Genomic DNA, 70677 nt, shown 5'->3' with positions numbered 1-70677 from the left:
GGTGGGTGAGTGGGAGGGTGGAGAGGGCAGATGGAAAAGAGCAAGTCTAGGACACTGAGGCTGCTCAGAGATGGACCTGAAATTGGCCTGGGACTCTGATGGAATGAAAGAGAGGAGAAGACACTGGCCATGAAGGAAATTGAACAGGGAGGAAATTGACTAGGAAACAGCCACCGGCCACCTCCTGGGAGGAAGAAGGCAACTTCTGAGCAGAGCTGGGCTGGGGAGCAGAAGAGCAGGGCTCCAGGTGGGGGAATTCTTGGATGTGCTCACGAGGTGGGTGATGGATGGTACCATTTTCAACATGAGATCTTTGTCTCACCACTTAACTCCCAAATGTATTATTTTGCTCTGAAGACCTGTGGTTTGAATGGGGAAAGAAAGGTAGGGAGACCATGCAAGCCCTGAGGTGTGGATGATGATCTGGGAGAAAAAGAAGCCCTGGCATTGTTCCAGGATAAATGATTCTTCCTCTATCATTTTTATTCCCAAATTCCTGAAAATGAAAGCCCAGAGGTCTAATTAGAGGCATCAGAATAATAGAATTTTATAATGTCAGAGATGAACATAGAGTACAACTCCATTTGGTAATTTGGTAATTTTATAGATATGTAAACTGAGGCCTGGAGAGAGAAAGTGATTTACATAAGGTTACAGGAAGAGGGAATCATCAGTCCTTCTCCCAGATATGAAAATACCTGGATGTATGTTCCCACAGTCCCAAACCAACGTGAGAATCCTCGAAAACATGGATGTTGTGTTTGTGTGTATCTGTATGTGCACACAGGTGTGTGTTTGTATTCATGTGCTCCTGGAAAGGAATAAAGGCAAGACCAGCATTGTTTGGGAAAAATTCTCCCCTTCCTCCTCTGGGAATAGATCGACTGGAATTTTTTCAGAGTCTAGGCAATCAATTAAAAGAAGGGTGAAGGTAGAGGGAATTATAGTTGTTAAGGGCCAGCAAAGTAACTGATCTCTGGGAACTTCTGATTTCAGGGAGGAACTACAACATAGGAGATTTCTTTCCTGGAAGGCTGAGTTGGATGAATGGGAGATGGGAGAAGAAAAAGCCTGGTTAAGAAATGGAGTCTCCCATTCTCTTCTGTTTTTTTAAAATAAATTTGTATTGACACTTTATCTTTTGCTTTCATATCATTCACATTTTGGATATATCTCTCCTTCTCCCACAGAGACATCCTTTTTGGAAAAAAAAAAAAGGATTTAAAAAGAGAAAAAAACAGTTCAGCAAAACTCACACACAGAAAAATATTGACACTTTTCTCCTATTTTGAGAGAGCAGAAGGGAGCCAGAAGTTTGAGTATGACATAATTGAGAAAGTGAAGATTTCAGGGGGAGACAAGGATACCTGGGTTCCCATTGAAATGTCTTGGAGAGAAGGAATGAAGTAGATCATCAGAAAGTGTTGTCCAATAGAAAAAGCCTTGAATTTGGAGTTGGAAGACCTGATATCAAATCCACACTCAGCCACTTGACTGAGCAAATCATCTTACCTGTAGCTCTCAACTTCCCCTCTCACCTGCAAAAAGGGGATATTTGAACTATCTCCTTTACTAGTTGTCGTGAGAAAAAAAAATCACACTACAAAATGTAATATAAAATAGCTGTTATATTCTGGACTGGAGGCCCATTGATAAGATCTTTCTGAAACTGCTGTCTACTACCTAACTCTCTCCATCAGCAGGGACCAGAGAGGTGGGAGGGATAAAGAGCAGTAGTTGCTGTAACTCTTATTTCCAGCAGAGGGCATCTGAGGGAGAGGAGCAAGGCCAGACAGAGGGCAGTGTGGGCAGCAGCACCCTCTGCTGGTCTTAGAAGCAGAAGGAACAGCGGAGAGTCTCATGTGCTTTTGACTGCAAATGGGTCTGTGCCTGTGTGTCGGTGCATGCATCTGAGAGTTTGTAAACATGAAGGCAGCAAGTCTGCAGCAAAAGAAATTCCAATTTTGGAAACAAAGGACCTGGGTTCAAACCTTCATTTCTGGGTCTCAATTTCTTCACCTATAAGATATTAGTGTCTGTGTGTTCTCAACAACCCCTAAATTTTCCTTCTAAATCTTGGCTCCCATGTGACCTTGACTGCGTATTTGTATGTCTCAGTTTGTGTGTATGTATGCATGCAATTGGGTATGTTACGGACCTGTATAATTCACCCACAACTTTCTTCACTTATTCAAACATTTGTAGAGCACCTACTGAATGGTTAGCCATGTGGAAGACACAAAAATCACAATCTCTATATATAAATAAACATTTATTAAGCTCCTAAGATGTTCCAGGTAAAGAAAGGCAAAAGACAGTCTCTGTTCTTAAGGATCTCAGAATCTAGTGGGGAGACAACATGCAAACAACTATGTACAAACAAGCTACATCCAGGATGAATTGGCAATAACCAATATAGGGAAGGAATGTAAATGCTATCTGGAAAATGTATGACTAAAGGAAGAACTAAATAAGCAATTCAGAAGAATGGAAGAGCATTGGCAGGGAGGGTTATCAAGGAAGGATTTCTGTAGGAAAAAGGAGTTGGTAAACAGGTCCTAAAGACAGGTAAGACTTCTGTAAGTAGAGAGGGAAGAAGGAGGACATTCTACAAAGAGTGAAAGATGTGAGCAATGCCAATGGAGTTGATGAAGAGCCGGACATGCCCAGTAAAAGGTGAGCAATTGAACACAGCTCTGTGCGCTTGGGCATACATCTGTGTCCTTAATTAACAGAATAATCATAGGGGCAAGAAGGGTATATGGTGGAAATGATGCTAAGTCTAAGTCAGGGACATCTATGGTGTGTGTGTGTGTGTGTGTGTGTGTGTGTGTGTGTGGTGTGTGTGTGTGTTGAAGATGGAGGGAAAAAAGCACCTGGTTTGGGGCCCACCTGTGTCCCCTCTGGCACAATGACCATCTGCCTTCAACTGATAGTCTGGAAATACTTTCTGCCTCTCCATATAAAATAGTGTTAAAAAGACCTGTTTGTCCCCTCCCCCTCTTTTGTGCCCCTCCACAAAATCTGTTTGCCTCCCTACCCTTTTGGGTTTCCTCCCCCTCCTTTTTTGCCCCAACTCATTTCACTTCCTCCCCACACCTCCTTTTGCCCTTGCCCATCCCTCTTTTTATCTCCTTCCCTTTCCTTTTTACCACCTCCCCCTCTTTTTTTGCCCTCACCTCTTTTACCCCCTCCCTCACCCATCCCCTCTTCACAGCTTTTTCTTTTCCGCCTCATTACCTAGTCCTTCACCTTCCTCTTCTCTAGCTGCCCATACCATCGCAGAAGTGATTGCATTTTTCAGTGCATTGGGACCAATGAAGTAACTCCATTCCTACTTTCCTGCCCACATGGGGAAAGTCATATCTCCCCTCTTTTTTCCATTTGCTCAATGGAATAGTTTCTGACTCTTCTCATCTATGTCTCAGTGTGTGTGTATATGTATGTATGAAGGACCTACTCCTTCATAGTGTTCAGCTCCCATTTCTCCTGCTGCAATTTCAGCCACTCTCTAACATCACTCATTTAATCATCTCCTCAGAAGCCCTTCCATCAGATCATTCTCTCTTTAAATTAGAATCATAAAGTTTAGATTTAGAAGATACTCTAAAAATCATTTAGTCCACCTCCCTTCTTTTATAGATGAGATCAGAACCCAGAGACTGGAAGAGATTTGTTCAAGTACACAGTGACTCATTTCCATAACCTTAACTAGAACCCAGTTTTCCTGACTGGGCAGGCAGGGCCCTTTTCTCTACATGGCACTGTTTTCCCTGGCATCACTTACAGACAAATCCTCTTCTTTTATAAGTCAAACCAATAAAACCCAGAGGATTATTCCAATTCATTTCTTCAAATCTACTCTAACCCTTTCCCCTTGGATACCTGGTACCCATCTCTTCTCTCTCAGTCTTCTCATCCTTTTCCCCACAGAGAAGACTAGACTGCTAGACTGCTTTTTAATTGGCTAGTCTCTTAGAGGTGGGAGGAAGGTGAAGAAGAGGGTCAGGGAGAGGGTTGGCAAGTTCTCCCTTTCCTGCCTAGTCTCTACAGCCACAGCCCTTCTAAACTTCTCAGCTAAGGCTGAGAAGGCTCAAAGAATCAGAAAAATACAACCTACTCATTTTAAAATCAGCAAATCAACACAATGAACCAACTGAGTGAGAACCAGAGAAGGCTATTTACTTGACCAAGGTCACACAGGCAGTAAACTGCAGAGCTTCTGGCCTCAGCTTCTCCCAATGATAATAATAAGAACATATTTCTGAAGTGCTTTAAATTCACAAAGCTTTCTTCACAACTAACCTATATAGGATAGGTACGAGTAAGCATTATCATTCTGGTTTCATGGACTTTCCTGAGGTCACACAGATTATTTGGATTCCCTGATTCCAAATCCAATATTTTGGTTTCCCCCCAAAAAATTCTGAGTCCAAATCAGTCCTTCCTGAGCTCTTTCTTTCTCCTCTCTCTGAAAGGGAGGGTTAATAGGATTTTGACCTAGAAGAGTCTTTGGAGACCACTTAGTCAAAACCCCTTTTTGTATGGATGAGAAAACTGAGGCAAAGAAAGGGATTGGCTACTTGCCTGAATTCACACAAACAGTAAGAAGGAGAGTCTAGATTTTAAACCAGGTCCTTTATCTCCCAATCCCATTCTCTGGCCATCAGCACAGATAGAGGAGAGGCAGGAGATAAAGACGGGCAGTCATGGGGAGCTGATACCTGCTCCCAGATATCCTGGCTCTCTGTCTCTTCTCCTCTTTCCCAGAGGTTCCCTTCCTACTCTGGTCCAGACAGCTTGGCTCCAAGTTTTTTAGGGTTTGTACTTGTATCCCAACACTCACTGGCCCCGAGGTCATTTCTTGCATCCCCCTGTCTCTGAATCAGGCAAACCCTTCCCATCTGATGCCCCCCATCTCCACATCCCAGTATATTTCCGCCGGTCATTGAGATTGGGGAAAGGGTAATAGGGATTTAAGAGATGTTAAGGGACTCAGGAATCCAAATTTCCCTACTTTCCGCAGAGATAATGAAGGCAAAAAGAACAGGGGAGGAGCGGGGAGAGAGAAGGAGCATAGGGTGGTCCCCCACAGCGATGAGAGCGGAGGGGATAGGGATAAGGAGAGGGATGGGCTGGGGGAGCGGATGAACTCTTCTCTCGGTCCAAGAGCTCCAAGGTTCCCGTTGGAGAATCACATGTACCAGTCCCCACCCACAGCGTATTTGTCTCCCTGAAAGTCTTCTGTCTAGACGTTGCCTGGAATTTTCTATTCATAGCGCAAGGGCGACCCCTTGTGGCCCTCTTGGGGAATCTCCGAGCTGGGATTGAGCTGGAAGATCGGGAAGGGGGGGCGGCTCAGGCGTGAAGGGTACCTACCTACCATCACTGGGAGAAGCACGGTCCCAGCTCACGTTCCCAATGGGACACCTGGCTCCATTCGTCTGGGTCTCCTGACGCAAAGTACAGAAACAGAAGCTAGGAGACTGAGGATGAAGCAGGAGGGATTGAAGTTAGACTTTAGGAAGGATTTATCAGCTTTAAGGTAACAATTTGTATTTAGCTACATTGTCTCGGCCGACCGCAACACAGAGGAAACCGGATGACTGGCTCGACAGAGAAATGGAGGGATTTGTTCTTAGTCACGGGCCCCGTTGAGGGCCGCTAGATATCCTTTGGCTAACCGGGAGGAAGGGTCATTATCGATGCAGCTTCGGGGCAGGATGGTCTCACTCGGCCTCCGCCGCACAAAGAAGTCTGACTCAGTCGTTGTCAGTTTCTTTCTGCCCCGAGTGGTAGCAAATGAAATCTGTCTTGTCTGGGGGTCCAAGATTCCGGTCTTTTCAGCTTGTCTATATTCTAAGCGTCCTAGGGGAACGGGCTGGAGGAGAATATGGTTACTATGTTACACACTCTTCTCATACCATGCCTGAATAGGTGATATTAGGAGAAGGAAAATGCTTCCCTGCTGGTCTCTGTGCTAAGTCTGTGACCCAAGAGCATCCTTTTTAAGGGAGCCAGGAGACCTTGTTTGGGGGAGCCAGGAGACCCTGGCAATATCATCTCCCTTCCCCCCATCCCCAGCTCCCTACCAGGCCTGGGCACAGATCAAGTGAAATTTGCATAAATTTGCATACCCAGCTGCATACAGCTGCATCCAACTCTGGGCTATAAATCTGCCCGCGGGCAGCACATGGGCTGTCATGGAGCCCCATGCAGAGCTGCTCACGCGGCTCCACACGCCTTCATCTGTAGGCATAGTATCACATACGCCAGTCTGCAGACACGGTTCCCTGTGACACTGCTCCACCTGAGCACACAGCTATTACATGCATCAATCTCTATGCCCAGCTCTCTGCAGGTTCTGCAGACTATGCAGCCTGTGCATGAGTCTGTGAGTTTTACTAAAAGCTCTTGCATGCATCTACACACATCAATACTTGTGCACAAGCGTGTGCTTTGCCAGGATTGAGCGGTACATGTGCCATGAGCATGAGACAGGATGGAGTGGCGGGAGAGAATACCAGTTCGGAATCAGGCTACTGTAGGCTTTGCAAACATCCCTGCTCTTTTTTATCTATTAAAATTTGGACAAGTCTTTTTCTTTTTGATGCCTCAGTTTCTTCATGAGATATTTGTGCTCTAGGGTCCCTTCCAGCTCGGAATCTTGTGTTCTTAGCACTTTGCAGTCTGCACACAGGTCCAATGCCTACCATTCTCTCCATATTCTCCAATTCCCTTGTCAGGACTTCCCCTTCATATTTGACCTAGGTTTTCCCCAAACTATGGAGTTTGAGCGCTGCGGAACTAGATTCCAGAGCAGGAGTGACAGGTTGTGGCTTCAGGACTCCTGCCACTGACAGACTCCTGGAGTTGTTTTATTCATCCCCCTCACTCAAGGCACGAGAATAAATCTCTTAGAAATGGAACAGTGGTTGTTTTAGCTGACGTTGCCAGGGACAGAAGGGGTAGAATACTGAACCATAGAGAAGATGTATTTCTGCATATTTTTGAATCTGTTTCTATGTATGTGTTTGTGTAGTTTTGTTCATGTGTTTTTATATGCATAGCAGCTTGGAAGTATGGGCTGAGGTATATCCCCCCCTGCCCCAGCATCCTACTGTTTTCTCTCTGTCCACGAGGGGGCAGCACAGTCCCCCTAATGATTGCCTCCTGCCTAGAGCTGCCCAAGGTCTACCCCTCCACTGGGACCTCCTATCATGGTGACTGCAGCTGGGGTCAAGTCTCTCCCGGCTCTGTTGACACTTCTGTTTAAACTATTTTGGGGGGAAGCCAGGAGCTGAGGTCCCTAAGGTCCTCTGAGCTGCAAATACCCTTCCTTTCTCCCTGCCACTGTCTGTTCTCCCCATTGCTTTTCACATGCCAGGACTCCTGGACCCTCATCTACAGCTGCTACAACCATTTTCATTTCTGCCAGCTTCTTGGTCTGGCCAACTCAATTCTAACCGAAGCCAGGTCCGAGCCGACTGCTGACTCCTAGCAACAGCCGGCTTTCCGAGGCCAGATGTATATTGCTAAGGGCTGACCTGTTAAGCCGAAATGGGACAAAGGGATAGGTGGGGTGGGACAGAATCCATTCCTAATAAGAAGGAAAGATAGATGGAGAGAGAATTGAAAGTGGAGATGAGAAGAGAAAGATTGGAGAGTTTGCAAGGAAAAGGGAAAAGAGGAGAGGAAATAGAAGGGATACAGGCAAGAGAAAGAATGGAGAAATGAAGATGCAAACAGAGGGAGGAAAGAATAAGGAAGAAGAGAGTGGCAAGATGAAGGAGAGAGGTAGAGGGGATGGAGAAAGAATAGCAAGAGGAGAAAGGAAGGAGAGGGGAAACAGGAAGGGAGGATGTATTGGATTGAAGGAGGAGAGGATAAAGAGAGGAGCAAAAAGGGGGAAAGAGAAAGCCTGGACTGAGGAGGAGAGGAGAGGAAGGGAAAATGACCAAAACAGTATGAAGTGAAGGAGCTTCCTTTATGGTTAACAAATGATAAATCACAAAGGTGGATTTTGTAGCTCTCTTTTAGTAGCTCCCCTCTTTTCAGGGGATGCATTTTGGGGGAGCAGTGTTTGTGTGTTAGTCTGTATCCAAATCAAATGTAAATGAAAAATAAAACCCTAACCCCTGAGCATTAAAAAGGGAAGGCAGGAAAGAGGATGGGAGAGGGACAGAGAGGAATGTAGAGGAGATGCAGAGAGCCAGGAGAAAGCCTGGGGATGGCAGGTCCCACAATGCCCTCTGTGAGCTAAGCAGCTGGGTGGGGAGGGAGGGGCCCTCAATGCTCAGGATTAGTTCTTCATCCAGCTGCCCTGGGCTATGTACCCAGGGACTTGGCCATCTCTGGCCCTCCAATTCTTCCTGTACTGGTTGCAGGCCTTTAGGTGAGGACCTTTCCCTGGCAGAAGAGAGGCCAGCTCATTGCCCCTCCCAACCCACTCATCCCGATCCCTCTAGGCCTTACAAGTTCACTTGGGGACTTCAGCAGAAGAATTGGGTTCATTTACATGATTTGCAAATCATCTGAAGGATGTGCATGTCTTCTTCATTTGCTCTGGTCTTCCCCAAGTGCCTCCTTACCCTACCCCAGGTGACCCTCTCAGTCCCCCATCTTCCCCGGCCTGAGAAGCCTAGGCTTTGGCTAGGGGCAGTGGTGCTCTTAGGGTGTGTCCTGCAGGCCTCCATCTCTCCAACAGGGAGTGGCTGGAACTTTTCATCCAATTGGCCAACCCGAAGATCCTGAGAATCCTGGGCCTGGCTCCATGTGCAAGAGCGCTCGGCCTATTGTTCCCATGGCTGAGCTCCTATCTAAGGTCAGGCTGGGCCACAAAAGAAAGGGCATGGCCAGGGTCAAGCAGGTCCCAGGATGTCTCTTTCCAGGCCCCAAGCAGGAGGATGAGTCAGGGAGGGAGGGGTCCAAGATTGATAACAGCAATTCCCAAACATAGTTGGGCATTTTGGTCTGAACCCGAGAGATAGGGGGAGCCTTAGGATGGGCTGAGAAGTTATGGAGGAATCAGACGTTGGCAGGTGGTGGGTGGTGGGCCTCTCTCTAACTCATGCAGCTCTGCCTTTTATTTGCCGTGACTCCTAAGTGTCTGTGCCCACATCTCCATATCCCAAAGGCTGAGGCAGAGGTTGGGGATGTACATGTAGGTTGCTTGGAAGCCCCACATGGAACCATATCATTGCAAATATGAACATGGACTTTGATATAGCATGGGTGGAGGTCTTGGAGGGGGGGTGAGTTTTGAGGAAGTTAGTGCAGGATTAGTTTGGGATCAGGTCCCTGTTGGCCCTTCTGCACAGAAGCATCATCACGGTGGATCTCAAACCAAAAGCCCCAGGGAAAGGCAGCAGGGAGCCTCAGAAGGGCCACCCTAAGCCCAGGGTCCTCAAGACCACAGCTCCCCAGAAGAAGATTACCCCTAGCTGCCCAGAGAGCCTGCCCCTGTCATCTGACTCCCTGGAGAGCCTCTTTGACCCTGTGGGACGATTAGATATCCCTCGACTCCGGAGGATGGTCTACCAGAAAGGTCAGTAGGAAAAGAGGATCCTCCGCAGGGGCCCTTCCTTTCTGTCCCTGCATATTGTGGAGGTTCAGCAATTCTTGGGGTTAAGAAATTTGCACAACCATATTCTCTTCCTGTCCCTTCCAGATGCCACTGATCAGCCAAACGTTTATTAAGCACCTTCTACATATTTGGTGCTGTATTTCTACTTGAAGTACAAATCAAATTTCTCCCAGAGCCCCCAAAAGCTGTCCAAATTGGCAGTCGGGAGACAGACACCCGAAGATAGAAATTGAAGATCCTGTCTTGGATACTGGCTCCTGAAAGCTCCAGGCGCTTTAGTAGCCCCCCTGACTCCCTTCTCCCTTCTCTCTATCATTCACCCCCTTCTCCTCCCACAATCTCTCCCATCTGCACCCTTCCCATTGATTAACTGAACTCTAATAGTCAATAACACATGAATACATCCCCTGATTCCTAGAATCTGAGAAATGGAGGAGAGCTTAGAGATCATGGAGTTCCAACCCTCTCATTTTACAGATGGGGAAACTGAGGCACAAAGCGGTTACGTGACTTGCCCAAAGTCACACAGCTAGTTAGTTGAAGAGCCAGGACTAGAACACAGATCTCCTGCCTCCCAAAACAGTTCTCTCTTTCCACTGCATTATGGTTTGCAAGGAGCCTCCTACAATCGCCAACAGATTCCCAGCTCCCAGAGGATGGGAGTGAGTACCAGTGCCTGGCGATATGCAGTACCACTACGCCACCTTGTGGTAATATCTTGGAACTGCGCCTTCCCCTCAGCTCAGGAATAATTGCCAATCCTTGGAGGGATCCAGGAGCAATTCAATTCCATTCAAAAAGTGATTATCGAATGCTTATCATGTGCAATGAATTGTGTTAGGTGCTGGGGGCACAAAGACAGAAGTAACATTCACGCGCGCCCCAACTCACAAACTCTAATAAAATGGGAACCTTTTATGCGGGTAAAGTCCAGCCATAATCCGCGTGTGTGTTGGCAATACCAGGCCCAGAGGCTGGAGAGCGAAAGCTGGTCTGGAAGTTTCTGTTCGGTGTGTACCCGCCCCACTCCACAGCCGAGGAACGGCAGGTATTGGACACTAAGCTGGAAGCCCACTATCACGGCATGAAATGGGCCTGGAGGGGCCGCTACCCCAACGCCGCCCGGCTCAGGGTCCCCGCGGATGGTGAGTATCCCTGGGCCTGGAGGGTAGAGACGGAATAAACGAACCCTTTTAGCTGAGAATTACTATGCATGTGGGAGAGTGGGTGCATTAAAGTTTTCCAAAGAGGTAGAAAATGGGCACTCGGAGACCTGCCTGGTGGGAAGCCCCCAGTCTTCCAGCCTCTTCCCTTCTGTGAATGGGAAAAAGCATGGCATTTTGCAAAAAAGCATGGGATTAGGCTAAACACTGTGGGCTTTATCTATATCTTTAAATTTAGGGGTTTGGGAAAGGTAAGTTTTAAGATTCTAAAACTTTTGTATAATTTTAGGACACATCTAGGTATAATGACTAGAATGGTAAACTTGGAGAGAAAAAGACATGGCTTCAGATTTCACTGCAGAAATTTATTAGGTCTGTTACTTTAGCCAAATCTCTGAGTAAAAGTTTTCTCATCTGTAAAATGGGGAGAACACTTACCTCTTTGGGTTGTCAATAAGGATCAAATGGGATTATATGCTTTATAGATATTGCAAATCTTGTTGATTATTGTTGATGCTTTGTGACCACATTTCAAGTTTTCTTGGCAGAGATACTGCAGTGGTTTGCCATTTTCTTTTCCAGTTTATTGTACAGATGAGTTAAGTGACTTACCCAGGATCACACAGCTAGAACGTGTCTAAAGCTAGATTTAATCTCATGAAAATGAATCTTCTTTGACTCTGGACCCAGAGATCTTTCCACTGTACCACCTAGCTGCTTGCATCTCTTAAAGAGCCATAAAAATGTTTATTCTGTTACTATTAGCATCTGGTTCTTGAACTTCACTTGGGTCTTAGGAGTATAGCTTCCTTCATGCCAGGAGTAAGACATTGGGAGGCCAAGTCCATTAGCAGCAAATGGTCATCTTCTCTTTGTTGGGTTGGGGGGGTGGTGAAGAGCAGGCTAAGCTTCTCTCCTTCCCATCTGCTGGGTTTATAGGAGCCCTGCTTCTCCCTCCCCTTCTCCCACAGAGGAATTTTCCATGGCCATTGACAAGTATGAAGTGCTACAGACACAGATAAGAGAAAATGCATCTCCTCTGGAAAAGTTGGCTGAGGTGGGAGAGAGCTGCTGGTTATGGAATGGGAGGGAACGGGAAATCTTTGCAAGAGGGGATCTAGTGGAAAAGGGAAAAAGTAATTCTTAAGAGAACTTTTCCCTAAAGAATTCCAATGGAGACTCAAGAAGAGTTGAGTCAAATGGTAAATTCTTTAGAAAAAGTACTTTAACTTGCCCCCCCCTTCCCCATATTGGGTCTGGCTAAGTGGGTGTATATCTATCACCTGGGGAAAAGGTCATGCTAAACCCATCTTATCCAGAGTTAGAGGAAGAGACACTAATGAGGAGAGAAGGTCTAGAGCTAAGGATATAGAGAAGCTTTCTCTCCCCCAGGAGGAGGAGGAGGTGTCTTTCCCCTCCTCTTAGTTTTCCACATACTGGGAGAAAAGGATTCTCTGCTTCCTTTACCCAACCTCATCTTTCATAAAAATAGGAAGAGTCCAGATTCCCATGTTGAAAAACAAAGAAAAAAAGTCTTTACTTCTTTAGTCACAGAAAGGGAAAGGGGCAATGAATGGCACACAGGGAAGGGAAGTTGGGGACTGGAGTGTCCACTGACCTAAAGAACAGAGCTTTCCCCAAATCCTTTCTCCTCCCACCCAGAGCAGTCTTCAGTACCATATCTTCAATGACCAGCTCTTCAAGAAGGCCCAGAAATACATAGATGCAGATGTCCCCCGAACTGACCGACACCGTTCTTACTTCCAGTAAGCAGATCAAGACCAAGGGGGACTGGAGGCCAAAGTAGGGCAGGGAGAGACCTCAAATTTCCTGGGCTTTGGATACTCATGACAGATTATATAACTCCCATTTACTTCTTTCACATCCCCTTCCTCTAGATTTGCCCTAGGATCTGGACAGGACATAAGTCACTATTGCCTCTAAGGCTCAGGCCCACATGCCTAATAATCCATAACCAAAATTGGACTAACCCAACTAAATTCCAAATAAATTAAAGGAAAATGGGGAGCTGATGTTTTTAGGGGACATGGGGACTTATCAAAGTTTTGGGGGATGGGAGATTGGGTAATTGGGATGTTGTTAAGTGCCTTTTCTCCACCTCATTAGGGAAGAGGGGTTGGTCAAGTTGCTATCTGTCAGGGAGATACTCCTCACCTATGCCGCCTTTCATCAAGGTAAAGTTTTCTGAGGGGACCTTCTTTCCCCTCTCAGAGGCCAAAGTCTTCCTATTCTATTTTAACTTCAATATCCATCCTTTATACCCTTTCTCGCGTTCATTATCTTCTCTCATTTTTCTTTTCCCCTGTTCTCTTCTCATATCTCAAATACTTCCTCCAAAGCTTTAAACTAAGTACTTCTGTCTCTTTCCACAAAAATCCCAATCAGGTTTCTCTGCTCCCTCTCTGAGATAACCCAGATCAGCTCCTTGATTCTGTCCACACTACCACCTGTTCATAGGTACCACATGTACCACACTACCACATTACCATTTCCCTTCTTTCCTTGACCTTCCTCCATTGAAAGAGATCTCTTTCTTCTCAAATTTCTCAGTGCTTGGTTGGCCTGGATTTCTCCTTTATACTTACATTAGCTCACATTAGCTATTTGTTCAGATATTCCTCAGTCCCCAGTTAAGATGCTAAGCTCTTTGAGAAATTTGGTCTTTGTCCTGTCTCTCTGTCTCTCTCTGTCTCTCTGTCTTTCTCTCTTTCTGTCTCTCTCTCTCTCTCTCTCTCTCTCTCTCTCTCTCTCTCTCTCTCTCTCTCTCTCTCTCTCTCTCTCTCTTTTATATAGCCTCAGCATAGTCCCTGTATATGTTTAATTAATTTGGCTAAATGAAATCCAATTGAAGAATATTCTTCCCTTTCCCCTTGCCAGACTTGGGTTACTGCCAGGGCATGAATGACTTTGTGAGTAAATTTCTGGAGACCCTGGACTCGGAGGCTGATGCATTTTGGTGCTTTGTGGGCTTCATGCGCTGGGCAGGGATGAACTTCACAGCTGAAGGCATCAAGAGAAAGATCCGTGAGAAATAGACCTGAGGAAGGGGAGGGGAAGGGCACCCATCCCGTCTGGGCATTCCCTGGCATAACTGATTCTCACATATCAGACTTGGAAGTGTCAGTAATATAGATATTATGATCTTTTCATGTCTTTATTCTTATTCACCCACGCATGTGTCCTTCTTCCGTACTAACTATACCTCCTGAGGGCAGACTCATTTAGTGCATCATCAAAGGCAGATGGGTGCTGAATAAAACCTATGGAGTAGGGATATTATCATCCACAGGGAGTGACCATGATGGGATGACAATGAGGGTGTTGTTAAGGCTGTCAAAACAGTGTCCTCAACACTGGTTGAGGAGGCAGAGGACAAGGAGGGATGGAGGTGGGAAATGGAACTGTGATTAAACAAATGCTCTTCCTGCAAGATGTCTCTGAAGAGCTTCTAAGACACGTCGATCCAGAACTCTCAAGCCATATAGAGAAGGTCTCCAATGAAAAGCTGCTCTTCTGTCTCCGGTCAGTCTGGAAACCCTGGGAGGCTAGTTAGTGCTGAGAGCATAGAGGATTGGGAGCTGGGATTTAGAGAGCTCAGGAGTAGGGTGGTGATGATGCAGAAAGCTGGATTATTAAAGAGAGCTGGGGGGTCTGAGGGAACTGGGACTCTGACAAGGACCCTGCCAGTCTGACCGACTGACCCCATGTTCCCAAAGCTGGTTGTTGCTGTGTTTCCAGAGGGATCTGCAGCATCAAGATGCCCTTAGAGTCCTGGAGATCAGAGGGTTGGAAGGTGGTAAGAACAACTCTCCCATCTGGCGGCATTCAAGGACCAAGAATGGTGAGCAGCCCAAATTCTTCCACCTTGGATCCATTGGATCATCCATTTCAACCTCTTACACTGACTGCTCCCTTGACTCTGACTATGATGAATTCCATACCCCTTGATGCCATCGTAACCTCTCACCCTTCCATAATTCTTTACTGCTTTATGGTCTTTGGTTCTCCAATATCTCCTCTGACAATGACTGTTGACCTCCAGCAGTCACTGGATGCTGTGCTCCCCGAAAAGACTTGACCTTTGATGTTCTGCTGTGTGTGGCCATCCTGGTGCAAAACCGAGATCAGCTGCTAACCTTCCATCATGCCAATGACTTCTTCCTCTTCTCCCAGAGGTATGCCCTAGTCTTTGCCCTGTTCCAGCCCAGACCTTGAAATGCACCTCTTAAACTCCCTTGTGTATATAACTCTACCTCAGTGAGTCAGCACAGATTTTCTCTGTTAACCACTTTGTGAATTATCCATTGTAAATACTGCAACTGTCTCTTTTGTCCTCTCCCTTAGTTCTCTCCCCATCCCCTTCCAATACAGATTTCCAGAATACTTCCTACCATCTCTCAAGCATGTGTTGAGGAAAAGGAAGAGCAGTATCTTTTAATATGAACTTGAACACAACAGAAAAATCTGCTGTGGAAAAAAAAAATTGCATAAACAAGCATGATATATTGATCCCAAATTTATTAATGCTCTTTCGATGGATCCATCATTGCTGTTTGAAGTGATCCAAATGATTGAGACCACCTTCAGTCTGGTAGAAAGAGCTGAGATTTAGGGATGGTGACATCGACATATCCATACTGGTGATAAGGGATTTCCTCCCCTATATACGCCATTTCCTGGAAACAAACTGGTTATCCCTTGTCTCCTCAGGCTCCAAGGAAAGCTGAAACTGAACACCCTCCGAGGAGAAGAAAAGGAGTTGCCACACCCGGAGCTACCTTCCCTGGGGCCTAGGGTTATGCTTATGCCTGGCCAATAAAACATCTTTTCTATGGGTTCATATCTGTGACTCTCAGGCTGTCATCTATTCTGGAACTGGGAGTGGAGGATAATGACACTGGAATTTCAGGTTCTACCATGGGCTTTAATCCCAATTCTAAATAACCTTCCTGCTCCTTAGGGAAATCTTTCTACCTTTTTCTAAGGCTACTCTAATATGGAGGACCTTTTCTCTTATCAATATCCCTTTAACCCATCCTCTGATTTCTAGTCCAGGGATTCCTAATCCTGTGTGTGTGTGTGTGTGTGTGTGTGTGTGTGTTCTAGATTTCTTTGGTAGTCTGTTGAAATCTATGGTCCCTTTCTGAGAATAATGTTTTTAAATACACAAAATAAAATACACAGGGTTACAAAGGAAACCATTACATTGAAATAGTTATTCAAATACTTTTAAAAAATAGTTAATGGACACCGGGTTAAAAACTCTTTCAATTAGTCCAAGTCCAAGCCTGAGGACTGTTTCCCAAGCCCTCACAGATAGCTAATCCATGTGGGACACAAATGAAGATAATATAGAGAACTGGAGTCAATTTTTTATTCTTCCTCATTACCCAGAATCTATCCTTCACTTTTCCCCCTTGATAACTGTTTGTTCTGGGGAGAAATTGCAAGTCATTCCTGTTTTATCCATCTGGTGACCTTCTAAGCTGTGGGCTGGGGTAAAGAAGACCCGGAAGAAAGAATTCCTACCCCTAGGGAATTCATCTGAAGGGGGAGTAATGGGGAAGCAGAGGCAGAGAAAGAATTGATTAAATTAGGAACAGATGGACAGAACTATAGGCCAGTGAATCCTGAACTTTGGTTTCAAAACACTCCCTCAAATGTCATCAATTATTTGAAGAGATATTATGAAATTTTCTAAGAGATCAGGATTATTAATGATTAATTTGAGAAATAAAACCACTGGGCGTGTTTATCTTCAGGGAGGGTCAATTAGTATTTATTAAGCACAACCAGACGCTGTGCTTAAGTTGCTTCTAAAAGGAAGGTACTAGTGGAAATGAGACTCTCAGGAAAAGGGTAACAAAGGGAATGTCCTCCTCCTTCTCCTCCTCCTCCTCCTCCTCCAAGATACAGACTAGGGAGAAGGGAGACTGATTTTCTCTCTGGGTCCAGGAATTACCTAATTTTTGTCCCTCTTTCCTTCAAATCTTGTGCTCCTATCCCCTCTCCACTGTGTTCTCTGAACAGTCTCAACTGCTCCAGGACCTACCCCTTTCCCAGTGTCTCCCCATCCCATTCTGGTATCCTCTCACTGAACCCATTGGCGCGCTGATGCTCCTTAGTTATTGCCCAACCCCCACCCACTTCCTCTGGTATTTCCCAACACTCCAGCTGAAACAAACAGGAGAGCATCTTTTCAGTTTTTCTCTTGGTCATGGACAAAAAGAAAGGAAACTGGTCCCAGCCCAGGCACCATCAGCCCTCTTTCCACAATGAAGAGAATTCCCAGAGCCCCATCCCCTTTCTTCCCCAGCTCCATGGTGAGCTGACATGCCTGGAATGCTAAGAAGGGTGATGGTGAGCTTGGGGGTGGGGAAAAGGAAAGCAGTCCATTGAGAACCAAGTACTCTTGCCTTCTTTTCAGAAGACAAAAGATCAGGTTTGGAAGCAGGGTTCAGAGTTCCTGAGAGGAAATGAGGAAGAGGGGGAACCCAAGAGCTCCTGGGCCAATGTATGGTACATTATCACTCTCCCTTCCCCCTCCAGGGTTTGGTGCAAAGGGAGGAGCAATTTCAAAGGCTGCATCATCTGTGGCACACACACACACACACACACACACACACACACACACCCCAAAAGGGGAAAAAATAACCCCAAACAATTACTTCAATGACCCCCAAATTTCTCATTAAACTCAGTTTTCAGAATCTCCTATTCTCTCTGGCTCCTAAGCAAATATGGTTTTTCTCTGGTTAGGAATGATGAGACTGTTGAGACACCATCATCTCTCCCGATCCAGGGTGTGCTTGTGTGGGGAGTTCCATTTACATGCTGGGAGAGATGCACCTGTTTCTAGAGCTGAATGAGAAGAGGTGGAGGGATCTCTTAAAGGGACCTCAGGTTGTTTTTTTTTGTTGTTTTTAGAGAATTGAGAAATAAAAGGATAAGGGATAAACATAAGGATAAAAGGTAAAAGTAAATATTTCAATAGAGAATTGGTTATGGAATTTAGGGGGAATAGGAGGAAGAAACACAGGGGGAGATTTTAGAGCTCAGAAGTGGTGAGGAAATGAGTAACATAGACAGGCAGGAACAATAGAGATCCAGAAGTAGACAGAGACAAAAACGATAACAGATACTCAGATACAGCCAAAGAGAAAGGAGGGAAATGGCAATTGGAAAGCAAGAGGCTACATCTACAGAGAAGGAAGAAGAGGGCTGCAGAGGAAAGGGAGAAGCTCAGAAAGGTCGAGAGTAGTCAAAAAGAGAGATGTCTGTTCCCTAGGAGCAGGTTGGTAGTTTATAGAATTTTCTCTCAAACTCCCTTATTACTCTCATTTAACATCTGAGGAGCGGACACATTTGTGTCAGGAACAGCCTTCATCTACCTGTCATACCTATAGCTTCACCAGCTGCAGCCACAAATATAACTGCCTTTGATATTCCATGTCTAAGCAGCCCCAGCACTTAAAATCATTCCTGAGAGCATACAGCCTTCCTGTAATTTTAAGGTATTGTTGGGACAATCTGGAGCCCCATCAACTCATACAAGGAGACAGAACAAAGTACATTCCTCCCCATTCCTGAACTTCCCAAACAGGGCATTTATTTTATTGGCTTTGGGGGAATTGGGGGACTTTGGAAAACATCTAAAGGAAGGTTAGAAAACAAGACAACTGGATTCAAAATGACTATACATAGCAAGATAGGATTCTTGTGCTCCAGTCCTAATTTGGAGGGAAGGAGAAAGAAGGGAGGAGAGAAGGAGAGAGGGATGTAGGGAAAGAAGCTAGCTTGAATCCTGGATCCTATTTATGCACTCACCTCTGATTTTCTAAGGAGTGCATTGGAGAGAAACTGAGACCAACAGTATGTACAGTTGTCCCCAGGGGAAAAATGAGCTTCTATTGTATAGTAAACATGATTACATCTAAAACATTTATTCCCACTTCTCCACTCATACTGAACAAGGGACCCTGAAACTCTAAAACTCCTTGAAGGAGAAAATCTTCAACTCTGCCTCAATGAGGGACCCCACCCAAGAGAAACAAGACAAACAGTTTCATTCTGTTATCTTCTATTCAATTTTATTCAAATTCCAGCTCAAGCTGAAACTCAACTAGTAGATGAGCCAACTTGGGACTCCACCCACGAGCCCCCTTCAGCTTGTAGCCAAAGTTCCTATTATAAAAAAGCCAATCTAAAACCCTCTCTTTACAGAGGTTCTAAACATGCCATGCTATGCCAAGGAAGCCTCTGCCCACTGGAATAATACTTTTTCAGTGCTATACTCTCTTTATCCTCACCTATTTCTCTAAATAGACTTTATGCCTCTCTGTCAGGATTTCTAACCTTACTTCCTTAATCCTCATAATAAACCTCTTTTATCAATCTAGGTTTTCGGGTCTGTAAATTCCTTTATAGAGAATCTCTGCGCTGCCATTAAGGAGCTCCCCAAAACTCCCTTTTGTGATGAATCCCAAGGGGTTGCAAGGGAGCCAGACTTCTCCATTTGGTTCCCTGAACCCCGAACCTGTCACTAGACCTTATCATTTAACTCCTTGACCACCAGAAATCCTAATCTCATTTTGGTTCCCTAAATCTAGACCTTATCATTTGGTTCCCATACTGGGAGTCCCCAAAACTAGACTTCACCTCATTAATACTACCACAGTAGGTCAGGTCCTGATCAGCTCTTGCCTAGACCGTTAGTCCTTTGATAGCTAAACAAGTCATCACTCCTATGTACAGATCCGCTCCTTAGCACCCTGTTCAAAATCATCAGGTACTTTTATATTAAGGATAAAATTCCTTAGACTGGTACCAAAGGTTATCCATAATTTGGCTTCAATCTTTTAAACCATATTTCACATTACATTTTTTAAACATACTTTGTTGCAGTTCAAAATAGTCTCTGCTTAAAATTCCCCCAAGTCCTTTTCTGATCTTTCTTTTGCCCTAATCTTCCCTGTATCATGTCTTTCATATGTTCTTAGAAGCTATTAAGATCCCTTAATATTTTCTTTTTTGTATTGTGTCCAATTCAATGCTTTGAGCATAGTGGACCTAATATATCCATTGGATATTTGAATTGTGAAGTCTAGATGGTCAGGACTCCAGCTCTAATCCTGATTTGGTCAAGGGTTAGAGATGTTTAATCAGATCTATATCTTAAAAGGAGAGGGATATAGGCTCTAAAGTTGGTGGGGAGTTGGTGGGTGAGTAGGAGGGGAGAGGCCATGGACCCCTTTGGCAATCTAAATCTATCGACTCCTTTTCAGAATTGTTTTTAAATGGACAAAACACATATTTACAAAGGAAGTCAATTATATTGAAATAGTCACCAAAACATTAAAGAAGTACCAAGACTTCAGGTTAGGCACATTTCTCCAACGCATCCTTCCAGCACAATGTCCTATGACTCTAATGGAGTCCTGCCTTTGGAGAAGGGCATCAAGGAGAATCCAAGGATACTAGGTAGGAGAAAGAGATCAGAGAAAAATGGGGACAGCATTCCAGGTTAAAAAAAAGGACGAGTATCATGCTGAAGGGTCTTACTCTGAGGTGGACCAATGACTCTCTTGTCCCATGTTTATGGACTCTCAGGTCATAAAGTCAGCCAACTTACAGATGTCTCCATAAGACTTTATGAGCCTAGACTGGAAAGATACTATAACTAAGCAATAAGATGAGAGGAAGAAAACATTAAACATTGAGGAATATATTTGGAGAAGTAAAAAAATGGGGATCACAGGATACTACTGCTGCAAGGCAGTCTACCCTCATTCTTCCAAGAATTCCTGCCCACCTCCTTAAAATGCCAGAATATATCCCAGGCCAGTACAGAGTAGCACATTCTTAATTATCTGTATTTGAATCATCTGTAGCATATGTTTATTCCTAGGCTGGCTTCTCACTGCCACCCAGTAGCTTCTTGGCTATGTTCCCCAAAAGCTAATGTGCACTCAGGGAAGGGAGTCGTTTCACAATTTCCCCAAATAAAGCAAATTGTAACCTAACACACAAAGGAAATGTATTCCATAGCCAAGTGTGATACATTTTATTCTCTTTTGTGTACTAAGTACATTAGTGTGAATAACCAATGGCCAACTTACTTGGTGGACACAAATAACGTCATGTGAGTCTAGTTCTAACATCAATCGTTCTTCCCTCATTATAATTTGTGCCTCTCCCTGAACTTGGTGGGTATTTATCTCATTTCTACTACATATTGTTGTGGGCCAGATATTGTCAAGTTCATCCCCATTTCTCTTGAATGATACTCCGTATCTTAGAAGCCATTCAGCATTCCTCAGATTGTGGACACTCTAAGACAACCTTTTAGAAGACCTACTGGCTTTATGGAATTGCAAAAGGGTAGAATTTAACATGAGTGCAATAGAAGGATCATAGGGCTACATTTTTGCCCAGTCTCTTTAAAATATTACCCAAGATACAGATTTGAAAAGCAACCATTTATTAGAACCAATACAAGAGTATGAAAAGAGGGAGAAAAGGAGGAAGATGGTAGAAGGGGAGAGAATGAGGTCTGCATTGGATGTCAGTTGTGGAAACACATAAATGCCTATTTTTAAACATTTACATTTAAAAGGTGTAACATACATCATTTTCCTTTAAAAAAAAATTAGCCAGACCTGACTAAAAATCAAACCCAGAAAGCACACCCCAAACTCCCCCAATAAAACAAAGTCCATTGAAAATTCAATCTCCCATTTTCCATCCAGCATCTGGCTCCAAATTGTGATCCGATCTGCTTTGGATGGTACAGAACGCCACCTCGAAGCATGGTGCTGAGAGATGCGTTAGCCTCTTGGGCCAGCCTGGCTCCCAATCTGGGGGTGTGGCTGGGAGGGGCTATGTTGCCAAAGTTCTAATTCCTGACTTGTGGCAGCCGAGAACTCTCCATCGTCCAGATTTTCAAAGAGCTGTGCTTGGCATTTCCGATGCTGGGCGAAGAGTAAGGAGAAAAGTCCGTGTAACACAAAAAGGAACATGTAGCAGCAGCAAGGGGCCAAGACCTTGTGCTTTTTTGTGGGTTACATATCCAGGGATGAGGGCAAGGGAAGGAAAATATGGATCTTATTGGGGACAGGGACTGGATGAGTCCCCTGAAACCGAGAAAGGAGTAAGGTCCATAAGCCCATGTCTAAAAAAAACAAACATGACCCAGGGAAGTCATTCCAAACCAGACCAGTAAAAACAATGTCAGGTCCATGTTGTGAACCCAGGAGAAGAGAGATAATAGATGCTGAATATAATGGCTTGGATGAAATATTAGGGAGCATCAACACTCTAGTTTGGGAGTGTTAAATGTAACAATACTCTAAAAATGGTTATTTCCAATGTGGCAATATACATATTCTTCCCTTACATAGGAAATAGGAAGGGGAGGCACACAAGATCCCAGGAGGAAGCGGATTCCATAAAGATGGTCATAAGGATGTTGCTGTCCTAAGATCAGATCAGTTGTAAATGTATGGATATAGTCAAGAAAGAATAGTATCAAAAACTGCTGCCTGGGTCTCTGCTCTTACCCCATGGGGATTTGAATCCAAATACTAGAGAAACACCTTCACCTTCTCTATGGAAAGACAAAGAAAACAAAGTGCCTACTCCCCCCACCCCCCTTAAAATTCCACAATTATTTCTTGGCTATTAGACTCCAACATTTATGAAAACACTGTCAACATCTGAATTAGCAGCTTTGATGAAAAGGTGACTAGAGGAACAGGGAGTATGGGATACACAGAAAAATGGCCTGGGTTGCTAAGTCATTCCACTCTTGGAGACAGTTCAATGAGGACTAAAGCCCGGGCCAGGCTTAGACTTCAGCTCCCAGCATCCTCCATCTAAAGATCCTAAAGTACTTTTTGAGCAATTGGCAATGCCTCACACCCCTGTGAGGTAGGTCAGTATTATTGCCCCCATTTAGCAGATGGGGGAACTGAGGCAGTGAGAGAAAATGACTTGCCCAAAGTCATCCATCATGAGTCAGTTGAGGGGGGTCAGCAGACACCAGACCTAGCATCACACCCAACTCCTGTGTTACATCCTCCTAGACTCCCTATCTTCATAGAACGGATTGGACTCTTGCAGGTTTGCATGATAGGAACGCGTGTAGGTGTACCTCTCTTTGCACAAAAGGTGTTCTTAAACAACAAACACTGAGCACTTACTGGAGCACCTGGGACACGTACAAGGTTACAGGGCACAACAGAGAGTCCTTGCTCATAAGAACTCTCTGGTAAAGCTGTGCACATTTTTGTTTTGTTTTAGGAAATCAAATATTTTAAACTCAGCAGGTGTTTGTCTTTTTTTTTTTCTTTGCTATTTAAAGAATCCTTTTGGTAAGGTGAAAAATTATTCCCCTACCCCCATTCAACTCCAATGGATTTGTTTTTAACATCTATCATTAGTATGATCAGATTTTCTTAGATCAAGCCCAACCTACATCAAGGATGGGGACAGGGAGGAGGATCAAGTCACTAATTCTTTTGGGTGCTATAGTGAAATGCTTCAGGATCAAAAACCAATAGGTGAGCAGATGCTTTTTCTGAGAGGGAGAATGAAGAGCTCAACAGTGGTGGTCTCTGCAATGCTCTGAGCTGCCAGTTCTTCAGAGAAAGCTGCCATCAGATGTCCAATCTGTGGACAAAGCTGAGCAGGACAAGGACTGCAGTAGTCATCACTGTCCCATGCTGCCTCTTCCTCCCCTGAAAAGACACCCTTTCTGTAACATCTCATCTCCAATACTGCGGCATTTTCAAAACAACTAAAGATCAATAGTATATAAATAGAACTTAGGATGGTTTAAAAGCTGCTTTTAAATTTATATGGGGCTTTTGACTTAAACTTGTTATAGAGAGGCATCTGGTCCAACCCCCTTCCTAAAATATGAATCCTGTTTACAACCAAGATTCCCAAGTTGTCAAATAGCCTCGATTTGAATACCTCCAGTGACAGGAGGCTCACTATTTCATGAACCAATGCATTTTTCTCCAATTAAACATAATATTTTGCTTCATTCTTTCCTTCTCAACCAATAATTTAGCAACAAAAAGACAGAAGGCATAAAGAGCAGCTATTCTTAGTTCTTCAGATCAACTTTGAATGTTGAAGAAATTTTATCCATAGCGAAAATATTATTTCAAACTTGGAACACTGGTGCCAGCCTCAAAAAAGACTATTAACACGTCAAACTCAAACCTAGCAATTCAATTACACTTTAACTGCTTTGAAGGAAAGGCTAAGAACTTCTGTCTCTTAAAATTCCTCAGTGTACACATGGATCTATACTTGGAAATACTAGTTCCTGAAAGGTCAACCAACAAATTCTTGCAAGACCTAGATATGAACACTTTTGAGTTGGGTATTTGAAACAAGGATGATCTAGTTGACTAATTTCAAGCTGTGGGAAGGATAGCACCTTTTACAAAATGAGCTGGACTAAACTTGGGCTTGCATCAGGCCTCATAGGTCACACCTTAAAACAGAGCATAACAAGATGGGAAGTTCATTGGATTCAATTTGGCCTAATTTCTCCATAATAGTTTCCTATTAGATTTTCCGATTAATACTGAGGGCTCTTACTGAGCCTGCGATAATGAGGTTTTGATCTATTATGACATTAATGACCACAATCAGTTGACTTTGAAATGTCTTAATTAATGGCTCTATGTATGCTGCCTTTGAGCACAGGTTTCTCCAGTGACTGGCTCGCCTTCATCAACAACTTGTTTCAAAATTCTTGAATCTTGGTTGGATTCTTGCTAATCTCAGAGGCAATAGGCCCTAGAAATGCTGCCTCCCACAAACGTAAAACGAGTTAGATGGAAAAAACTGTTCCAGGAGAAAGGATGAAGCAATATGAAAACAAAGATGGGGAGAAAAAAGGCAAAAGAACATGTGTTCACTGTGAGGTGACCACCCTTAGGAAATAATCTAGTCACTGAAGACATTGAAAGCAGCAATGACACGAGCTGAAGAAACTTATTTTGATAAAATGAGGTAGATTAAAACCCAAGAAATTCAGCTGAAGAGAAAAAAAAAAAACTGGAAATATTTTTGCAATCTTCACCCATTCAAAGAGAGGAGCAGCTTACATGTGGCTAATCCAAGTTCCTATTCTTTCCTTCTTGTTTTCAGACTTCCTAATCACTTTTTAAAAATTTGACCAAGAAATTTTTAAAAGGGTACTGAATAGCTCTGGCAAAAAGTCTGTCAAAGAACATTAAGTTTTCCTACTTATTTACCAAAGGGGGATACATGCAGCTATTCAACAAAATAAATGCTTTTTAACAGCAAGGATATAAGCTTAAATTAGGCTTGGGCAAATCTGGCAGTTACTGAGAATCTCTCAGATACAAAGCATTATGCTAGGTAGTATGACGGCACAAAAAAGTGTGGGACAAAGTCCTTGTCTATAAGGAAATTCCACAAAAGTGCTATCTAATCCAATTCTGCCGCAAAAGACCCTAAGTCATGAAGATTCAACTGTATCAGATACTCTTTCAGTTTTAAGACTCTAAGCCAGAAACAAGGATCAAGGAGTCCCATTTCATAAAGAAGCTGTCCCCCCTCTTCAAGGACAAAAACATTTTTTGAGTTATGAGTCAAATGAATCACTCACAGATAAAACCTATGACCAGCTTAACATAACTGAAAAGAATACACCACTCATAAAAAGGCCAATATCATAGGCTGATTTCCTGGTTGGGATAGTTAATGTCCCTCTATTCCAAGGTTACAGACCATGATAACTTCTAACATGGAGCCAATATCTTGCAGATACATGCTACTGGTAACAAAAAACTAGGCAAGAGAATGGATCAGTGCAGATCCATCACCACAACTAGAGAAAATTAAAAAATCTCATAATGCAGACCCTACCAACAGAACATTGGTGACTAACTTCCAAACACTATCGTTCAAACGAGAATTCTCTGATCCCTGAATACTCCATCTGGTCCATAAGGCACTCTTTCATCACCTCAAAACCTCAGTGAATTGGGTCCTGAGGAGATAAGGCCTTAATAAATACCTTAAGGAACACACGAAATCAGAAATGTAAAGGATTTCTCTACAAATGTGCAAAGGGCACTGAGCTTGGTCTCTCTTTTTGTAAAGGAGAATGCATACCAAATGCACTCCAGCAGCAGCTTTCAATTCAGACCACCAGGAATCTAGGGCAGGGCTACGAATGGAAAGACCTGTAATCTGAGAAGCACATAAACCACTACTCATTTGTCCTAATAACGGGAGAATAAAGTCAGTGTGATGATGGGGCACACCTGTTATGAAGCTTCCTTTAACCTGAGAGGTGGACTAGATAACTCTCTAGCAAGGTTGGCAAAAGTTTTAGTTTCCTCTAACCCAAAACCTAAGCCCCCAGACAACTAGGAAATGCCTCTCCTCTGTACCACAAACCCTCTCCTCTAACAAGTCCCCCTCTAACTTCCTTACTAGCCAAATCCAAGGAATTAAGAATGACTATCACATTTTGGAGGGACCCAGTCCTATCATATAACTCACAGTTACTCTAAACTGTAGTGGTTAAAATCCATCGTTTCCTCAGGGTCAAGAAAAATACAAGAATGATTCCTAATGCATTTGGCACATGTGTTTATGCATACCCAAGTCTTTATGATTTGATCTGCTGAGATTGACAGTACGGTGAGCTTCCTAGGGGCAAAAGTGAATAGAACTGGGAAAGAAGTCGAGATTCTTCTAAAGATATGAGTTAAAAGTACAAGGTGGACCTTAAAGACACAATGTATGACTCACCCATGATTTCATAACTAAGCAACCTGCAGGGAAAGAACCAACATCTGATTGAAATTGAACCAAGAGAGATGCTGATTCAAGCTAGAGCACTTGAAATTCCATCAGATGATTTCTTTCTTTGTTTTGAAGGAACATCACTCAAACTTGAACTTCTAGATCTAGACCAACCTTTTGGGGCTTACATTGACTGCAAAAACTAATACTAATGAGCAAATTAAGAGGAAAAAGGAGATCCATTTTCTCATTGACGGTTTCTTAGTGCTACCAAGTTTCTGCCCCTATACAGTGACATAAAGGCCATTTAGGATATTGTCTCAGTTCTAGGAATATTAACTGCAAAGATGGATAATATGGCACCTCAAATGTCAACTCTGATATCTGGAAGAGAATTGACAAAGTTCTGGCAGACACAATCTTCTTGTCATGCCATAAACATCAGGGAATCTATTTCACAAAGTAGGAGACCTATGACAACATCTCAACCCTCTGCCAGTCACAACTGCCACCTACAAAATAGGTTCCCAGTTATTAATCATCAAGCAAACAATTAAAACCTGAAACACATCATTAGTGACAATCTAAGAACACAACATGCATTTAGATCAAGAGTGGTCCTGAATGATCACAGGATCTGTCCCATCCTAGATTGGGAGCCACCTCCATGATCCTCTGTATCAGAATCATGTAACCAGACCAAAGGGATTGGGCACAACTCACTCGGTCTAGTCACATGTACTCACAGTTTCACATGAAATTTACTTTTTAAATTCATGAACTGTTCTTTTAATGATTTTAACATACGTAACACATAAAAAAAGAAAAATGCCAAGGAGCATAAGGAGAGTGTAGGAATTTCTCTGATTTAAGATAATCTGAAGATAGCAGCAGCTTCCTAAAATAGATAGAACTGGATTTCTGTATAAAAGGGGGGAAAGGAGACTGATTTTATTCCTGCTGATATTCCCAGAAGCTGGACAGTTTAAGATTGCCATATGAGGGCGATCTGCTTGTCCTGTGGCTGCCCCACTCCCCTCCAAATTTATCCCATTTGGTTTGTCTGAAGAATATGGAAGAGACGAGGGTATTTAAAACTTATTGGAAACGATCACAGGTTTTGGATGACAATTTCAAAGTCCAACAAATACTTTTAATCTCTAAGACCTGGGCATGAAAATATTTAAACCACAGCTATTAACTGCTCTGAGGGCCACAGGGTTCCAGGGAAACATGGTCCTACTTGAATCTACTTTCTCAAGGACCAAGAAAGCCTACATCAGCTGTTTTACTTAAAGAAAAAAAAGAAAAAGAATTCCTAGGATGGTAGGCAGACATCTGCTGTTAAAACTTTGACAGCAGTCTTATATAAAAGGAGGGAGGGAAGGAAGGGTGAAGTCAGTCACCTAAGGCTTCCCCCTACATTCCTGAAAAAACAGTTATCACAGATAACTGTGATGGGGGATATAGGGATGGAAGTAAAAGCAGTACTGACAAAGATCCAGTGTGGCACTGGTATCCAAAGGATGACGAAAGAATAGACAGGAAAGAGGATAAAGGTGGGAATTAGTGTGGTGAGGAACAGTGCATGACCTAGGAATCATTTGTCTGAAGAAAAACACCAGAATACAATGAACTTTTCATAGGTCTCGCATAAGCTGTTCAATTTCATTCAAAAGATCACTTGACAACGATTGCTGTCAACAGCAGGCCCAAAAGTAGCCTACCTACTTAAAGATTTTGTGCTACCAGTTTCCAGCTAAGGAGTAGGAGAATCATTGCCCTCAGGTATCTTACCAATTATTTTTTTTTCTTTCATCAAGTATGATCAACTCTTAATTGTTCTTGTGCCTCAATTGTTTAAGGTCTTTGTTGTTATGTAGAAACAGAGAGAGAAGAGATTAAAATCTTCTAATCACTGAAGGTAGAGAATTTCATGTTACCAAATCACAGTGCCACAAATGGGGAACACCTTCTGGTGATCAACTCAAGCACCATCATGCCTGTCTAAACTATAGAAAGAAACACCTGTCTTGTCTACAGAGCAGTGTAGTATGGTGTCTGTGGTAATTTTTTAAAATGCACAAAACTCAAACCAGTCGCTGAATTGCCAAGTAAGGGAGTTCACAAACACTATGATTAAATGCATGATTTGCATATGAACTGAAATCTATAGATTAGAGAAATATATCTATTTCCCTTTACTCTGAACATTCTAGCAATGGTAGAATGTTTCTTTCCAGAGAGTTAAGTGTGTACAAAACAAAAACCAGTCTCGGGGGGCAATTGATCCTATGGAGTTAAGGCTAATTCTAAACTTATTTATATTTCTATGTAACTAGGACTGTAGTTTACAATCCCTAAATTCTTGCCTTTTCTTTACATGATTTGCTAAACTCCAACCACAAAGAGAAAAAGAAATGACCTATTTCTTAGCCTGAGAGAAGGAGAGAAAGGTAGGATTAGGATACTACATTACACTACATTAAGAAATCAAAGAAGAATCTATTTTGATGGGGAGAGCAACAGGAGGTTGTGTCAAGATGCAAAAGTCTAGCCACCTTCAGCCCAGCTAGTTCTTTACTAGGGCCACATTCCAGAAAAGTGAGGAAATCCCATCAAAAAATTTAAAAAATGTACAAACGGAGGCCAAAATCAAGAAGTGAAGATATCTGGAACCTTAAATATGATACATTTTCATAGTTGGTGCTGTAGCCAATGGCTCTTCTCAGAGAGCTTTCCCTTTATCCACTTTAATGATGGTGTGTGGAGAGAATGGGGAGTGTTAAGAGACTTAGCTTCCCTAAGAGTGAGTAAGAAGAACAAAGTGTGTTGGGGGAATGGTTTGAAGCCTCTTTGGTAGTTAAGAATGCTTTGGGAGGCTACAAGAATTGGCAGTGATGAAGAGAGGGGAGGAATCGAGGAAAGAAAGGAGATGAGAAAGAAAAAGGGAAACGAGTGGGCAAGGGGAAAGAGAAAGAAAGAGAGAGAAAGAGAGAGAGAAACACCCAGGATCTTGGCACAAGCACCAGGTAGTCACTCACACTTACATAAATACACAGTCCAGATAAGAGGAAGGGAGTAATATATATATAAAATATATATATATATATATATACCTCATGTTAATAACAAAAAGAAATGAACTAGATTTCCTCCCCATCCACATGCACTACAGCTAACAAGTCAAACTGTTAACAATCCTGTCACTTTGGACTCTTTTTGCAAATAAAGCCTGCTAAAAGACATGAGTTTAGGGGGCCGAGGTACTTCAAGAAATATTTTTATAATGTTTCCAGGGCCCCAAGTATTTATATTGGGAGGTTAGGGAGCAAGGTCCACATGACCTCACTGGGCACACTGTGTTCTTGGGCCTGGGGAAAGTCTAGCAGGTAACAAAGTTGCTAGTGGCTTTATAAAAATCAGGCAAAGTATAGCCTGCAAAATTTCCCTAATTCCCCACCCTATCCCGACACCTCAATTCTGAGGCCTGCTGGTCATCAATACACTGAATGAAACCAAAGCAAATAACTAAAATGATCGTCATTGTAACAAAACCCTCAAATCCAATCCTGAAAAAGATCAAGACTCTAAGATGATTAAAAAGCTAAACATCATCTTGGGGGGGAAGAATGGGGTAGGAGTCGGTGAGAAGAGAAGGGGAGAGTCAGGGCAAAGGGAGAATGGGGTGGATTACACACAGTATGTAAATGGCTGGTCTTCACTAGAAACACATCATGAATCAGACCATCAGTAATGTTATGAGAACCAATACCAACATTTCTTCTGTGTAGCACAGTAATAAGCACATTTTTTTTTATGGATGTGTTTAGGACAGAAGGAGTAGTGGGACTGGAAGGGAAAGGGGAGGCAGTGGGGAAGTGAATGTGTAATATATACAAAGAGAAATGACAGAGGCCACCCCTGCTTTAGCTCTTGGCTGTTTCTTTCTCTTTGTTTTCCGCGTCCTCAGGATATGCATGCCACGTCAGTCTCTCTTCATAAAATGCTATCACAATCTGTGGGCATTTTACATTGGCTTCCTTTGCAAGGACCAGGTCAGCTTCATCGGTGTCTTTCCTGGAGAGGGAAAATAAGCTTGAGGATACAGACACAAAAATTATCCAAATAAGGTCTGTGCTAAATGGCAAGCACCTTCACAGAATGAGATAAGTGAAATCCTCATTTAGTGAATAGGGAAAACGTGATTCAGTAAAAAAAATATTAATCCCTTGTCCTTTGTGCTATTAACTTGAAGTGTTATTTCAAGGTTGAAGGGAAAGTAGACTTTTTACATATTGAAAGAAATTTAAAAGAGAAAAATTCAAGAAAACACACTCCGATCATTTCAGGAGTCTTACATTATACTAATCTCTTCAGGGACAGAGAAAAAACCCCAGAGATGTTTGTTTGAAAGTGAAATTCATGACTGTTCCAATGAGAGAATTGAAAATTTCAAGTACACTGTACTTGTACAACTTCATCACAACACGTTTGTTTCAATAACCAGAAGAAAAAATTAGGCCCGAACCCCAAATTGTACAGTTTATGCTAAACATTCATCATTTTCTATCATATAGGTTGTGATCTTGATTAAAAACATGGCCAACTTTTAATTACTAAAAGGCCAATTAGCTTACTTATTGATCACACCTTCCTTATTAAAGTAATATTAAAACTATCACCATTGTCAGAGAAAGGGAAATAAAACACAAAAGGAAATGGAAACACAACTTGGTCAATAATGACAATTTTCAGCAATTCTTACAGATTGTTGAGCTGCAGAACTCTTGCTTGGTATCCACTAAAATGAGATTTGGATTAAATGTGAATTTCAGTGACCCTGCACCCTGGATGGCACTTTTCCCCCTGCCATGGATAACCAGGAGCTAGCTGCAACATCTTAATATTTTCTTTGCATTATAATTGTGAGGTTCAGCTGAAAAGCCAGCAAATTTGACACTTTCCAATTTTACAGGAGAGTCGATTATTAAACTGAAGGAGCAAGAGGTTGGGGAGAATGTAGACATTAATGCAGAAGGAAAGCCTACATAGGACAGGGACTTTTAAGTAGAAAAACTGGTTAATCTGACTTGAAAACCACAGGGATGATGTGGTTGAATAAGAAGGGACAGTCTCTATCAGTTCCTCTCCACAGACTGCACTAGCTCTTCAAACACAGGTTTCTTGGTAATTTACTACCAGCTCTTCCATCAGATAAAATATTAAACCTACTGATTAAACCACTTTTAAGATAATTAGCTTCCTCCGTGGTCCTCAAGCTGGAGCCCTCCAATGTTTAGAGACCAGACTTCATCTAGAGCCTAAAGCACTTGAATCAGAGGGAAGGCAGTGTCTGGTAAGGGACTTAACATAAATCACCTTGTATCTTTAAAGCAAAGCTGAAACAGAGGTGAGGGGAAGTACTACACTCTGGTAAGAGCCATTCCCTCTTCCGGATGAGATAACTTTGGATAGTACTGGTCTTAATAATGATTGTGAAAACAATTGTTTTCTTTTTAATCTCATCATTTGAAAATCTCTTCCTCAATAATGGCTGGAGGCCTCAGTCATTCTTGGCTTTTCTAATGCCACACGAGGTTTCAGGACTGATTATGACTTATTATAATCACAAAAAAAGACAAAAACCACACAAACAACATCATCATAGTTACCCTGGTAAATAATATGTGCTCTATTGGAAGAGTTTGTCCTAATAGTGAAGCCAGAGGATTTCCTTTGTAATAATCCTAGATCAGAACTGCACCACCAAAAAAAAAAAAAAAAAAAAATCAACTTACTCTGGGGGACTTTCGAAGAAAGTCTAAAGAGTTAAGGATCCCTGAAGATGATCAATATTCCTGAGTTCAGCAATCCTGAATGTTGCTCTACTTTGCATATAAATTTAAGCCAGTGACAAAACTGTTTCTCTTTTGTCTCTGTATCCCTAGAACATAGGACCGTGCTTGTGGTACAGTGATAGCAGACTCAGTAAATGCTTGCTTGAATCAGAGAGACACAAACTCTCACCATTTCATTAGGAACATTAAGTCTCCACAGGAATCTGTTGCCCCGATGATCTTTTCTGGCTCCAGTCCTCTCTCAAAGCCCCGGGCAATATCATTGCTCTGCTACAAACACAAAAATGGAAGCATTATAATTTGGTTGAAAGAAAACTACTGACCATTTCTTTGATCTACTGAGAGCAACCTAAGTTAAGCTGAAAACATTTTCACTGGCTCCAACTCTAGGAAGAGGCTTGATTCATTCAGTTGTTTTCAGTCATGTTCAACTCTATGACTCCACCTGGAGTTTTCTTGGCAAAGATACTGGAATGGTCTGCCATTTCCTTCTCTCCAGCTTATTTTACAAATGAAGAAACCGAGGCAAACAGCATTCACTGACTTGTTCAGGATAACAGAATTGCTAAGGTCACATTTGCACCCAGGTCTTCTTTACTTGAGGCTTGGCACTCTCCATTCAGTAGATTTCTATTGAGCATTTTCTATCTGTAAAGGACTGTACTCTGGGTTAATGGTCCTTTTAGATTTACTATGGATTGATATTAGGCATGAAACTATTTTATAAAAAGTCAGGGTTGCCTTCAAAAGTTAAGAGACAGGTGTCCTCAATTCCTCTAATAATAAATTGAAAATATATTATCAATGAGCTTCCCAAGTTTACAATCAACTTACTACGTAAAGAATACCTTTTATTTGTTCTATAATTAATTCTTTTAAATTTCAAGCCCCTTAGTTTGAGGATTTGAAAAATGTGAAAGCATCTTTCCAGAATGAAAGGTCCTGATTTGGAAAAACTATTCCCCAATAGAAAAATGGTCAAAAGATATAAGCAGTTTTCAAAAGAAAAAAATGCAAAATGTCAACAAGCATATAAAAAAAAGTCTCAAAAATTACCCTGGCATGGATTCTGTCAATATAAAGTAATTATTAAATAAAAATTTTAAAAAAAAGTCTCTATAAATCAATATTAATCAAAGAAATTAAATTAAACGCCTCAGAGATTTTAGTGAACATCAATCATGACAAGGATGATTAAAAAAAAAAAAATGGAAAATTATGTTGGAGAAATTGTGGAAAAGTCCTCCTGATACAGTAATGGTAGATCTGTGAAGTAGTCCCACAATTCTGGAAAACAATTTAAAATTACATGAGAAAAGTCACTACACTGTTCACATCCATAGATCTTATTTACTATGAAAAGGTCCACCTTCCCCAAAGTATTCAGAGCAGGATTTTTTGTAATAGCAAAAAACAGTGGAGACACCTTCTTTTGAGGAATGGTTGAACTGGTGTGATATGTGAATGTAAGGTATGTAAAAGACTGTCTTTGTGTTAAGAAAATAATATTGAGAAATTCAAAGAAATATGAGATTTGTTTGAATTAACATAAAGTAGAATCAGATGAACAAATACAGAATGACTACAATAATATAAATTTTTTAAAAAACCTACTATAAAACCTAAGAAAACATATTAAATGCAATGACCCATTCTTAGTTCCAAGAGATCAATGAGAAAATGCACTCTTTCTCCACAGAAGTGGTAGACTACTGGTGTAGAATCTACTGTCAGATGTTCACAAATAATGCCAGCCATTTGCAATATAACTTTTCCAACAGTCACCTACCAATTAGCTGCGCTAATATAGGAATGGCCGGCCACAGGCTTTATGGCACTGAGACACCTATATCCTATTACACTCCATCCTCTCTGTGTCTAACTGGCCCCAGCCCCCTCCTGTTTCAGATCTTATAGTCTACATTCCAGGATGGAGATGGATATAGAGTAGGAAAGATGAGGTCACTCTTGATTCACTAGGGGATTATCCAAAGTTGGACTGAAATGCAATGTTCTCTTCAGTCCAAATTCAATTGTCAGCCCTAGCTGCAAACTTGGCTGTTAGTAAGTTGATGGTTGAAATTCACAGACCATGAATTTTTTAAAAGCTCATTTTCACGTCTGTTACAGGATTATAATTGTTAACCTATTGAATAGCAACATGTTACCGGATTTGAAGAGTCTACCTGAATAAATGAAATCTCTAGCGTTTCATTTTCATAATAAAATCTTTAATTTGATACTCATTTCTCCCTCTTCTGGGAGAAACAAAGCATAAAGGATTCAGAAGGTCCCAACAGAATCTTCAATTGAGAAGGAAACTCCATGGATCAAGGGGAGATGCTGGCTCTTGGAACACAGCTCTTTTTGGGGGGAGGAAGGGATGAAGGAGAGAAGGTTCCCAGATGTGCACACAGCTGCTCACAGCTGGAATGCTGGCACAGGGACTGAGCTGTAAATCATAGCAGGCGGCTGAAAACAGTTTGCCACATAGGGAGGGAGAGAAAAAAAAAATGCAAGAAAAATGTTCAAGCTGCTAAAAAGGAATTGAGGCGAGGAAAATGCTAAAATCATCACACAGGCAGTAATCTTAAATCAGGCATAATGCCGACTAACAAATTTCTTCTGTGGTGGTTTAAGGAAAGAAATGCAATCCCCTCCTGTACCTTTAAAACATATACTCACTGATCATTCCAGCTGCCTGCCATGTGCCAGCACTACTGAGAATGCCGCCGGGGCCCCCAGATGAGAGGTGAGAGGCAGAGGATGGTTGAGGGTTGTTTTCAAGGTCAGCTCAATTCTGAAACTGGCCTAGCTAATACCTAGTACCCTCGCTAGTGGCTTGAGGCCAAGTCATTCTTTTTAGTACAATCCACACTGGGCTGAGAAAGTAGCATCTGGCAACTGATGGCTTGTTAAAAAGCTCAGTGCTAGACACTTTTTGCTTCCTAACTTTGTCCAACCCTAAGATAGGTTATAGGAGAATCCCCCCTCTGCTAACCTTTGTCTGTCAAGAGAAATGAAAAATGAGAGGGAAAAGGCACAAGATTTCCTCTTCTAAAGAAATAAGGAAGATACACCAAAATCCTAGTAACATGTTCAAACTTGTTAGAATGGGGCAAGTATGGCTCTTCAAATAATGCAGTCAAAAGGGGGAAATATGGAAAAGTATACAATTCATAGCCCATTCTTCGCAAAGCTTCACCTTCCAATTTTATTTCAATTCTGGGTAAAGGCAATCTCTTTTCTGTCCTACCAAGAGGCAAGAATTACTTTGGACATTATAATGAAGGCCATCCAATAAGGTAAATTTCTACCAAATCATCTAAAAATGCTAAATGCTACAAATGCCTAAAAAATTACCTTTGTCACATTCTTGGAATAAGAATTGGTGGCTCTATAAAAGATATCTACATTGTTCTTATCTAAGCAGCATATGGGGAGGATGTGCATAAAGGGAGGAGTTGTGGTGTGATTAAAAACCACATACTCAGAATAATGAAGCAGAGGACAAAGATTTCAAGCAATTGCTTTCTTCTATAGAATTCCCAAATTATATTCTTTCATTACATTTTACTTCATATATTATTAAGTAAACAGAATAGAGATCTATGTAGCTGTTAATGGAAGGGAGAGACTTAAGAGATAATGAACAAATAATATATCTTATTAACCAGGATTATGTGATGCTTGACCTTTGTTTTGGGTTGGAAAGTGAGGAAGCAGAGCAGTGAAGGTGAGATTCATACAAAGATTCTTTGATAAAATGGCTTTTCAGTTTCTTCCTAGCTCCAAGAGGCCAAAAAACCCCAACCCAGCTTGTGCTAGCTATCAGGGAAACTGAAAGGCTACTAGGTGAAATGCAGAAGGACTGAATTGAGCCAAGTTGAAACAATACAGCATGAACTCCTGACCTAATATTTAAAACAGTATCAAAGAAGTAAAAAGGCAAAGCATAATGACCTTTGCAGCAAAGCAGAAAAGGGAGCAGAGTAACATTTCGGACATTGTTAAAGCTTTTGCCCATCACCCAAAATCCACACTCTCCCTGGGACCATCCTATTCTGCCTCCTACAGAAGAAGAGTCACTCCAAAGAAAGGTTTAGCAGCAAGCTGCAGCCAAAGGGACCAGTGTCTCTCTCAACCAGAAGGGGGCACTCGCAGGAAACAAGATTCCTCCCTGAAAGCTCTTTGTTCCTTCCAGAGTTTCACCCTCAGCCAGGGATTCTGGGAAAAGAGCTAATAGACCCGAAATCAGATCCCACTGAATAAGTTCCAAAGAGAAAAGGAAAGAAGAAAAAAAAAAAAAGATGAGAGCCCGCTCACCTCTCTCTTTTTTTTTGACTTGATCTCTTCAGCACTGTTGGCAAAGCTGGATTTTCTCTTGGTGCTTTCTGATTTCTCCCGAGGCTTATTGTTTTCACCTTCCTTCATTTTTTTGTATTTTTTCATAAACTCTGAGATCAATTCAGGGCAATCCAGGTTTTTCTCAGGTTCCCAGGTATTATGTTCCCTGGGACAAAAGGGGAAGGAGAAAAAAAAGCAAGAGTAAGAAAACTGCACCATGGTTCCAGAAGAACAGTTGCGGGCAAGAGATGTGACTGCAAAATTCTGGCCACATCGCCATGGCAAATTGCGTCTGTGCTCACACCATTTATTTCCTCCATGTTCACCAAGAAACACCAACAAGAATTAAATCAATACAAGACTGTTAAAAGGTAATGTGATCAGCCACGGGTTTAACCTTTAGAGTGTTGGAAAGGGGGGTGAAATAGCCATTTTCCATCACAGTGGGCTTTGCTTCCAGCTAGTTTCTAAAACTGCTCTGCGCCCAGTGAAAGGAGCCTAGGTTTTTACACTAGGGAAACCAACATAATAAATAAGTTTCATCAACTTGGACTGATGGGGAGAGAGGTATTTTAGATAATGAATTTTTTGGCCATCAGGCTAACAAAGAATTTTGATCACAGATCTTTTGAAATCTGTTGAACTATAAATATACAACTAAGAAACACTCCCCAGCATGCATTTATTTGATTATTCCCTGGTTTTGTCTCAAAGAAACAAAAACACACATCTAACTAGTGTTTGAGAAATATAAGGAATTAGCAAGGTAAGTCAAATTAGACATATTTTATTTCTCCTAATCAAAGCTTGCGCAATAAACTATCATCAAACTACTATGGTTTTCCTGTCAAACTAACACACACCCACTTTCCATTCAAAGATAGCCCTGGGTGCTTCTTTGAAGAAAATCTCTATTTCCATATCCAACCAGTACAAGATTAACAATCTCATCTTACAGGTAGGGAAGTGTGGGATACAACCAATTTCACCCTATGGGCAGGGAAGTATGAATCCACCCTGTGAGCTCCAGATACAGGCTTTGGAAGGCAACAATGCAGTGAGGCTTCCTAAGAATCCCTCCCCAGCTTCACCCTATGGTACAGATAATAGTCTAAAAACAACAAAGAGCTCCAAGATTTCAATTCAAACACATTTCAGAATCAACTGGGCTGATTCTCCTGGTGTGGGCTAAAGACACTAAATCTCTCCTCAGCTGTGAAATTTCTCACATTATAATTTTCCCCAAAATTCACAGGCCTTAAAAGAGGCTGATTACTCCCAGAGCAAAGTAATACATCAGTAAGGGACTTATCAAACATCACACAACCAAAGGAGTAAGAAAAGACACCTATCTATAATGGGCCCAAATTTCTGATTTTGGAAGGCATGTCTAACCAGTATCCTAAAGATGCTGCTGACAAAGAGTTCACCAAAGATCTTACTTGTATATCCTAGACTTTGGACATTTGATTGCATTTTATAACCTTTAGAAAACCTTAAGTATAATTTCCAGTTAGAGTGAGGAAACTTAAAAAAAAAAAAATGCCCTATCTTCTCTCCTTTTATCAAAGATGAAACATGGGATAGAAGATTCATTTTTTTTTTTTAAATAGAGAAACATTCAGTAAATTTTATACCTATTCTCCTTTAAAATGTCTTGAAAATAAACTTCCTGAAAATTCAGCTCCGATGATCAATAACTGACAAATCCTAAGTAAATAAAAGTAAAAATAACCTTTTCCTCATCTGTGTAAAACTAAAATGAATTAATTTCTGGATATTTCAGATCACCTATCAATGACTTCAAATGCATTTCTATCGGTGTTTCATGTTTTCAAAGACATCCTAAAAAGGCCAAGTTCAATATCCAGCCATTCTGGAGAGCAATTTGGAACTATGCTTAAAAAGTTATCAAACTGTACATACCCTTTGATCCAGCAGTGTTTCTACTGGGCTTATACCCCAAAGAGATACTAAAGAGGGGAAAGGGACCTGTATGTGCCAAAATGTTTGTGGCAGCCCTGTTTGTAGTGGTTAGAAGCTGAAAAATGAAAGGATGCCCATCAATTGGAGAATGGTTGAGTAAATTGTGGTATATGAATGTTATGGAATATTATTGTTCTGTAAGGAATGACCAGCAGGATGAATAGAGAGGACTGGCGAGACTTACATGAACTGATGCTGAGTGAAATGAGCAGAAACAGGAGATCATTATATATCTCAATAACGATGCTGTTTGAGGATGTATTCTAATGGAAGTGGATCTCTTCGATAAAGAGAGCTTTAATTGATCAAAGATGGACAGAAGCAGCTACACCCAAAGAAAGAACACCGGGAAATGAATATAAACTGCTTGCATTTTTGTTTTTCTTCCCGGGTTATTTATACCTTCTGAATTCAATTCTCCTTGTGCAACAAGAAAACTGTTCAGTTCTGCACACATATATTGTATCTAGGATATACTGTAACCTATTCAACATGTAAAAGACTGCTTGTCATCTGAGGGAGGGGGTGGAGGGAGGGAGGGGAAAAATCGGAACAGAAGTGAATGCAAGGGATAATGCAGTAAAAAATTACCCTGGCATGGGTTCTATCAATAAAAAGTTTAAAAAAAAAAAAGGCCAAGTTCATATTTTAATTCATATCCCATAGTTTTATGTGTCAGACAACTTAAGAAACCAAGTTACACATTCACTCAAGTCCTTTACCTGGGTGAACCAATGTAAGAACTAAAAAAGTCACCCACATCGCTGCAAGAATAGCATCTTACTACTTTTTGTTCTGCAGGAGCCTAAAGTTAATGAGTAACTAGAAATGTGGCAATGGAAAGAGCCTTCAACTTGGCATAAGACAAATAGACTTGGGATTGAGGCCCAGATTTGACTCAAAAGTTATGTGACCTATAAATACTCAAATTAGCCTCCAAGATCCAAGGAAGGAAAATGCTATTTGAATCCAGAAAGGAATGCAGCTATAGTGTAGGAAATGATGAACTGGTTGATTTAGAAAAACATGAAAAGATCTGGGCCTTAGGAAGGAAGATGTTATCCATCTTCAGAGAACAGAAAGGAGAAAAGTAGCAGCACAGAATGGTTTTATTACAAAACATACTTTATATATGAATACATGTGTATGTTTATAGTATCTATATATGTGTGTGTGTGGATGTGTATATATACACACTTACACACATATCTACATTTAATCATAGCCTTTTTTAGGATGGGAGAAGGAAAAGGAGGGGAAAAATAAAATAAAAACTACACAGCAGAAAATAAAAGAAAACCAACAAGGAAACAAAGAAAAACTGAGCAGTTTTGAAAACAATGTGTAGAGTTTCTTGAAATGGAAATTTATTGTTTCATAGTGAATCCTCTCTTATGGTCTGCTGTGTACATGGCAATTTTTTTTTCTTTTCTCATTTTATATTTAAGTGTAAAACAAAAAAAAGTATTCACAAATATTATTTATAAAACCCATTCTTTATATAAGGACAGCCAATTTATCACTCTTGAAGCTGGGGAGATAAGGAAATAAATATACTTATAGCGAACAAGGGCTTCAATGAAAAGCCAGAACTACATGGGGACTGCCTGGTAGGAATGGGATTATCCCCCTAGATTCCTACCCTTTATATCATGTGTACCTAATATTATGGGTTGAGTTCATACAAATACTAAGTTATGCTTGAATCTACTTAGGAGAAGAATATCACACAGTTATCAAATTTGTTAACTCTAAGATATATGAGGAAGCATGGTATATAGAGCAAAGGTGTCAAACCACCCAAGTATAGCTGGAAACAGATGAGTATGTAATTAGGAAATGTTTAACAAAATAATCCATCTGTTTCTCTTTGAGTTTGACATCTCTGGTGGAGGGCAAGTCAGCTATTGAGGATAGGAAGCCCTAGATTTCAATACTACCTCGGACATGTTCTGGTTCTGTGACCATGGGCAAGTCTAGGCATCCCTAAGGCTCAACTGCAGCGAAAACCTCAAGTCCGCTGACCTGAATGGAAATTTCCTATACCAATGAAATCAAAGCTACATTCCCTAGTTTTAAAACACATGGAACTATGTCACTGCTATTGCTATAAAGTCTTCAGTGGCTCCCTAAAGTCTTTATGATTAAGTACAATCTTTAGGGCTTAAGGGCTTTCACTGTCACACTCTTCTACCTTGGAGTTTTTGCACACGTAAATCCCTCTCCACTTCTGCTGCTTACGCTAGCCCCCACAAGTCAGCTTGGTTACCAGAGCCTAGGGAAGCAAGCTTTTTCTGGATGTTCACTGTCTCTTTCTGAATTACTCTGTGTATACTTAGATTCAGGTTAGATCCCCTATACTGAAAGCAAACCCTTGGATGATTGGCATTGCTTCTTGTATCTGTGTCCCCAATAGCTTGTGCAGAGCCTCACACAAAGCAGATTCTTAATAAATGTTTGCTGAAGTGCATTTTTACAATTGACAACGGCTCAAGTTTTTCCTGAGGTTGAAGTTCTTTGGTTTTTAATATTCACCCAGTGATAGCTTTAAGAGAACTTGAATCTACAAACTCAAATGTTGTCTAGTACTATCTAATTCAGTAATTTCCCAATATCTGTAAAACAAAACCATTAGGTATTTTGCTTTTTAGGTTAAAATGAACATTTTTATCTATATAGTCCATCCAACTTAATAGTTTAGGTCAAATTCTAGGAACTATCATAGTGTTCTCCAAATATGACCAGGTTTTCTATTTGGTTCATTGAATCAGCTCCCACTTAATCAAGTTAAGGAGAGAAATGTTGGGAGTTTTTCTCTCCAGAGTTCTTAATCATTACAGCAATGTATTCACCCATGAACTCCAGGTCACCAGTCAGGGCTCAAGGAAAAGGTAATGGTCAGGAAATGCCTCAGGGTTACTGTTACCTTTCTCGTTTTTGAAAGCTACCTGTCAAGCATAAAGAATCAGAACAGGGAGAACATCTGCAACCTACGCCTCAATGTTCACCTTCTCCAGTCAGTTAGAGGAATGACTCCAGGGCCTCTCCAAGCATTCATTTCTTTCTCACTCAATACTTCAGGCAGCTTGAGGGTCATAGCAGCAGATATCTAAAGTTCAAAGGTATTTCTAGTTCCAGTCCCCATTTTACAGATGAGGAAACTGAGACCCAAAGAGAATGAATGTCTTGTCTAAAAATTACACAAGCTAAGACTCAGAGATGGCATCAGAACCAGGCTTCTCTGATTTCTGAACCAGAGCTTTACCCAGAGGGCCATGATGTCATCTCTTTCCCTCTTCTGATTCTACCCAAAGCTTGGAGCTGATGGCTTTGGACACATTTCAAGGACTCTTTAAGATCCCATGATTTCTGGGCACTTCCAAACAAGATAGATGGCTACATCAACTACAGATCGTAATTCTCTTTTGACTGAGCAGTACTTAGAGTGGTTTCAATATAGGATAAGGACTGATGTTGCTTCAAACATTTATTTAATCACCCAAATATATAAAAATCTGGAGATCACTGTCCCTTGCCCTCAATGGAGGTTAGAGTTTTGGCAGGTGGGGAGAGATAGGGGAGTAGAAGGAAATGAATAAAGAGAGCATTTTTAAGTATAAAAATATGCCCTGATCTCTTATAACTAAGGTTCTTTTAAAGAGAAAAGAGGGGGCAACTAGATGGTGTAGTGCAATGGTTCTCAAACCTTTGTTTTCAGTATCTTCATGTTATTAAAAAACTATCGAGGATCTGTTCAAAGAGTTTTTGTTCACATGGGTTATATTTATAGCTATTTACTATATTAGAAATAAAAAATAATTTTGAATTTGTAGACCCTCTGAAAGGGTTTCAGAGACCCCAACAATTCTTTGGACTACACTTTGAGGACCACTGGTGTAGTGGATAGAGCACTAGCCCTGGAGTCACGAGGACCTGAATTCAAATTCGGCTTCAGACATGTAACACTCACTAGCTGTGTGAATGGGCAAGCCACTTAACCCCAATTACCTTTTTTTTTTGGGGGGGGGGGGAGGGGGGGCGGGGCGAGGGGAAGCAAAGCCATGGGAAAAGATAGGAAGGATCAGGAACACAGAACATGTGCAATAAAACACAAAATCATATTTCTAAGACAATGGAACAAGCAACTGGGTAATGGGGCCAGACTTTCTGTAGAAGAGAGCACTGGAAGATAAGTCTAGAAGACTTTAAGAAATCTAAGGGACAGAAGTGAAGACAGAATAGTAAGGTAGAGCTGGAGAAGTAGCATTGGAGATATGGGTTCAAATTCTGCTCCTGCCATCTTGGGTAAAGCACTGAATGTTTCTGTGCTTCTGTTTTCTCCTTTGTAAAATGAGGGGACTGGAAAAGATAGCCTGAAAGTTCTCTCCAGTTCTAGTTCCATAATCCTAGCATGGGAGACAAGTCCTAGGACACAGGGATGGTATAGCAAAGTGGCCCATGAACATAAAGAGTATGTGAATGAGATGACTGCATGCCTGGAAATATAGAGCAGAGCTAGATTGTGGAAGGTTTTAAGAGACAAAAGATGAATTGGTATTGGATCCTAAAGGCAAGAGAGAAACAATGGAATTTCTTAAGCACAGCCAGACCAAGGTTTTAGGAATATGTTTGGCAGCAATAAGGAGAATGGATTGGAGAGAGAAAATAATAGAGGCAGAGAGACCAATTAGGGACAATTGAAAAAGCACAGATGAAATATCTGAATGTGAACTAGAGTGGCTGGGATGTGAATGGACAAGATATGACAGATGCTGAAGAAAACAGACAAGAGATAACGGAGTGCTTCTGAGGCCAAAGGAAGAGGGAAGGTTAGAACACTCTTGTGAGATTAGAAACATAGGTGACTAGAACAATGGTATGTTCTCAATAGGAAAAGCAGTTAAAAGGATTTTATGGAATGATAATTTTGTTGAGTTTGAGACACCTATGGGATGTCTAGATGAAAATCTCTGCAACTTGTCCTATGGTGTAAATAATAGATTTAGAACCATTTTGTCTACCAAGAGCTCTCTAGAGTGAGTTCAAATTCATTTTTAAATCACTTGGATATCAAAGATTTCTTCTAGGATTGATTAAATAGAGCCTTCTCCTGAACTGACTGCCCATTCCCAGCATGGAAAAATTCCTCATGTGGTTATCTTAATTTAAACACCAGTTTCCATTTCAGAGGAAACTGTGGCAACCATACCAAGGTTGATGTCTAAAGTGAAGCAGATTTTTTGATTCCTACTGATAGTCTATTCACTACACTTCCTGACTGCCAGCAAGCTGAGAAAAGAGGACCAAAAGAAACCTTTATTGATGTAGATCCCTAAGGCACTAATGCCAGAGAACAAGAGAAAGAGAGAAAGACACACACACACACACAAACACACAAACACACAGAAAGAGAGAGGACTTACTCAGAAAAACCTTTCCACTTGAGTAGGTATTCCACTTGTCCCTTAACCACCCGTCTGTCTAACACCTTCTCCACGACGTACTCCTCCTCATCCTCTGAAGATGAACTATCGGCTGTTCGCTTGGTTTTCTTTCCCATAGCGCACGATGTTTCACCTGAAGGACTAAGGCCACCCGGTTCCTGCAAATGGGAAGGGTAAGGCAGTTAAGAAGCACAGTAAGGGTTTAAACAATTTCAATCTCTGCCTTCAGGAAAAACAAGGAATTGAGTCTTATTTCTCTAAAGGAATAGTGTCAGACATGAGCTCTAAGAAGCTCATGAATAAATGGGTCAACTCTAAACAACCCTACCCTCAAATCCTTTTCTTCAAAATTGAAGTCAGAGGTTCCAAAGGGCCCTAAAGGCCAGTCTAGTTAGTTCTTAGTGGCTGATATTCAGGAAGTGAACAACTGGAGATTTTGTTGTCTAAATCCAAGCCAAGAAAATAAAAAAAAGTACATGGAAAAATCTACATTCTGAAAGTATTATGGCCTGCAGACCAGATCACCTCAAAGTCTGCATAGGGGCAATTTAAACCATACTTTATTTAAACAATGCAGTTCCTAAACAAATAAATAAATAATTTCATGGCACAATGCCCCCCCCCCCCCCCCATTCTGATCTGACCCTTAATTGTAGGAATAATAGCTCTTCAGGAATACAATTTTAGGGACTCCCTTAAACAACCTAATTTTGTTTCCCTAGGGATATTAACTTAGGAAATCGAAGTTGATATCTCAATACCTTTTTCTCCCCTCCACTTTTGAAACTACTTGTTGTAAGTTTACTACCTCTGAAGAGGATGATGGAGTAGTTTAGAGGGAAAATGCACAGGAACCTAAAGTAGAAGATGATATATGTAGTAATTCCCAGTGCTAACCAGTACCAACAGCTACAGAGGCAACTCTTCTCTCCTCAAATTAAGCTGACTCTTGGGCCAAGGAGGAAGAAGAGAAGAACCTCCCCTCCACCCACCAGTCTGAAGCTTCAACATGGGAACCAGAAATACAGAGAAGCTATTCATAAGCTAGAGTAAAGGCAAAGCAAAGGAACATAAAACAGAAATTGAGTTAAGCTGAGAAATGTATACTCTGAGGGTGGGGTTCAGCAATCTATAAAGTTTTTAAATTGACAGCTCATCATCATCAACCCATTGTGGGGTTCTATTTGTGTTAAATGGTCCCTACAATCTGGGGTAAGGGAGTAACAAAAACTGTTTCCTTGGCAAAACCCCATTTTAGCTTCACTGTCATCTTTAAAGATGCTTCTATGTGCCCTGAGAAAAGTAAAATTTTCTTTCCCACCATATCATTCCAGGAAAGTAGAGAGGACAGTGCTTTTTAAGGACAGGATAATTTCTATGACTGGAGTTGATGAAGGGGAAAAAGCAGATATCTGAAAATTGCTTTTATGAATTAATTTCAAATAAACTAGACTGAGGGAGAAGTAGCCTATGAATAGTTAGAAATTAAAATTCCTGGGATTTAAAAATCCATCCATCAAGGAGTCCTAATTTACCCACAAATACTCCCCATCCAGCTTTGTCTAATCAAGAGTTTTTTACATAGTGGAGCTAGGGGAAGGAGAGAAGGGAAGGAAGAAAAGGAAGGGGGGGGGAGGGAGGGAGGGCAGAAGCATTTAAAATTTCACTTTCTATCAGTTTGGAAAAGCTCCTTAAGCTTCTTTGGGGGGAAAATGTGGTTTCTTTGAAATAAAAAATGACCAATAAAAGCAGGCACCGACCTCAGCAGAGACAGGAAATGTCATGTTCCAGCAGAGCACCCCCTTGCTCCCCCCACTCACCTTGGAATTTCCGGGAGCATGGCAGTTTGGGTCAGAGCGCTGGGGTTAAAACCAGCTCAGTGTTTAACTGCATTGTGGCCACAGCCTCTTTTGCCTCACCAGGGAAAAGAGGGATTTACATTTGTTTAGTTCAGTTTGAAGAGGGAGCAGGGAGAAAAATCAGCCCTTACACCTTCAGCAGTAAAGAGGCCCAAAAGGCACAAGAATGATGGCCCCCTCCATTACCTACCGGATCTCCCCAGCTCTTTCTTTCCCTCTGGGCTAATAGGAGGGGCCTCCCCTCCCAGGTCTGGGGCCTGGCGGGGTGGCAGTTCCCCCGCCCCCACCCAGCTGTCTAGGCGCCACTGCGCAGCTGCCATAGTGCGTTGCCGAGGCAACTGGCAGCAGCACTCGAGGGGGAGAGGCCGTTGGAAAAGTTAAAGGGCTGAACTTTCCTTTTAGGTTTTAACTGGGAAGAGAGGTAGCTCCATCCTTGGGGGGAGGAAGGGGGGAGAAGGAGGAAGGAGGTCAGGCCAAAAGACAGCTTCAGGTCTGCACCTAAAACCTCTTCAGAAAGCAGTCATTAAGCCAAAGCCAGAAAACACAAACTTTCCCCCCAAATCTTGGGAGATCCATCAAATGTAAATATATAACAGTACAGCAAAGGTTGCAGAGACTCTTTAGGCTCCTACATTAACCCTGTAAGGAGGCAGGCAGTAGGTCTCACTCCTATTTCACAGGCTTGGAAACTAAGGCTCAAATGGGACAAGCAACATGGGGAGGGGCGGAGAGAAAGGACTCCAGGTTAGATGTGAAAACCTGGTTCTGTGGTGGTGGAGAAGGGGAAAGGAAAGAGGAAGAATAAAGTAAGAGGTATGGAGCCAGGGGAGTGAGAGGGTCAGCCCCTCCAGAGCTGGAGCTTAATCGTTGGAGGGAAGGAGTACAGTCCAAAGGAGTGAGAATGCCTCTGGCTTCTTTCCTCCTAATCAGATCCCAAGAGAGGCTATCTTCTCAATTCCTCAACTCAGGGTAAGATTTAGAAAGCGGCCTGGCAGAAACTGAGGCCTACAAAAGTTCAATGATGCCCCACGTCAAAAAACAAAAATGGCAAGACCATAATTAGAACACAATTCCAGGGTTTACTGTGCAGATAAAGCAAAATGTAAGGCTCTAATACTTGAATTTATTTTTATTTGTTTGCTGAGGCAATTGGGTCACAGAGCTAGAAAGTATTTAGTGTCTGAGGTCAAATTTGAACTCAGGTCCTCCTGACTTCAGGGCTGGTGCCCTATCCATTGCACCATCTAGCTGCCCCCTAATACTTGAATTTTGCTAAACTGAATTGCTAAAACTTTGTTTATGATTATGTTAACAAATAAAGAAGGAAGGAAATAAGAAGCATTAAGGCACCTAATAGGTGTTAGGAAGAGTGCCAAACTCTTTATAAACTCTCTCACTTAATCTTTACAACAACCTGGCAGGTAGATGCTGTTATTATTTTCGTTAATAAAGTGTCTGAGGCCAAATAGTAATTTAAGTTTTCCTGGTTCCAGGTGCAGGGCTCCATCGACTGCTACCTAAATTATTTAATGACTAGAAAAAGCCAACCTTTCATGTACCATTTCTGATGTGTTGGCTCAAAGTTATGCTTTTGAATTCATTATTATTCATTATTAAAAGACTGGACAAATATGTGAGAAAAGGAGCAACTGATGCAGACAGGAGGAGAAAAACACCAGCAAATTTGGAATTCCACAAATCATTCCTCCTAAAGAATCTCTTCTGTGGATAATAGAGATCCTCTTATAGCTCACAGGACCTGAGAGATGCTGCCAGTGTTAGAAAGAAAGGGAAGTAAAGGTCTATGGACAATAGAAATATTCAAATGTGAGGAATCAAGGGCTAGTGGCTATTTATTGAGATTGTTAAAAAAAAAAAATGACTACGAGACACCATAAAAAGGCCAAGTTATAAAAATGATTAAGATTTCCTCATATTAGGTAGATATCAAAAGGGAATCCATAGAATAAAAATCATAGGTTTCCATTCAGCAGAAGCCAAATAACTGTACAATATTACCTTTTCTTACTAATTCTTCTATAGCTTTGATCTGGGTAATGTGGGTAAAGCATTGCTCTAGAAATAAGAATTATTAATTTGCTATGTGAGTAGAGTGAGCCTCAGTTTCCCTGCATATAAAATGAACCAACCAACTCTCCCCCAATTCTTCCTTCTCAACAACGCATTGAGTTTAAATGAAAATCAAAAGGTTGAAAGAGAAGAGTGGGATAAGGGTATGCTAGAATCCTGTTGGAACAACAGCAGGAAATCTCTGACCTTCTAAATTCCAGAACTGCTAAACTGTATCACATGCTGAGGGGTAAAGTAACCCTTAAAGCTAAACAAGTAAAGGCAGCAACAGAACAGGAACAACAGTAGATTTGGAAAGCACTGCTTTTTGAATCAGCAGGAACTAATAAGCCTTCAGAGAACAAGCCCTGGTATGTTCAGCTCTCAAAGGCAAAAACACTCATCATCACTACTGGAGTGTTAGAACTGCTCTGGGGACTGCAGGCTGAAAAGAGTAACTAATAGCAACTGGTAGTATAAGAGAGTTAAGAGGGTGGAGGAAAATATCGGAAGTGGGAAGTTTTTGTGGGATCATTCAAGAAGGGGGGAAAGGGGGGGAACAATTGCAAAGGGAAAAAGAAACACACAAGGCTTTCCACCTCCCTTCTGCTGCCCTTTCTATCTCCTCAAGCCTCAGTCATTTCACTTCTCCAGGGGCACCTTTAAGAAATGCCTAAGGGCCACAGAGGCAGTGGCCTTTTCCTTTTGGGAAACAGGTTCTGCGACAGCTGACAACAGATCAACTCTTGAGTTTTTGCCAGGAGTCAGAGTCCTACCCTAATATGCCGTAAAGAATGGCATGCAGTTGTCCGGTAAATCTCCTGGACAGTCACAGATCAGAAGCTGGCAAGGATGACGACATGGTTCTGATGGAATGTGTCTTATCTTAACCTTGAAGTTACAGATCTGCTCAGGAGCAGCAGTGAGAAATGAGAAATGCACTCAGACAGCCGAGGGGACATAATTCTCTCTTAGACAGCTCGACCCAATGTATTAGGGTCAAATGAAACACAAAGCTGGATGGACAATTTAAGGGCCATGGCCTGCACCAGATAAAACAGTAAGACTGGTGGTTCACACTGAGTATGGGAGGAGACGAGTTAGCCAGCATGAGAAATGAGACAGTGCTGGCAGGATGATGGAGTGATTAAAGTGGAATCTAGATACCATGCAGGAAGAAATTGAGGACAAGCGTCCAAGTGCAACCTTATCCTTGTGGAAATTGCCACGGGATGGGCCTGATGCTTCTCATGTTTCTGAAGAAAGTCTTTCAAGCAAAACAGCTCTCGACCCTCTCTTGGGCACTGGTAGAGAGCTTTCTGGTAAAGGCATCATCCATAGATCAATTCCGGCAGTTAAGACCCCAAGGGACAAGGGAGGCAGGGGTACTGTCAGGTTTTATCAAGGATTTGGTTCAGCAACAAGAGGTAAATTTGCCACACAGACCTCTGAACGCTAGGGTTGTTCTTTCCAGGAGTCTGCTGGGAAAAAGTCCTTGAGCCAGAGTGCCGGTGAGCTAACCACCAGAAAGATATCAAAGGGCTTTTATAGTCAGACAGTCAGAATTCACATTCCAAGCTGCTGACAAGCAAGATCATTCAACAGATGAATTCTCCGAAAAGGAGAAGGGGGTAGAGCTGGGCAAGTGGGGGAGGGAAGAGAACCTATAAGACAAAAAGGTAAAGAATTTTTAAAATATCAGTTAATCCATATCAATCAGATATAGGGGAAGACTGTAGAGTGCTGGGGTAAGTTAATAATGAATTTCATGGCTGAATCTTTCAACACAAGGGACAAACCAGAGCTACAGAACCACCTACACTGGACCTCTAGTATTTTTATATTAATGCTGCTTTATTGTTTTGCTTCTTGGTCACTGCCTTCAATGCCAGATCCCTTTGTGGCTTGTCTTGGGCCACACGTGGAACACATTTTCATTACTTCTCCATGACTGATGGCAGACAGCGTATGTCCTTAAGCTTTTCTTTAGGGAAGCTTGGTAGTGTTTAAAATAAGGCATCTGTTATGTTAGCATGTTTTGTACCACCATGCAAGCCAAAGACAGCTCTTTTGAGGAAGAAGACAGGCTAACTACTATGAAAGATGGACAATGATGGCTTGAAATTTTTTTTTTAAAGGTTTCAATAAAATCTCTCCTAGCCCACTAAGGATTACTATCTTTTCTGCATCATCATTAGTGAAAAAAGCACAATGTTAAATGTCAGGAAAGGAAAAGGTTATAAATAAAATCTCTTACCACACGGGAGAAATGGAACAAAAAATTCTGGATGGTTAAGCTAGACTGAGGCCTTGCTCTACTTTCTTACTCTAGGGGATAGAGAACCTGCCAGGATGAGGACTAGCAAATGATTTGGGTGAAGATTAAATATCATCTACAACACTAATAATATACATTCACTCTGTTCCATCTAGCTATATGACAGGGAAATGAGCTCATGAAAAGAACCCAAATTTAAGAGTGCTTTAATCTGCTTCATATCTGTTTTTTGTTTTTATGGAATTGAGCACTGATAGTCTTGGGCATGTTACATAAATGGCATAAAAGTAAAACACCATCTATAAAGATGTTTTCTTCTACTGGATTTATGATTTCCAAAGTAGTAGCCGTGTGGCATTTTAACAAAAACATACTATAGGGATGCCCATTACAGCTGTCCTGGCTGTCTCGGATTTTGTTAAATGAGCTGATAACTATCATTCCACCTCCACCAAAAAGCCCAAGAGTACCCAATTCAAGGAGTTAAAAGCTGTTTAAATGTCTGTTTAAAAGACTGGATTAGGAAAAGATTTGGGGAGGAAGATTAACTGTCATCATTTACGCCCCTAGCATTAACAAGCCACATAGAGACTACACAAACTTTTATTAACAGAGAGGAGTGACAGGAAAGAAAAAACTCTGGTTAACATAGCTCCAGATGATCTTCGAAAAGCTAAAATACCTTTTCAGCTACAGTTGAAATTCAATTACTCAGGGATTATTTTTTTTTTTAAGTTTATTTAGGTGGTCTTGTTTGGGTCACTTCTTGGGTTATTTACTATTAAACCTCCTAAAGGGTGGACAGAAATACCAGGAACAGTCCAGTTTATTTTTCATTTAGTTCAAAGAGGAGGCTACTTTGAGGATTTCATTTATCCCCTCTTAAAATTACCACAAAATTTAGCTGTTTGTAATTCCAAAGTCTAGTTTAATGAAACATTTATAATTAACAGCCAAGTTATGGTACTAGATCATATTTCTAGAAACACTTCTTCCTCCCTCTCTACACACACACTCACACACTCTCTTTCTCTCTCTCTAGCCTCCACCCCCTTTCCTCTCAAATCAGCTGAACTGGATTGTGTGCCTCACAAGTCAATCATTTTTGACTAAAATTTGAAGTAGTGATGGAACATGATCCCGGGTTAGCCAGACCTAAGAAGTAAAGCCATCCAAAATGGCAGAAACTTGTGGGAATATGGAAACTGGCACTCACCTAGCAGAAAAATATGACTTCTAGCTGTAGTCTTCCAATAATGCTAGCTTTTGGACCAGCTATACTCATCTAAAGGCACACCCAAGTAATATTAAATGAAAAATTTATTTCCCTTCACAATCTTAAAGCCAAGATAAATCAACTACTGAACCTGCCATTTACCAATAACAAATCAATGAATTCTCTTTGGTGTTATATTTCACCATAATTAAAAATTTTTAGTAAAAGGGAACTAGCTATGTGATCTTGGACAGATCCCTTAACTTTTCAGGGGCAACTAGGCGGTCACAAAAATGGCCCGAATTCAGGAGACACTCACCTTTCTGAGTTAAAAATCTATCTTCAGACACAAGCTTATGTGACCCTGAGTAAGTTGTTAAACAGCCAAAATTTCCTCATCTGTAAAATGATCTAGATGAGGAAATGGCAACTTACTCTAGTACCTTTGCAAAGAAAACCCCAAATGGGATGAAAAAAAGTTGGACATGACTGAAAAATTACTGATAAATAACAAAGAAAAAAAAGTTACTTTTCTTTTTTTGATAAAGTGTCTCTTTTTATCCCCAGAACCCGTTAAGTACTTTAAAATGATTTATTCTGTGGCTCAGTTTCCATACCTAAGGATAAGAAAGAATATCTGCCAGTACCTTTTTGATTAGGGAGAATCGAATACACTTTGCTCACAGAAGATATTAGTGATTATTAGGAATTTGTAATGTGACCCTTTTGTGTGGCTTATGAAATTTAGGGGAAAAGGCCATTTTGATAGATTATATTTCCACATAGTCAATGATTAAAACATAAGTCGAGTCCACTCCTATTATTGTCATTAAAACTATTTTTCAAACACCAATTATCATACAATAAACATCATTTAGTATCAATGCTCACATCACATTACAAGTAGTTTTGGAAATCAGCAGCATTAGGGAGTGAAGATCAGTATTGTCATTGTACTCACTCCTCTACTTCTAAAAAGAGATATGCTTAAGCCTCTATACACAATCTGGGATTTTTCATTTTCTTAACCACTGACAGAAATGCCAAAAATATAAAATTGAATTTGTACTACAACCTAGAGTTTCCAACATAATTAAACTCTGACTTGCAAATGTTGGTAAGGCAAAAGGGATTTAATATAACGCAACTAAAAGATAAAATTTCAGGGACTAGAAAAATAGCCAACATGCCTTCAATGTACAGTATAATTTTGTGCTTTGCCATCACTTTGGTATATCTGTAACATGAATTATATTCATACCATAGCCTACAATTTAGATAAATAGAATCAAAACAGTATTGAACTGTTCCCTACCCCATACAAGGGTATCCCTGGCAGCTCCTTAACCATCCATTACAATCCAGACCAATTTCTCTCTGCAGCAATTTAAAAGCTGTAAAAAAAAATATAATGGGTGATGACAGGAGAAACAAACCCACACCAGAACTTATTGAACCTTGCAGGTCTTTGCAAGTGTCTCTATTGACATTTAAGTGTGAGTTACTGTGCCACAGTCTCATAAAAGTATGTTCAGTGCTCTAGATATATTGATATTTAAAATAGCACACAAAGGTCACTATTAGACAAGCAGGATAAGGGATAGATAATCTACAACTATTGGATTCCACAACTGGGTGTTCCAATGATTTTTACTTTCTAAAACCCACTTTTTTCTTCATAACATATTTTGCCTCCCATTCTCTTCTCCTCCATACTACCCTTTCCCCATCAGTGAAAAAAAATCTGATGCCAATTAAATAAATACTAGGTTTGCGTTCACATACACTTACTAGCTGTGGGATGTTGGGCAAATCACACCTTCTGTTAGCCTCAGTTTTTTCAACTGTAAAATGGGAATAATAGCTACTTTGATGGGATTTTATGAAGAAGAATTTTTTGGTTAAGTTTAGCATAGTGGTCAATATATAGCAAGCACTCAATATATTTAAGTTCCCTTCCCACTCCTCAAGGCCTCTCCTCAATTTCTTAAAAGTTGAAGTATAACATTGCTGACTACTTTTTCCTCCTGGATAACTCTCTCCTTTGGGTTTTTGTCTCATTGCCTTTTCTGGATTTTCCTACTAGCCCAATCATTTCTCAGGACCCTAAGCAGGTTTGTTGTCCATACCATATCCCTGACTGTTTATGCTCCCTAAGGCTAAGTGATGGGCTCTCTCCGATTCTCTTTACTTTCTTAAAGTGTCCTCATCAGTCCTCAAGAAATTAATTATCTCTTTGCAGATGAGTCCCAAATCTATACATCCAGGTTCTTGAGAACTCCAGTTATTTTATAAAATAAGTTTTCAACTGCCTGCCTATTGGCTACTTCAAAACTGAACAATCTATGAACATCTCAAATTCAACCTGTCCAAAACTAAACTTATTTCAGTGCCCACTTTTAGTGAGGGCATCACCAGCTATCCAGTCACCCAGGTTGGCAACATGGACATTGCTGATACCTCATTCTCTCTCAATCCTCATACATCTTGTCATTTCTACCACCATATCACTTTCATCCATTACTTTCTCTCTATTCATTGGGCCACTATCTAAATAAGGTACTCAGCACCTCTGGCCTGAACTATTATTTCAAATGCCTCTTAGTTGGTCAACCTATCTCAAGTCCTTACTTTCTCCCTGCCCTTCCATTCTCCAGACAGCCGTCAAAATGATTTTCCTGAAGTGCACAGGACTAACAATATCCAACAGGAGTTCTAAATAAACTCCAATGATCCTTAAGTACCTTGGACCAAACAGAAGCTTCTCTTTTTTAAGTTTTCAAGTCATTCATAACCTAGTTTCTATGTTTTCCCCCAATCTTATATATGTATATATATTTCTTCCTCTCTTTCCTTTTCCTCTAGTGCAATCAAACTAGCCTTTTAAGGGTTCCTCATATATAAACAACATTTCCTATGTCCGAGCTTTTCTACCAACTAAACTAACCTGCTATGTTTGAAATGTGCTCCCATGCCCCTCACTTTCTTCAAGCCTTTCCAGCCACCCCCCCCAAAATACATTGTATTTATTTGGTATGGCCATACTTGAATCCTTGTATCCTTGGATAAACTGTCAAGTGAGCTCACTGCAGCAGGGAATAAGTTCATTTTGGTCTTTGTATAACCCCAGAAAACTGGAACACAGTAGGCTGATAAATGAATGCTTGCTGACAGATTTTGGCCAAGTTGTCATCTCTTAGCACCTCTACCAGAGGACATTAATGATAAGTAAAAATGTAACCAGTCAATTGTGCACAGGGAAAAGGGACATACTGGGGGTGGAATCCAGAAAATAAGATTTTTCTTCACCTGGGCTACTGCTAGAAATAGCTGACCTCCCTACCTCTTAAGGTCAGAGAAACCTGAAAAGGATGAATTTTTTAGAACTTTTTATATATTTTCCTCATTTTATAGATGAGGAAACTGTTTTTTAAAAAAATGACTTACCCCTGATCACGGTGTCAAAGACTGGAACCTAGACTGGAGTTTATTTTGCTGTCTTTAAATTTAGTACTAGACCAAAAGCAGCGTAGGTTTTTTGCAAAGATCCAATTGCCTACTTATTGAGTTCAAACCAAATATCCTATAGATATTTCATATTCAACATCTCCAAAATAAAACATTTTCTTAGTTCCCAGATTTTCCTATTTTTGTTGAAGGTACCATCATCCATCTAATCATCCAAGCTGGCAATGTAGGCATTGCTGACTTGATTCCTCATTCTCCCCAAGAGTGAAGGAACTGGTTGAATGACTGTAGAACAGAGCTCTGGGTCCATAGAGATTGGGGGAAGCCTATGAACTTGGATGGAAAGAAGAAATGTATCTTTACTTTTACTAATCTCTAAATGAAAAATGGAAATTCCTTCCATTAGGAATTTAAGAGAACAAAATAAGAAAAGGGGCCAATAGATTCAACAGAATCTATGACATACAAAAGGTTGAGATTTTGTGATCAAGAGAAACACAAGGTTTGAGGTAATGAGAGAAATTATAATTTAAGAATTAAAATGAGCTTTCTGGATTATTTCTTGGGGTTTCTTTATCTATACATTTGTTCTCCATTATCTTTTATTTTAGATTAATATTAGATTCTCAGATGCAATCTATTGTGAAAGACCACGCAAATTAGAAATCTACTTATCCTATTCAGCTCTGATTCTCAGAGATCAAAGGAATGGCCTATGTAGTGAAATTCAAGATTTCTAAGAAGAGCCTGGTTTGACTTCTTGGAAGATAGGGCTTCAAATCTTCAGAATTTAATGACATCCTCTTTCCTTTTCTGGCCCCCAATGATAATCCCTGGAAAACTCAAAGACACCAGAGCTGAAAAACTCCAGAAAACCTCCCAGTGGTTAGGAAACAGGTGAGGGGTGTAAAATATACCTCCTTCCCCAAATTTCACATTTACTGCAGCTCTTCTGTTAAGGTATAAGGGCAGACTCCTAGGCCTAAGATCATTTCATTCTTCTCAGAGTAAATAATGCCACTACTAACTTTGTCCATGGCTAAATTAGCTTAGGGTATAATTTTAGACTTGGAGGGCTTATGGCCTTTGGGAAGTAAAGCTAAAGAAAACACAATAAACAATCTCTTAGGATGAAAGTGCAAAGGCCCAGTTAGCCCATTAAATACCATTTAAAAAGTCCATTCTTTTTAAGAGGTTAAAATGCCTTACTTTATTAAACACCGGTTTGAACAGGCCAGCAAGTGAGTTAGTTACGCATTAGCAAGGGGAACGCCCAGAGCTTTGGTTGGAAACAGCTTGTTAAACTAACCAAAGCTATTGTGTTTTGTTTTGTTTTTTTGAATCCCCAAAGACTCTGATTAACTAGACAGTTACTCATGGAATCATAAGATATTAAAGCAGCAAGAAACGGGTCCTTAGGGAGTGAACAAAACACTATAGATTTAAAAGCTGGAAATCACATTAAAGAAGAGAGAGACAGACACACTACCAAAAAGTTACCTGTTATACCCATAAAACCTGTAAAATGGGCACTACTTACCTCTAAAGAGAAGGATATATGCTATTAAGCTTACCATCAAGTCGCCATTGTTCAGATTGTTCAGTCACTGAAGTGCACAGAGAGTTTAGTTAAGTAACTTGCACAAAGAGTGCCCAGGACCTGGGGTTGAGGATGCTCAAGCCAATTCTTCATTTCACCAAGCAGTACAGACCCACCTTCAGCTTGACTGAACAAAGGTTCTCAAGAAATTATTCAAATAAAGATTTCAAGGTTTACTTTTAAATTAAATTCTTTTAGAAAGGTAGAGATGCAAAGGAAACAAACAAAAAAAAAAAGGCCAAAAAGCACATTCTTAAGTTAGAGGAAGAATTTCACTGATGAATCAACCCTCTTTTAATCTTATCAAGGGCACACAATAAGCTAAACACTGAGTATCCCAAAAGTCTTAGTGCACTTTAAAACTATTAAAATTTAAAATGCACTAACATTTTTTGGAGGGTAACGTCCCTTATAGATGCCTAAGGAGGCAACACTCATTGCTCTTGCTTACTTAGAGGTAAACTGAGGCAACTTTCCAAAGAAACCCTTGGCAGACAACATGATAAATCCAGAATGGTCTACTACTGACATAACTGCTGAGAACAGTGTAGGTTTTTCCCCAAACATGCTGGCGGGCAGAGCTCCTGGACAGACTAAACATAGGCAGTTGTCACTGTGGGTGTTCTGCCAACACAAGTGTAAAGTTGTCATCAGAAATGAATATGTGCCTTACAGTGGCTTACAGAAATCCCAACAAATCTGCGTCTTGGACTCCTCACAAGCCAACTCTTCTCAGGACGACCTGGATTCTTTCCCATTAGTGTAATTACAAGGAAGATTCATCTTTTACAAGTAGACAAGGGAAATCAAAGTTTATGTTTGGGAAAAGAGATGCTTGCTTAGAGTCCAAGTTCATCAATAACAATGTATAAATAGTAGTTACAAGAAAACCTTGCTGTAACTCTCCTTTGTTACTTCTTAACTTTTCCTTGTTACTTCTTTAGTCAGATTCCTCCCTACTGCTAAAAAGAGAGAACATAGATTCAACTAATGATAAGCCAACAAGAAAGAAAAGTAGTTCTTAAAAAAGACAGGTAGTTGGAGACATCTGAGGGGAAAGAGATGAGGTGTTATTAGCCAACTAAAATACGAATTATAAACCACTTTAATGTTTGAAATGCAATGGTCAATAAGCTTCAGTTACTTCAAATTAATCCATGAACCTTTAGGCAGTCTAGGTGGTACCAAGAAGCTATGTGGATATTATACCTAAAGTCAGGAAGACCTGAGTTCAATATGACCTCTAACACTACAGTTATGTGAATCCTGAGCAAGTCATTTTAACCTGTCTTCTTCACCTTTTCAACTACAAAATGGGGTTAATAACAGCATCTACCTACCTCACAGGGCTATTGTGAAGATCAAATGAAATATTGTGTAAAGCACTTAGTACAGAGCCTGGCACATAGGAGGTGCTCAATAAATGCTTATTGCCTCCTTTTATATCTTTTTTAAGGGCTCCTATTGACAATGTATGCGAGTTCCTACAGCTTTTTATGAGAGTGGCAAATCAGGACGTCCTTCACTCATTCATTCTCTTTATATCCTGAGACAAGATTTAAGTTTTAACCATTATCTTGCTCTTCAGTTTTCTCCAATACAGATTTTCCTTAGTCATTAACAGTCTTCAAGATAAATGGTCTTTTGTTAGTTTTTAGGTGAGCTCGATGCTTAATATAGTTAACAGAATGTTTTCCACGTCATTCCTTGAACTGGATTCTTCAATGGCAGAAGTAGAAAACAATTCCTCTGGAATGACTTAGTCAAATGAGAATTTCTTTGGTACAAAGAACACCTTTAGTGCTTATATTCAGGATTGACCAGGTTAGTCATAATAGATGAAAAATTAAGCCTCCATTTGCATAATGAGTTAACAGAAATATTTACTAGAGCATTTACTTAACATCTCAAAGTGGAAATTAATCCATATTAAATTTTAAAATCCCATCTGTAAAACACAGTAAAATATTCCACAAGAAATAAATTTGGGGGAGGGGGGGAGTAGGAGAGTTGATTTAAGTTAAAAGAATTTCCTAAAAATACAAGTCATTCTCCATTCAATAAATGGTCAAAGGTTATAAACAGTTTTTCAATGATGAAATCAAAGAAATATAGTCAAATAAAAATGTTCTAAATAATTATTGGTTAAAGAAATAGAAATTAAAAGAACTCTGAGATATCACCTCACATCTATTAAATTGGCTAAAATAAGAGGAGGAGAAAATAACAAATGTTAGAGGGGATGTGGAAAAATTGGGAAATTAATACATTGTTGGTGGAACTGTGAACCATTCCAACCACTTTGGAAAGCAATCTGCGATTATGTCCAAAGAGTTATAAATCTGTGAATACCCTTTGACTTAGCAATACCAGTAGGTCTATTTCCCAAGGTGATCAGGGTAAAAGGAAAAAAACCCCATATATTTAAAAATATGTAAAGCAGCTCCTTTTATGGTGGCAAAGAACTGAAAAATTGAGAGGATGCTCATCAATTGGGGAATGGCTAAACTAGTTGTGGTATGTGTATGTTTGGAATGGAATATTATCGTGCTGTAACAAATGATGAGCAAGGTGATTTTAGAAAAATAAGGAAAGACTTGCATGAAATAACAAAGAGTGAAGAAATGAGTAGAACCAAGAAAATGTATACAAAAGTAATGTTATTTGAAGAATAAGTGTGAATGACTAAGTTAGTTTGTATATCATAAATATCCAAACAAGGAAGTATGAAGGACGATGCTATCTACCTCTAGAAAAAGAACTGACAAATAAATGTATGTATGGCATGACATATAGAAATTTAAATATGTCAGTATGACTAACATAAATACATATTTATGTATACATATGCATGTACACACAAATCAATGTCAAATGGTGGTCTTCTCTAGTGTTGGTTGAAGAGAAAAGGATGTGAGGAAGACAGTTTGGAACTTAAAATTTAACAAAAAAATTAATTAAAAAAAGTGAAAATCTCTCAACAAAATATACTCAAGGATTGCTACTTAGTTTAGTTGTATAAACAAGAATTTCTGGGGCTTGAACCTGAAGCTATTCAAACCACCCAGTCCTTATTCACTTAATTTGTCATTTAAATTGTCATATTCACACATTTCAGGTTTAATAGAATACAAAGATGAATCCACACACACAGGTAGACATTTTCCCCCAAAGATTAGCAAATCTTGCCCAGTCTTGACTGAAGGAGAGCGTGATTTGAGAATCTAGTTTCTAAAGGAAAAAGTGTGAATAAGCCACCTAATTAAAATGGCTTTTAACTTAACTGAAAAAAATCATGAATAAAGCCCACCATGAAAAAAGCACATTCACATTCATTTTTAAGCATTCAAACATCTATGAACACAGTAAGAATGTATAGCATTAACAGGTTGCAGGTTGGTAACAGTAATAAAAATTTTAATAAAATTTTGTTTTTATTCAACCCGGCATGGAAAACACGAAATATATTACAATATACTCTTGGATAATTTGAGGCCTATGGATATCAGTTATTAATCTGATCAAATACTACTATCAAAATATGACCTATTTCTTTCTCTGTTTAATCTCCATTTTATATGGGAAGACAAAAGGCTGAAATGAGATTATTCTCATCAAATGTGGTATTAAATCAAATTATTCACTTATTCTTAATTTTAAACTGAATGACAGATTAGCTTCAATTCACATCATACCCTGCGGTCAAATACTGAGATTATTAAATCACTTCAAATATATCCTGTTATTGGAGAATGCTGGAGTCACAAAAACATGAAGTCTAGTCTCTGACACATATATCCTGCTAGACTAATTTTCTACAAGTTACTTAATCTGTGCCCAGCAACTATGATACTTTAAAGAATTTCTTGATTTCTTTATTCTGTGTCTCCCTAAACTGATGAAATTACAGGCTCTTATCCAGAACACTTCATCCTTTGCAAAAGTCAGAAAAAACAGAGGTTAACAGGGAAGCAAATTTTGAGTTTTTATTTACCAAATGACTTTTAATTTCATTTTCTTGTTATACAAAGTCCCCATCAACTACATAGCAAGATTTCCTAAATGGTGCTACTTTAAAGAAGCTAATAAATTAACTGTTGCTGAACTTATTCACAACAAAATATCTGATAATTTTTTTTTTACCCAACAATTGATATTTTTTGAGAATTTTTGTTCTTAAAATTCTAGAAAGGGAATAAGTGCACCAGGCATTATCTTAATCACTTTAATGTATTAACAAAAGGCTTCTGGATTCCTCCAGGAATGGCTACTTGTTTAGTTTTTCCATCACTTTCAAATATGACCAAATGACTGGATGAAGAAAAGTCTGAAATTCCCTTCGGTTCAAAAGGAAAGGGTGTATTTCTACCTTAAAAATCAACCAAACATTGTACCTCGTGTTAAAAAAGTAAGGTTCCAAACAAACACGTGATCTTGGTTGTATGTGCTTGTTAAAAAGCAAGGTTCTGGACAAACATGTGGTGTTGAGGGGGAAGGTGCATTACAAAGGGAGGTTCTAGATAAACATGTGATATTGGAGTGGATGTTGATGGGGGGCGGTATACAAAGAAAGGTTCCAGACAAACATGTGGTCTTGGTCTTTCCTTGGCCTGCAACGAACCCCCAAGATGGGAAAAGGGTCGAAAAAAAGGCCAAACTCGGGCAAGCACTGAAGAGCAATCAGAACACAAGAAGTCTGGTTGGCAGATAGGATTGGGGGCAAACTCAGAGGCTTCAGGGAAAACAAGTCATCCCCTGGGAATCCCCACCCCCAAAAGGCAATCCTCTTTCCTTGGAACCCCAAATCTAAACCCTCCCTCCGCTCAAGCGTCAATTGGCCGGTCTCCCCGCGCGCTTTCCCTGGTTTGACCTCCTATTGGCTAGTCGTCTTGTCCATCTATCTGAAAGGCCCGACCCTCATCTCTCACATTGGGCCCAGATTCCTGTCTCTCTGGCGAGCCCAACCTCCCCGCGCACTTCTCTCCAATTTGCTTAGAGCGTCCCAGCTTAGGAAAGAAGAACCCGCCTCCCGCCTTCCCGTGGCTCAAGGACCCATGTCAGTTACTTGGAGCCACCAAATGGAGGCTCAATTGGTCTATGGTCTTGTCAATCACATTCATCTACTGGGTTCCCTCCTATACAACCATTGGAGAAGAGGAAAGGCCATCAGGACAACTACACCCGCCCCCTGTTCTCCTATTGGTTGACCAACCCTGTCGCTCTTCCTCCGCCCCCCCCCACCCCAGCAGTCCATTCATTTCACACAATAACGGGCCCGATTGGAATTGCTCCAAGGACCTAGAAGTGTAGACGTGGTTGTTTTCCACTTACCCGGGATTGAGAGCGTTCTCTCACCCTAACCTTGTCCCCGTTCCTCTGCGAAGAGGCCGGACCACAAGGAACCACCGCCGCCTTCTGCGCAACGCCAACCGCCCGCCAAAACGGATCCGCCGCTGCGCTTGCGCACGCGATCCAAGGAAGAACCCTTCCTCCGCCCACTGCGCCTGCGCAGAAAGGGGCAAGACTCCCGCCACTGCGCAGGTGTATTACATAGGTCCGTTCTTCCCCGCCATTACACGTGTTACAAATAGCCTTCAGGTTTTACTACTGCGCTTGCGTTATTTGGTAGTGAGTACTACGCATGTGCAGTAGTAGTAGTAGAAGCTCCAAAATTAAATTTGTCATTCGTTATTTTTCTAATTTTTCATGTGTAATCGTGTTTTCTATGACGTAGTATTTAAAGGAATGAAAAATGAAAATTACTTTAAAAAATTGTTACATTCAAGCAAGAGTGACTGACAGAAGAGCCAATCAGGAGCTTTAAAAAAAAAAAGACTTCTCGAAAGCCAATCATCTGTCTCCTGGGGCGGAATTTACGCAACACATTACGTTACGCAAAGATACGATACCATAGACCAATTGCTAGGTAGAATGATTGAGGCTGTCCAATGGTGGCTAAGTGGGGGCGGAGTCTACCAATGCAGAACGCGAGGAGGCGGGATTAAAAAGCGGGGCCGGAGGTGGGGAGGCAGATACGCTAGATAGCTAGCTCCTTTCTGTCCTCGACGCCGTTGGAGAAGGATCGCTGAAGCGTCTGCTACCGCTCTCGCCATGTCGAAGTCAGAGGTAAGGGAGTCACAGCGCCTAGATCTTCCTTTCTTGTTTTTCCTTCTACCCTTCCCTGCACGTTTCCGGAGCTTAACTCCATGTACTTATTACACTACCCTTATTCGGGAGTTCCGTAGCCCGCTCTCGTTCGGGCCTGCTCCTTCCCACACACCCCCTCCTTCGGGGTCGCCATTTTGTAGGCCCGGCCGCCATGAGCCTTCGGCCCTCGCGAGCCTCTTCGTCTTTCGGGGCCTTTCAGTCGCACGGGCCCAGACTCTTTTGGCTATTTTCTCTCGTTTCTCCTTGATTTGGGACCGATTTCGATTGCCTGGCAACAATCTTTTTTTTTTTTTTCCTGTTGGGTAATCCCGGTAGTCCTTCTCGTCTCCTTTGTTGCGCATGCGTTGCATTTTTCTCTCTGCTGTTCCCACCCGAATCCGGGCGCCTGATAGGCGGCCTTGGGCTGGAGAGTAACGCTCGGGGCCCACTCTTTGTCTGATCCCTGGAGCCGCGGGGAGGGGGGGGAGGGCGGAGGAGGGGGCACGTGTCCTTTAAAGCGAGCTCCCATTTCTCCCGGGCTCCCTTGCGGACTTGCCCCCGCCCACCGGCGACCACTTAACGACCCTTCCTTTCCCAATCCTTTGTATTCGACCCTGCAGTCCCCGAAGGAGCCCGAACAGCTTCGGAAGCTCTTTATCGGAGGCCTGAGTTTTGAAACGACAGACGAGAGTCTAAGGAGCCATTTTGAGCAATGGGGCACGCTTACAGACTGTGTGGTAAGTGCAGGGCCCGGGATTCAATCTGCAAGAAAACCTCATTTGGGGGAGGGGAGCTTTTGTTTCCCAGTAGCTTCCTGTTAAATTAAACCCAAACCTCAATGGTCCTAATACTTTTGAATCTAAAGCCGCCTTTTTTTGTCTAACCTGGTGCCTGTGCTCGCTAACATCTCAGGTGATGCGGGATCCAAATACCAAACGTTCCAGGGGCTTTGGTTTTGTTACCTATGCCACAGTGGAAGAGGTAGATGCAGCCATGAATGCCAGACCCCACAAAGTCGATGGCAGAGTTGTTGAACCAAAGAGAGCTGTTTCCAGAGAGGTATGTGTTTCATCTTTTTGAAAGTCTTAGTAAATATTTAATGTGCAGTATGGGTTGGTCCTTTTATAAGGCTGCAGGTATCCATGTTGCAAATCAAGTCTCACCAATAATTTTTGGTCATTAGGACTCTCAGAGGCCAGGTGCCCATTTAACTGTGAAAAAGATCTTTGTGGGTGGCATTAAAGAAGATACTGAGGAGCATCACTTAAGAGACTACTTTGAACAATATGGCAAAATTGAAGTGATTGAAATCATGACTGACCGAGGCAGTGGCAAAAAGAGAGGCTTTGCTTTTGTTACTTTTGATGACCATGATTCTGTGGACAAGATTGTCAGTAAGTATCACAAATGACCTTGAAAGTAATCAAAATTTGTTGAGCTCCTTTGTTGGGATTTCCAGCCATTAGATAATTCTAATGTGAGTTTTTGTTCTAGTTCAAAAATACCATACTGTGAATGGCCACAACTGTGAAGTAAGGAAAGCCTTGTCTAAGCAAGAAATGGCCAGTGCTTCATCTAGTCAAAGAGGTGAGTTTTTTCTGATCACTAATGTGGTGGTCATCTTTAGCTTATTGAATCTACTTTTAAAATGGTGGTCTTTTGTGGTTTTTCCCTTTTTTGTTTGTTTTAATAGGTAGAAGTGGTTCTGGAAACTTTGGTGGTGGCCGTGGAGGTGGCTTTGGTGGAAATGATAACTTTGGCCGTGGTGGAAACTTCAGTGGCCGTGGTATGTTTTCACAAGCAAGCAATATTTGATTTATCAGTCTTAATTTTTAATTGTCAGCCTTTCCTCTATTAAAGCTATTTTGTGTGTAGAAGAGAACTTTGCTGTTCTCTTTGGTCTAGTGACCATTCTTAATATTCACTAAGGCTCTGGAGACTGTTTTTAGGCAGCTATGGATATTCTTGAGTTGGCACCTAATAGCAGAGGGGAAAGTTAAGTCAAGGACTTGGCTCCTTCAGGATGGGTTTTGTTTTGATTTTTTTTTTTTTTATTTAGGTTTTCTAGTTGATAACCAACTGAATGCCCTTTTTCTTCCAGGTGGTTTTGGTGGCAGCCGTGGTGGAGGAGGATATGGTGGAAGTGGAGATGGCTACAATGGATTTGGAAATGATGGTGGGTGCTTTTTAATTAGTTATAAGTTGGGTAAATGGAGGTTTTTTGGCCCTTCCTCTCCCCATTAGAATAGGCCTAGTCTTTGCTTTTTTTCCCCTCTTTTCTTTTGCTTTGTTGTGTTTTTGTTTTTTTGGTTTTTTTTTTAAGTGCTGCATGTGTTGAGCTTGACCTGATTGTCCCACCATAACATGCATGCTGTGTATTGGCCTTGAGCCTTTAAGCTTGCATGGATTTTTGATTGTCAAATTTGTCTTACTGAGAAGAATTGTATTCTTCTGTAGGTGGTTATGGAGGAGGCGGCCCTGGTTACTCTGGAGGAAACAGAGGCTATGGAAGTGGTGGACAGGGTTATGGAAACCAGGGCAGTGGCTATGGCGGGAGTGGCAGCTATGACAGCTATAACAACGGAGGAGGCGGAGGCGGCTTTGGCGGTGGTAGTGGTAGGTATCAAGTGAACCCAAACAAGTAATGTGGTTGGTAGTCTAGGTTAGTATTGTAGTAGTATTTTTTAAAAATATATACTCAAATCTTGTTTTGGGGTTTGATGCTCTTAACAGCATTGAACAAGTACACTGCATGAAACCTGGTTTTCAAAAAGCTACCTCTTCCCAGCTTTAAGCTGGGCCGCCTCACTCCCTGTTTTTTAGATAAAGCAGTGTTAGGATGCTGAATTACTTCCATAGCAGGATTTAGTGTTTTGACTATATTTTGGGTCCTTTAACACTACATTTTCCAACAGTGTTAGACAGTAGTAACCTCTTCATATTCTATATATTAGTGTGTTTTTTTTCTCCTAAAGCCCTAGAGAAATAGCTGTTTTATTTACTCTAGCATTGAGTTGAATTATCCAAAAGGCTGTCTTAATCTAGTGTGGAAAGTGAATGCACAAAGGGTCTTGTAAGCTTTCAGTGATTCAAAACTGGGAAGATGGCAATAATTTGATGTTTGTTTTCTAGTAAGTAACTATTGGGGTCCTTTCTGTTTTAGGAAGCAACTTTGGAGGTGGTGGAAGCTACAATGATTTTGGCAACTACAACAATCAGTCATCAAACTTTGGTCCTATGAAGGGAGGAAACTTTGGAGGCAGGAGCTCGGGCCCTTATGGTGGGGGCCAATATTTTGCCAAACCCCGTAACCAAGGTAGAATGTTTGCTTGATTATGTTGAATAATTTACTGGGCTCAAATTAATTGAATGAGTGGAGTTGGTGGGGTAGAATACTCTAAAGCAGCTTGTACACAGCCAAAATAGTTGATGGTTCCAGGAGCATGTTTAAGGGTCCATAGTTTGGTCCATGTGGGGAGTTTAAGCACTGATCCCTAGATTTAGGAAGTAAAAGTATGTCAGTTGGTAGTGAATTGCTAATAAGGAAATTGCCACTACCAAAAGCACCTTTGTGGGTAGCCCAAGACACTCAGTAGAGTGACTGGCTTATGGTTATGACACTAAAGACAGCCAATAAATACTGGTGTAGGTGAGTTAATGTCTTAATTTTGCCACCATTTTTAAAATTAATACAACGATTTTTGTCTATAGGTGGCTATGGTGGTTCCAGTAGTAGCAGTAGTTACGGCAGTGGCAGAAGATTTTAATTACTGTTAGGTAAGTATTAAGCCTTCTCACCTCACACTTAAGCTTACAATTATTAATGAACCCAGTAATAACTAATGTAGCTAGCAGTGCAACATAGTTAACATTTTTAATTGCAGTAAATTTGTGGATGTTAATAATTCAGATCAGCAAAATCTATGGGGAACAAAACTTGCTATTGGATTATAGCTTTGAGTCTTAATATGTGTTTAGATTAACAACTTTATTCGTATTGTTCAACAGGAAACAAAGCTTAGCAGGAGAGGAGAGCCAGAGAAGTGACAGGGAAGCTACAGGTTACAACAGATTTGTGAACTCAGCCAAGCACAGTGGTGGCAGGGCCTAGCTGCTACAAGAAGACATGTTTTAGACAATACTTTTTGTGTATGGGCAAAAAAAACACCAGGACTGTATTTGTGACTAATTGTATAAGAGGTTATTTTAGTTTCTGTTTCTGTGGAAAGTGTAAAGCATTCCAACAAAGGGTTTTAATGTAGATTTTTTTTTTTTTTGCACCCATGCTGTTGATTGCTAAATGTAATAGTCTGATCATGACGCTGAATAAATGTGTCTTTTTTAAATGTGCTGTGTTAAGTTAGTCTACTCGAAGCTTCCCATAAACTGCCCCAACAAGCATGCAGTATCAAGTTAGACCCAAGGTGTGATGGCAGTTCCCTTCTATACAATTCCTATTCCTAGTCATTTGTGTCTTAATAGCCTTGCCATGATCGTGATTGGCAATTTATCCTATCAAACCCTCTGACCCCATCATACTTAACTCCAAAATAGAAAATTTTCTGTTCATAAAATCTGGCTATCATGGATTCTCCCAAACTTAGTACCGTTGCCTACAAACCTTCAGATTTGAATGGATTTTTAAAAACTCATATCCTCCAGTATTTGCACGGTCATTGGCAATGATTTTTAATTCTATGATAACTTCAGAGGGAAAACTTTCAAAGCCTTTTATATGTTATAGACTCAGAAAGTTGAGTCTCAACTCTCACCTAGCTAGCAGTTACCTGGTGTATGCCATCCCCTTCCCCCACAGTGGAAGAAAAGGCCCTGATTGAGGGAGGGAGGGGAGGGAAAGTTGGGTAAATCAACATTTCTCCCACCATGTTCATGATTGATTTAAGAGGAGCATTGCTGACTTGAGGCTTAAGTATCATTAAAGGAAAATTGCAGTGGTTAATTTTACTTAATCTGCATTTTACAAGCATGGGTGGTTGGGGGCTGTAGGGTACATCCTTATTATCTGGGGGATTCTCAAATTACCTTTTTAACTGTAATGAGGGTGGGGGAGGATAGTAATTAAAATACCTCACTGGCCATATTGAGGCTGTCTTAACTGCAGTTTTCCTTTTAAATTTAATGTCACTCAGGTGGCTGCCTATCAAGTCATGAGTTTGGGCCAGTTTTCAGCCCCAATTCCTAGAAAAGACATGCTCTAAGATCATTGATTAAAAAAGGCTTTTGCTTTCATCAATCAATTTATGTTCTGTTTATCCCAGTGACTTTGTACCCTGTAGAATAGAAAAAGTTTTTATTTAATAGGTCTGTGTTATTCCATTTCATTGGTTTGTTATCCTATCCCTTAACTAATCTTGGAAAAGATGTGGGGGGGAAGGAAGGGTGGGTGGATGGGATGAGTTGGGAGGGGATGGGTGGGGGAGGGGGTGGGAAGAAGCATGGTTATGCTGTTAAAAGTTTTCTAGTCCCTTGGGCTTGATATTGGCTGAGTTTGCAATGGCAGGTGGAACCTTAACTGTTCAGGGAGTTTGCAGATACCTCAGGAATCGTGACAATGGCTTTAAAGATCCAGGAGATGTTCAGCTACTAGGAACTGCTAGCAAGTATAGCGCGAATGGCTCCGCGCTTAGACACTTGTGGTATGGAGTCAAGTGTACAGAGATAAGCCAGGGGCAGGCTTCGGCACGATCCATGAAAGCTAGGAGGGAGAGAAGTTTCAGTGCCCATCGGAAGGAAGGAGGCAGACAAGAGTAAGGCACATCTGACTCTTAGGACTAGCAGTCAGAGCCAGAAGGAAAGGTTTTATTGCTATACTGGTAGGTAAGAACAGATTTTACTTATGTCCATATAGTATGTCTGAAATTATAGTTGTTTTTCTTGTGTTTTGTTTTGTTTTTTTGTTTTCGTTTCTTTTTGCTAAAATAACATTGAGCCCAGCAAATAAAATAGTCCAGTATAGTTGTACTCGTCTAGAGTCTTAAAATCCCTTTCCAGTATCATTTGCCCTGATGATGAAATCTAATGTAATTAATACCCATGAGAGCCAGTAGGCACTTTAAATCTTAACATTGTAATGGTTTAAAGTATGATTATAAAGTATTGGCCTCTGTTGCCCTCTTCCCATTTCCCCTTCACAGCAGTGGCTCACAGTAATGCCTTAGGAGCGCCCTTTTATTTTAAAATTAATTTTTGCAAAGGGCTAGCTTGGGCGTGTATTCCTTAAGGGGGGGGGGGGTAATAGGGGTGGGAAAGGGATATTTTGAGATTATACTCAAAATATCAGGAGATAATACTGAGAGTTTCTTACTTTTCCAGGAAGGAAGTTGCTGTTCGCTACCTATTCAGCCCTCTAAAAACTAGAGGCTTTTGGCATATTCAAGTGGCTACTTCAAATGTAAGTTATCTTAAACATGATTAGTATTTTTTTTTTTTTTTAAAGACTGGGGAAACCAAGGTAAATAGTAATGGGTACTAGTAATAAAGAATTCAGGAAATATTTAAGGTTATGTGTCACTAACAGCTTCTATGAGGAAACAAAAATGCACAAGTAAATCCAGGTTTTATCTGGGCAGGGATAAGTGGGATTTGAGAGCATAATGCCACTCAGTAAGTGCCTGTGTTTATTGAATGAAATCTTTTTTTTTTTTACAGGAACATTTAAGGTCCAGAATTGAAGCCACTTGTAAATTTAGCTGGTATGCAGCTGACCTGATTCTTGACTGCTGTGCAGCTCAAAAATTTGAGAATGGATATTTTTAGTAAAATGTTTCTAAAATGAATTACCTGCCTCCTGTCATAATGTCTCAACCTTTACAGCATCTTCTGGAACTAACTTGGATTTGAACTATGTAACAATGCTGGGGGCGGGGGGAAGGAGGGGGAATGGACCTTGAAAGTAGAAATAGTAATACTATTCTTGGAATAGCTAATAATAATGCTTAGCTTTGTGCTAGGTACTGCTAAATACTTGGAAATAACTTGATTTGATCCTCACAACAATCCTAGGAGGTTTGGGGCTATAAAATCTCCGTTTTATCGATGGAGAAATACATGAAATCACAGCTAGTTAAGGCTTGAAGTCTTGCCCGATGTACCTCTATTCTTTCTACCTTTGAATAATAGAATGGCTTTGAAAACTCAACCAAAAGTGAGAAAGGGCCAGGCTTTCTTTGGCTAGAACTGAAGAGGTCTAATGATTCTTTTTTTCTGATCACTAGGTGATCTTTATACTAGAGAGATAGAGCTTGACTACTTAATAGCCATACTCTCAGTCCAAGAGTAGCTCTTTCATAGAGGCCAGCCAAGTGTTTAATAGTTTCTTCCTTCTGAATACCAATACTTCGCCTAGCTTCATAAGAACAAACTTGACCAGAGCATAAATCTTAGACGTGTATGTTGGCTTTTGGGAAGATAGTTTTAAAATTGGATCTTGCTTTGTTTGTGACTGAGCCCCCACTGGCTTTTAGGTTCATGATGGAAGGCAAGTATGATGTTTGAAATGTTCCAGATGGACAGTAAAACCAAGTAACGGAATTGAGCTTTATGAAAAAGCCCTCTTTGTTGGTGGGCCAAGATTAGGAGAGGACACTGGTCTTATTTATTAATGAGGACATTGGAGTCTAGAGATTTAATGTGTGAGGTCTGATCTTCCCCACTAATACTACGTATAATCTAATTTCCTAAAAGTGTGACAAATACTGATCCTGGGCTTGCCATGAAACAAGCTAGTTGAAAGTTTATTATAGATTAGCAATTTGCCCTGGAACTACATTTATTGACCCTCAATTCTTTAAATCACTGACCACCTAGCAG

At 41.0% G+C, this 70677-nt stretch overlaps 3 protein-coding genes across 11 annotated transcripts; 2 read left to right on the top strand and 1 right to left on the bottom strand.

Annotated features, from left to right (window-relative positions):
- Window positions 1-8324: 8324 nt before the first annotated feature.
- LOC127564270 (TBC1 domain family member 15-like) lies at window positions 8325-15612 on the top strand. Of its 4 annotated transcripts, none has more exons than XM_052000697.1 (12): window positions 8328-8395; window positions 8708-8824; window positions 9321-9547; window positions 10552-10731; window positions 11721-11806; window positions 12412-12515; window positions 12877-12944; window positions 13648-13794; window positions 14202-14292; window positions 14487-14611; window positions 14813-14945; window positions 15481-15612. In XM_052000697.1, exons 1-12 carry the CDS (start codon window positions 8331-8333, stop codon window positions 15587-15589), a joined length of 1452 nt encoding a protein of 483 aa, XP_051856657.1. In that variant the 5' UTR covers window positions 8328-8330; the 3' UTR covers window positions 15590-15612. The 4 variants fall into 4 exon arrangements, with proteins under 4 accessions (XP_051856658.1, XP_051856657.1, XP_051856656.1 ...); XM_052000696.1 differs by having other exon boundaries at window positions 12379-12515; window positions 14816-14945; XM_052000695.1 differs by having other exon boundaries at window positions 12379-12515.
- A 5621-nt stretch (window positions 15613-21233) lies between these two features.
- Window positions 21234-62156, bottom strand: CBX5 (chromobox 5). Of its 4 annotated transcripts, none has more exons than XM_051961597.1 (5): window positions 62032-62156; window positions 44189-44367; window positions 36759-36945; window positions 32602-32702; window positions 21234-30651 (listed from the first exon to the last, which is right to left on the bottom strand). In XM_051961597.1, the coding sequence occupies exons 2-5, from the start codon at window positions 44323-44325 to the stop codon at window positions 30501-30503; spliced, it is 576 nt and encodes a 191-aa protein (XP_051817557.1). In that variant the 5' UTR covers window positions 44326-44367; window positions 62032-62156; the 3' UTR covers window positions 21234-30500. The 4 variants fall into 4 exon arrangements, with proteins under 4 accessions (XP_051817557.1, XP_051817556.1, XP_051817555.1 ...); XM_051961596.1 differs by lacking the exon at window positions 62032-62156 and adding an exon at window positions 52948-52968 and having other exon boundaries at window positions 32602-32699; XM_051961595.1 differs by lacking the exon at window positions 62032-62156 and adding an exon at window positions 52948-52967.
- Window positions 62157-62710: 554 nt separating this feature from the next.
- HNRNPA1 (heterogeneous nuclear ribonucleoprotein A1) lies at window positions 62711-69644 on the top strand. 3 transcript variants are annotated; one of them, XR_007947671.1, is made up of 12 exons: window positions 62711-62826; window positions 63468-63584; window positions 63760-63906; window positions 64031-64241; window positions 64342-64434; window positions 64541-64633; window positions 64949-65023; window positions 65305-65463; window positions 66011-66163; window positions 66559-66624; window positions 69181-69259; window positions 69517-69644. XR_007947671.1 is itself a non-coding variant. In XM_051961593.1 (11 exons), exons 1-10 carry the CDS (start codon window positions 62812-62814, stop codon window positions 66612-66614), a joined length of 1119 nt encoding a protein of 372 aa, XP_051817553.1. In that variant the 5' UTR covers window positions 62711-62811; the 3' UTR covers window positions 66615-66624; window positions 66856-67193. The 3 variants fall into 3 exon arrangements, 2 of the variants coding, with proteins under 2 accessions (XP_051817553.1, XP_051817554.1); XM_051961593.1 differs by lacking the exons at window positions 69181-69259; window positions 69517-69644 and adding an exon at window positions 66856-67193; XM_051961594.1 differs by lacking the exons at window positions 65305-65463; window positions 69181-69259; window positions 69517-69644 and adding an exon at window positions 66856-67193 and having other exon boundaries at window positions 62712-62826.
- The last annotated feature ends 1033 nt before the right edge of the window (window positions 69645-70677 follow it).

The sequence above is a fragment of the Antechinus flavipes genome, chromosome 5 (genome assembly GCF_016432865.1).
Source record: "Antechinus flavipes isolate AdamAnt ecotype Samford, QLD, Australia chromosome 5, AdamAnt_v2, whole genome shotgun sequence".
NCBI classification, from domain to species: domain Eukaryota; kingdom Metazoa; phylum Chordata; class Mammalia; order Dasyuromorphia; family Dasyuridae; genus Antechinus; species Antechinus flavipes.
Note: the sequence above shows the minus strand (reverse complement) of the source record. Positions and strands in the feature narration are given on the sequence as shown.

Bases quoted from the DNA above. Each gene is read 5' to 3' on its own strand.
- LOC127564270 (XM_052000695.1), top strand. From the start codon at position 8,331: ATGTACCCAGGGACTTGGCCATCTCTGGCCCTCCAATTCTTCCTGTAC. The intron at 11,807-12,378 runs GTGGGAGAGAGC...CCTAAAGAACAG, and splicing joins CTCTGGAAAAGTTGGCTGAG to AGCTTTCCCCAAATCCTTTC. The intron at 12,945-13,647 runs GTAAAGTTTTCT...TCCCCTTGCCAG, and splicing joins CTATGCCGCCTTTCATCAAG to ACTTGGGTTACTGCCAGGGC.
- CBX5 (XM_051961597.1), bottom strand. From the start codon at position 44,325: ATGGGAAAGAAAACCAAGCGAACAGCCGATAGTTCATCTTCAGAGGAT. The intron at 36,946-44,188 runs GTAAGTCCTCTC...CTTTTGTCCCAG, and splicing joins AAGTGGAAAGGTTTTTCTGA to GGAACATAATACCTGGGAAC. The intron at 30,652-32,601 runs GTGAGAGTTTGT...TTCCCTCTCCAG, and splicing joins TTAATGTTCCTAATGAAATG to GAAAGACACCGATGAAGCTG.
- HNRNPA1 (XM_051961593.1), top strand. The intron at 63,907-64,030 runs GTATGTGTTTCA...TTTGGTCATTAG, and splicing joins AGAGAGCTGTTTCCAGAGAG to GACTCTCAGAGGCCAGGTGC. The intron at 65,024-65,304 runs GTGGGTGCTTTT...ATTCTTCTGTAG, and splicing joins CAATGGATTTGGAAATGATG to GTGGTTATGGAGGAGGCGGC.